The sequence below is a fragment of the Arachis stenosperma genome, chromosome 10, assembly GCF_014773155.1.
Source record: "Arachis stenosperma cultivar V10309 chromosome 10, arast.V10309.gnm1.PFL2, whole genome shotgun sequence".
NCBI classification, from domain to species: Eukaryota; Viridiplantae; Streptophyta; class Magnoliopsida; order Fabales; family Fabaceae; genus Arachis; species Arachis stenosperma.
In genome coordinates, this window is record NC_080386.1 from 2,200,525 (window position 1) to 2,272,613 (window position 72,089).

The window sequence follows — 72,089 nt, forward strand, 5'->3', positions numbered from 1 at the left end:
GCTACTCCTTTGCATTGCACTCTCTACCCTACTCATTACTCAACTTCCACTTCCCCCTTTTGAACCAGCATTCAAATTCACTCTCAACAATAACCCCAAGTAAATAATCTACAAGTTATCAAATTTATTGGGAGGCTTTAAGTTTTGTATGAAATTGTAATCAGATTAAGCCAAATTATTCATATTTAAAAGGAAATGCATGAGAATTTGTGTTCTTTAAGTAGGCACTTTGTATTATAAAAATGGTAAAAACTCACGTGCAGTTGACTTTATATGAAGTTGATAGTTGAGAATCGTTAGATGAAAATTTAGTTAAATAAGTCAAATTATTTAATTACTCTCAACTATCAATTTCACGTGAAGTCGACTGTACTTGAGTTTCCACGTATAAATATTACGTACATAAAAAAATGTAGTATAATAAAAAGAAAGAGACAGAATTAAATAATATAAAATTATATGAATATTGAATAATATAATTTTAGTATAAGCTTACAGCATAGCACAGTGTCACAAACACTATCCTTTGTTGGGTGTCTTGATTCCAGGTATCACGTTCCCATACAGAGTGTGGGCCCTCTCTACTCAGTTTTGGCCAAATCCTCACCGTACGATCTAAAATAACCCAGTTGGCGGTAGCCGACAGCCTCTGATGAGACAAAGACCGGTCTAGTTCCTTTTGGCAATCCCTCCCACGGGCCCCATCCCCTACCCTCTATTTACCCTAAATTACTTTAATACCCTTCACCGGAAGGGGCACCCGTCAACCTCGCTTCAATACTCGACACGTGGACATGCGGCTGCAGACCCCATCGCGCGCCTTTCTTGCCACCGCAGCTACGTTGGAATCGCCAATGTCAATCACAATATGACATAACTAAAGTACCATCAATTTATAAAAAAAATTAATTATTGAATCAATTATTTTATATATATATTTATACGATAATTAATTGAGTGATCGTTTTTTATATACACATAATGTAATTACTTTTTTATGTTTAACATATATTTTATCTTATTTGATAATTATTATTGTTTTTAATAGAAATGTTTGATATTACTATAAATTGAAATAATTGATAATAATATATTTTTGTGAAGAAAGATAAATTGAAAAGAAAAAAGTAATTGGAAAGAGAGACAGAACCCGCGTAAAAGTCGAGGGTTTCTTCTGGCTGCCTGCAAACTGCAATCACTCTTTCTAAACTCACTTTAACTCTGCTCCTCTTCTACGCTTCACAGTTCTGGAGCGTGACAACACGCGCATGTGAATGGTGGGCCTAGTTGGAATATGTATTTAGTTTATATATAATAAAAAAAAATTAAGTGTATCAACATAGGATGTCAATGGGGCGGGGCGGGGCGGGGGCGGGACGGGGGCGGGGGATGCTTCCCTACTCTCCGTCCCCGCCCCCAGAATTAATTTTCGTCCCCGCTCCATTCTCTGTCATGGGGGGATAATTGTCCCTATTCCCGTTCCCCGTATTCCCCGTGTTCCCCGCGGAGCTCCATTCCACATCTCTCTATGTTTAACATTCATATGAAAATTATAATAAAAAATATCAAAAAAATAAAAAAATAAACTAAAAAATATTATTATAAACACACAAACATATCTTATCTAAAATTATAAGTCCAGAAATACAACATAGCAAATCATAGTCCATAAAATAAAATCTTAAAATGCAACTTCCATTATAAAGAAAGCAATAAAACAAAGTCTTTAACATCAAATATTCTTTCATTGTCGGCATAAAACTTCCAACAAACATCTCCATGTTCTCTGTTAAAACAATAGAGACAAATATGTTAACATACAGTGACGAGAATAGAAGCAAACACGCAGACGCAGAAGTGGAGAGGAGAAGGACGCCGTGCCTGAGGAGAGAGAACGACGCGGTGAAGCTGCTAGGGTGACGGCGCAAGAGTGGCCGGTGGCTAGCTGTGAGGGTTTTGAAGTTTGAACAAAGTGGAGAGTGAGTGAGTGACTGGAGTCTGGAGAGTTTGGGTTTGGATGGGAATAGAGAGTTAGAGAGGGCGCAGCAACAAAGGTGAGAAGGGAATATAGGGTTAAGGTTTTTTAATGGGTGAAATTACTAAAATACCCCCTATGTTGGAAATAAAGTAAGAGTATTTAAATAAGTTTAACAGTTCGGGGAATTATCGGGGATGGGGCGGGGATCCCCGCTCGGGTCCCCGCGCCTGTCTCGGGGGAATTTTGCTCCCTATTCCCATCCCCACGGGGAAAATTTCCCACAATCGGGGCCCCATTTGAGGCGGTCCCTGCAGGGATCCCCGCCTGTTGGGGATTTTTGACACCCCTATATCAACATACTGGTGTATTAATGATTTTTAACCAGTAGGAGTGAGTATGGATAGCGAATATTCGATTAGCTGTTTAAATCTAAACTGAACCAATTAAATTGGTTCTGAAACAAACGGATAATCGGATTTAATTTGAGCCAAACAAATGTCTCTTTCTAATACTGGATAACGGTTTTGAGATGCGAAACTCGAACCAATCCGTAGAATCGACCATATATTAATTAAATAAAAAAAATAAAAATTAAAAAAAAAATATATATATATATCTTTTAATGATTTTGAGTTTCTCACCCAATAACTCTAACACTAGCAACAATTTTTCACCCTATGGAGTAAATTCCAGTAGAGCTTTTTCAAATCTCACTTTACCTGTAAGTGATACTGTTGTTGGAAACACTTCTTTTCTAAATCTACATACTCCCACTATATTTAATGTGTTTAGATTTTAATATATTTGGTGTTTAACATGTTTAAATTATTTTTATTGATTTTACATGTTTATTGTACTTAAAAATTTTTAAGATAAAAATTTTGTTTTTTTATTTTCTTTTATGAATTTTTGTTTTATCGGATATCCAATTGTCCAAACCGAATCCGTTCTTAATCGGTTTGGTTCAGTTTAGGTACATATACGAAAAAATATAAATCTAAATTAAATCAAACCAATTATTATTAATTGGTTCGATTTTAATTTCACTTTAAATCCGAACCAATTTGATCCGTGTCCACCCTTATTAACCGTTAATCTTAATTATAAAAAATATATATAATATATAATTAAAATTAATAATTAAAATTTACTGAAATATTAATATATTTAAAAGCTTTTCTATAATATAAGAAGAAAAAGTATAAAATAGGTGTGGGGTTTGGTTGGTTGGTTGGTTGGGTGGTATATGTATTGTAAAATCATGGATGCATCCTTATTAGCATTCATGGAAGGAGGGCCAAGTGGGTGTTTGTATTTGGAATGTATTGCTCTCACTTCGCTTAATGCCACCCTCAAACTGTGATTATGATTTCCAGCAATATTATCCCACTTCAATTCATTACAACATTTACTTGTACATTTTATTAGCCATTATCCTATGGAGATAGAAAACAGAAAAGTACCACATTCATGCATTTCACTAATTATTAATTGATTCTTATTCTATAGTTATCCATTCAATTATTTTCTGTTAAGACAATTGACAATTCGTTGATATTGCATAGTGGATGATAGGTCACCTAAGCTCAGCCTAGCTATAGCTAGTAGCCTACTCAAGCTATTATTACACACTTGCATTACTTCATGCTTTTGTGGAGCCCTATCCAATTTATACGACTTTAAACTTTATACTAACAAAATTTATCTCACAATGTAAATCAAATTTTACATTCCTATAGTTTAATCAAATTATAACCACCATTATTGAAATAAGGATCACAAGAATGCAGGGAACGTCACATCCCATAATTGGTGTGTGGATCTGAAGAGTTTTGAATTTGACCAAAAAGATGAGTCCTAATAGGCCTCAATAATATGCATGCATATGGGCGAGAAGGTTTTCAACTTACACCAAAATGTGCAAAGCAAGATGGCAAAGTACCTTTATTTTTTGCCCCCGAAAGAAGCTCACAAATTCTTATAGTTGTTAATGGTTGGGATTGAACTGTATAAAGTCATGAGTGACATATCCTTAATTGAAATAAACGTTCTGCTGTGCCGTTAGTTAATTATTGTTAGTGTTGTATTTATCCCCACATGATGATGTTTACCTACCTAGATCTACATCTAGCTATCTCATATCTACACACATAATTAATTGAATCCAAGTGCTTAATTAGGATGAGTTACGTCACATTAGGGAATCATCATAAGCACACATACATATGCATAGAACATGGCTCATTCGTAACTTTTGTCACATTCTCAAATCCCAATAGTAATTCATTCAAATTCGACAAACAGGTTATACGAATCACGTACACTTTGTTGAATTGCTGTGTTTACATATCAGACACATTTTGAACATGACATTTATTGACATTCGTCTGATACACGTGTCTGGTGTGTCTAAATCGTGTCTTAAAGAAAATAAAAAAATTTCATCGGACACGTTTAGACACACTTAAATATCATCACGTATCAACGTGTCTAGTCTTATTCTTAACATATATTCTTAAAATAAATTTATATATAATATATATTATTATTTATTAAAATAAAAATATTTTAAATATTTGATATAATTAAAATAAGAAATTAAAAATAATTAAAAAAATTAATGTATATTTTAATATTAATAAAATATTAAAATATTATTATGATTTATAAAAAAAACACCTTATATTTTATATGTATGCGTATTCCCGTATCTTATAAAATTTTAAAATTTACGTGTCGATATGTTCCGTATCCCGTGTCGTGTCCCGTATCCGTACATCATAGCAAACAAACATAACACCTAGTAGCAGCACGCGTACAAAAGGAGCGTGGGGCTTTATAAATATCTTAATTAATAATTTAAATTACATGTGTTCTTAACTTTAATTAAAGAGCACTATTTTATATTCTTATTATGAATAGAATGTATTTAATATGTATTGTCTATGTCATAACAAGTAACTTTTTTTTCACAATTAGACTAATAATTATTTGTTATTTTATATTTTTAAATTATAAAAAAATAAGTGTCTGTAACTAAAAAAAGTACACAAAAAATTCATGATTACTAAATTTTAAATATTTATATATTAAGTAAGAACTGGCTATATATATAGGCTCATTTTTTTATACGAGAAGTATGTGTGTTGTGTATTATTGTAGAAAGGTGAAATATATGGTAAAGATGTTGTTTTAAAGATGTGATATGTGGCAAAATCTGAACCACTCATTCTAAAACCACACTTTTAATTGAAAACCGTTGCCCTTTTCAAAGAAAAGCGTCACCTTATGGAAAAAACTAGTAAATTAGAAGATTTAAGAGAAGAAATAATTAATCTATCAAAATTAATAGATCAAAAACTAATGATTTTAACTAATGTCAATTGTAATGACACCGAATTCTTAAAATCAATACAAAATGATTTTTCTCAAAATCTTTATTTTACTATAAGTTTTATTGAAGGACTTCAAAAGCCCGAAAAAACTTATATTTCACATGGAGTTTCTAAAAAATGTTATCAGGGAGATAATTATCCCCACCTTCATCATACTTTTAATCCACAATTAAATTCTATAATAGATATGCTTGAAGAAATATTAGTTTCTCTAAAATTTCAGAAAAATAAAGAAAAGGAAGAACCTAATATGATAAATAAAATTGAACAAATACTTGATAAACATTTCCAAAAAGAAATTCCTAAAAAAGAAGAAGTCCAAAATAAAATCGATACAACAAATCTAAAGATTAGACCACCTCTAAAATTATGAATATTGATGAAAAATTAGAAGAAGTTACAATGCTTTTTAAACAATTAAAAATGGCTCAAGAAGATAATCTTATGGAACAAGGTTTTCAGATTAAAGAAGAACCAGATTTTTCTGAAAGAGAAGAATATGTTTTAGACTATTCTAGTGATGAAGAACCAGTACATCCAGTACAAGTAAAGGATGAAGCTGGAACATCTGGGAATAATAATCAAACCCAATTTAAATGGGAAACAGGTTTTGAAAATTATGCTTTCAAAAAAGGTTTTATAAGCAAAAATTCGAAATATACTAAAATACCATCAAAATACATTCCTAAAATTCAAGAACTAGAAGGAGAAAAAATGCTTGACCTAGATTGCAAAAAAAAACGAAAAAGAAATTTTCGAAGATTGGATGAACTCTTTTCTGTTAGAAGCTTATACAAACCCAAAATTAAATGAATTATCTGAAATGGATATTTGGAACTTCATAGGTTTCCACACTAAAGGAACCATAAGAAATTATATGTTATCAATAGATAATAAAATAATAGAAGAATTAGCTGAAAAAACAACAGCTTATGATAAAATAGCATACATAATGAGGGTTCTATACAAAGAATTTTTTGGAAAAAATGTCATAAATTATAGAACCGAAATTTCTGAAAAAGAGTATTTAGAAGCAAAAAATCACTTGGCCAATATTCAAATATTCGATCTATGCTATATAGAATCCTATATTTGTGAATATAGAATACATTATAAAATTAAAAGAAGAAGATAAAAATCATTATCTTAACATGTATATCACAAAACTTCCATATCCTGCTAATGAAATTATTATGGGAAGATTTATAAGAGAAATAAATAATAAAACAATTGAAAATAATTTCGGTGGAGCAACATCTGCAATAAGAGAGGAAATAAAAGAACGCTGTATGCAGGAAGCTACTCAGAAAAGATTTAATAATATAATTAGAATTTGTTGTCAAGATAACGAAGAAATTCCTCAAAAATATGGTTCTAATAAAAATATTCGGAAATACCATCCTTATAAAAATATCCAAAGAAAAAGAAAATATCATTTTAGAAAAAGAAATATTATCCAAATTGGAGAAAAAAGAGATATTTTAGGGAAAGAAGTATCAATAAAAAACAAAAGAACTATTGCCCAAATAAAAAAGAAAACTGTAAATGTTGGTATTGTCAAGAAGAAGGACATTGTGCAAATGAATGTCCAAAAAAGAAGGATAAAAAAGACCTAACTAAACAACTAGAAGTCGCAAAAACTTGTTTATGGAACCTTTAGAAGAATCTGATGATGAACTAAAATATATTTTTGAATATGTCTCAGAAACAGACTCAGAGACAAACTCAGGAACTGAGTAATAGCGCTACATTTATTACTGTAAAAATTACAGAAAAATTTATTAATGCCTTCATAGACACAGGGGCAACAAAATGTTTTGCAAGTTCAAATATAAAACTTAACTGGAAAAAATTAAAAAATCCACTAAGAATTAGAATAGCCGATAAATCTATACACAAAATTAATTTTAAAGCAGAAATGATTGAAGTCTTCATTCAAAATTACAGATTCATCATTCCAGCTATATATAAATTAGAATCTGGAATAGATTTAATTATAGGAAATAATTTCCTTAAACTTTATCACCCTTTTATCCAAGAATTAACATATATAGTTCTAAAAGCCCCATATGATTCCTCTCTAAATCAAAGGGCAAAATTAATAAAAATCCCAACTACTACTATAAACGAAATTCTAAAATTTAAAATATTTTCTATTCTAGAAGAATGTTATTTGAACCTATATTTTCAGATAAAAACTCCAAAAAATGACCTTGAAATTAAAATAGAAGAACTTTTAAATGAAATTTGTGCTGAAAATCCTTTAGATGTTAAAAATACAAACAAAGAATTAATAAGTATTAAGCTAAAAGTTCCTACAAGGGAAATAAATGTTCCAAATAGAATCCCCTATTCAGCTCGAGATAAGGAAGAATTTTCATCCGAATGTAAGGATCTTTTGGATAAAGGAATTATAAGACTAAGTAAAAGCCCTCATGCGGCCCCAGCCTTCTATGTTGAAAACAATAACGAAATTAAAAGAGGAAAACGAAGAATGGTTATTAATTATAAAAAAATGAATGAAGCAACCATAGGAGATGCTCATAAGCTCCCAAGAAAGGATTCCATTCTAGAAAAAATCAAAGGAGCAACTTGGTTTCATCGCTCGATGCAAAATCAGGATATTGGCAACTTCGTTTAGACGAAGAAACAAAGAAATTAACTGCCTTTACTTGTCCAACAAAAGAATCAACAGGAGTTTTACTCTACGAATGGAATGTCCTACCATTTGGACTAAAACAAGCTCCAGGTATTTATCAGAGATTTATGGAAGAAAATTTAAAAGATTTAAATGATTTTGTTCTAGTTTACATTGATGATATACTAATCTTTACAAAACAAGATAAAGAAGATCATCTTCAAAAATTACTAATTGTCTTAGAAAGATGTAAGGAAAAAGGTTTAGTCCTCAGTAAAAAGAAAGCTAAGATAGCAAAACAAGAAATAGAATTTCTTGGATTAATTCTATCTACTGAAGGGAAGTTAAAACTTCAACCAAATGTATTAGAAAAAGTAGATTTATTTCCTGATAAAATGGAAGATAGAAAACAATTACAAAGATTTTTATGATGCATAAATTATATTCTGATCAAGGATTTTTAAAGAATATAACAGATTATACTAAAAACTTATTTTCAAAAATAAGTATAAAAAAGAGTTGGAAATGGGAAGAAAAGGATAGCCTGCAGATTCAAAAAATTAAAGAACTTTGTAAAAATCTTCCAGAACTTTATATTCCGGAAGAAGATGACTATTTAATAGTAGAAACAGATGCTTCAGACAAGACCTGGTCAGGCTGTCTAAAAGCTAAAAAAGCTGAAAAAAGCTTGAACAAAGAAAAAGAATCACTAGATTCTAAACATTCCTCAAAGGAATTACTATGCAGATATATTTCTGGAACATTTACACCAACAGAACAGAGGTATACTACCCATGAAAAAGAAACTCTAGCAGCAATAAAAACTATTAAGAAATGGAGGATTGATCTACTTCCAAGGGAATTTACATTACGAACAGACTCAAGTTATTTAACAGGTTTTATTAGATATAATTTACAATCTGACTATAATCAGGGTCGTCTGGTAAGATGGCAAATGTTTCTATTACAATATCCGATAAAAATCGAGTATATTAAAGGAAATAAAAATATTATTGCAGATACATTGACAAGAGAATGGAGTTCATTGTCAACACAATGAATCAAGAAATCCAGAAGCTTGAACAAGAGCTTGAAAGGTGCAATCATTGCCACCAGCTAAGAACTAAAATTCAATCTATCAAGAAGGCCATGGAAGCCATGAAAGTTCCCCAGCAAGCAACATTACCTGCTCCAATACCAATGCTCGCAACACCATCAGAGTTCAGCCAGCTAAGCGTGGTGGACCAGCCACAAAACCCAAAACCAATTTTTTCTGAAAAAATCCCTGAAAATAAAACTCTGGCAGAAATAGTTAAAAAATCAACTCAGGATAAAAAATATTATGTCATATATAATGGCCCAATGAAAGGAGTTTACGATGATTGGGCTAAAGCAGCCCCATTCACCCATCAGCCCAAAACTATTCACAAAGGAGGATTCTTGACAATAGAAGAGGCAAAAGAATCCCTCAGAGAATATGAAGTGCTCCATCCAGAGCAAATTCTAAAAAGAGCAGAAAAAGCTCCAGTACAAATCCAAAGAACAGCCCAAACCCAAAGGACTGGACTAATGAAAAATATTCCCACAAGAGCCGAAATAAATGACAAGAAAAGGATCTGGTTCTAAATTGGACTCTAGACAAAAGAGCAATATTGGGATATTATCCCATTAACAAAGAACAGCTAACAAAGCTGGTAATCTTCCCAGAGGCTTCACCCTCTGATACATATCAGTTTTTCCAATATGGATTAATTGATACAATCCTAATTTTTGACAATTTAAATATCATTAAAGAATTTCCTGCAGGTTTTATAGATGCAGTGAAAAAATTCAAAATATGATTGATGCAAGAGAACCAAGAGATATATCCCTAAAATTTACAAGTAGTCAGCCAATCTTCAATGAAGAAGGAGAATGTTTGATCCCAGCATTTCAAGTAATTTTCATGTCAGTCTTCCCAGGAGATTTTCAACCAATAGAACAAGTTCAAGATCTATCAATTTATAGCGACGAAGGAAGATTGGCCAGTACATTGGCAAGAGTCTTCGAGAGAGCCCAAAAAATAAACAAAGAATCCAGAACAAGAATAAACTACAAAAGTAGAAACACTCTAATTGTTTCTAGTAAGAAAAACCAAATTGAATCAAGAGAGATGAGACTTCTAGTGGATTTTGAATCAGCATTTTACAACTTTTCTGGATTACTGGAAAACTTCCTGACGGGATAAGGAGGAATCTATGCCATTTACTAAAAGACAAAGAAGACCATAGGTGCCAGCTGTGCGCCTCAGAAATGTCTGAAGAAAGCAACAATGCTGAAGACCCCACCCACATGGGAAAAGAAGAGGATGAGACATCTGAGTCATCCATCAACATTATTGTTGAATGATGTAAGAGCTTTCGTCACAAGGCACCAATAATGTAGTTGGTGCGAATTATTGCTCAATGACGTAAGCAATGACGTCATAAGAAGGGTAAGGATGAGATTTGTCCATCAAACCCAACCATTATAAATAGAGTGCTAAGTTATTTGATAGATTATTAAAAAAAAAATCAGAAATCAGAAAGCAGGAAGTTAAGAGTACTCACAGGCCAGGAGGGCGAAGAGGAAGTAGCTAAGGCGATTCTGGAGTCTGATCCATTAGAAAAATAATTCTAAGATATTCCCCTCTGGAATTAATTTGTAAAATCTCCCCTCTGGAGAACAAAGCACATATTGTAAAATAGCAATAAATAAAGAAGTTTATTCTCCAGAAAGGTACATCTCTATCCCAATCTTTTTAAGTTATGAATTATTTAGAAGATATAGAAATAACTGAAGAATCTGATTACTATAAGCTAACTGCTTTACTTGATAATGAAAAACAAGCTATTTTAAAACGGAATTAGATCTTAAACCTAACGATAATTTTAATAAACAAAATCCTCTAAAAGAAATCTTTAATAGAAAAAATATAATATATTATGGAAAAATTCAGATTGAAACTCCAATAAAAATACAATCCGCAAATGGAGAACTTGAAATAGCTCTGATAAATGAACAAGATGTAAATAAACAAATTGGAAAAATTAAAGATCAACAAAAAAGATCTAAAATTGGATGGATTCATATTAGTACCATTCAAGTTTTAGTTAATCCACATACATGAAAGGAATTAATTCTCCAATAAGTCTGGCAATCTGTGATAAAAGAATCACTAATCCTAGAGATCAAATAATTGGAATAATCCATGGTAACTTGGCAAATGTAAATGTTAAATTCAATGCTCATATTGGATACGCTATTCCTCTATCAACCGAAAATTTCGGCAGATCCTTAAGTCTGGCTTATAAATTCCATAAGATAGATTTAATGGAACAAAATGATGAACCATTTTCTATCACATATGCAATTAATTATGCGCTGACAAATAGTCATCATAGTATAGACTTCAAAGATAAAGAAAGAATTTATGTTGATGAACTATTTCAAAAGTTTGTAAAAACAGAAATTCCAAGAAATAAGGCTATTGAAAGCCCAGTTTTGTTATTAAAACAACCGTCAAGAAATTCATTTTCAACATCTAGTTTTAGAATAAGAGAATCTAAAATTAACAGCCCTCTAAGTCTATCTCATTTAAAAATTGAAGAAAAAGATTCTGAAATAAAGGAATTAACAAAAAGAATTGAAAAGTTGAATGAAACTTTAAATAATAAATTATGACGATAAATAAAGAAGAAATATACGTGTCTTATCAAGATAAGAAACAAGAACTCTTTGAAAGAGAAAATCATTTAAAATATTTAAAGTTTTCTGAAATAAACCAAAGAGCTTTCAAAACTTTAGTATTATCTTATAACAATCTGAAAAAAGAAGTCGAAGAATTAGAAAAAATAATAGAATCTTTAGAAAATAACAATGAAGCTATGGCAGAAGATGCAGAAATTCTAATATGAAAGATTTTCAAAAAAGTCTTATTTCTTTAAAAACAATTAAAAGGAATATGAAAACAAGAATAATGGCTATATCTATAAAAATAAGAAATTTGACAACTGAATCTTCAGATTTAGAAACAGAAATCAAGAAGGTAAACAAAAGATATTTAGAACAAGAAAATTATACAACGTTTTAAAACTAAAAAATCAGTCAAAATTTAAAAGAAATATTAAGAATAAACAAATTTATCGTGCTCGAAGATTGCATTATCTTCACATACAAAATATGATTGCATTACAAGCTTTTGAATCAAGAATACATGTTCAAAATATTCAAGTAATACAACCTCTACAGGTTGAACCCCTAGAACAAGTACAAATTGAATCTGAACAAGAATTACAAGTATAAAATGCCTGGTTTAGCAAATCAAACGATACAAGAATTAAAAAATGATTTAGATTTTCAGAAAAGTCAAAAAAGATATTATGAAGTAAGATTACAGAATAGTAACATTTACACAAGAAATAGAGAAGAAGTGGAACAATTCTGTAAAAATTGTATAGAAAGCATATCAAGAGAAATAGAAAATTTGTTAAAAGAAATAGAAAATTTTAATAATGCAAATCCAACCCAAGAAAAATATTTCAAAAACATGCATTGATAAAAATTGGTATCAGAAAAAACGATTAAGGATAACATTTTTTTCTTTAAAGCAACGCTTTTTAGTGACACGCTTTTTTGCCATAAAAGACAAAAATCTGTAAAGATGCATCTTTACAGTAGTAGGCACCTTGTAGAAAATGTAAGTGTTAAATATGGATGTAGAAACAGTTTTTTCTAAAATAAAAATGAAAAAAATCAGATTATTCGATTTTTTTGTAAAAAAAAATTAAGCTTATTAATCGGACAATTCAATTAATATGAAAGATGAAATTTAAATTTTGGTGAAGATAATCAAATCTTTTAATTTATATTTAAAAAATTAAATGATCCAATTTTTGTTCCTGATAATATGTATGTATACATTTCATATCTATGTTTTACACTATTCTCCTTTCCATGTCTAAATTAAAAAAAAAGTGCATATATATATATATATATATATATATATATATATATATATATATATATAATTTTGAGATTAGGAAGGAATGTAGAGTGGTAGGGACAGCGGTTTAACCGGTGGAGTAGAGGGTGGTGAGTGACCCATTATTTTATGTGGTGATCCAAAATAAGGGCAAGAAAGTAGGGTCTTATAGGACTGGGTCTACCCTAAGAGCCTATGGCTAGGTTTTTGGGTTTGTCGCAATTGATGGCTTCTGATAAGGACGTGACCCTTTTTATTACTAGGACTGGGACTGAACACTCTTCACGTGAATTCTCAATTATACCCTTCTTATATTAATTATTTATGATCATATTTCCAATATCATAGCGTGCAAGCACCACAACCACTTTGCCTGCTGGGTTCATTTTCATTCCCTCTTGGTCCATTGCTGCCACCTCTCTTTGGGATTCTACCCACTCCTATCTTAATTTCATATTAATTATTTCCCCCTTTAATAACCCCTTTATGACTTCACCTCTAATAATCCCTCTCTAGTTAGTATTAGTCCATTAGATCTAGAGCTACAACTAGTTCTAAATAATTATGGGAGATATTAAATATTGAAAACTTTATTATTGTGACTTGTATTTATTTGTATTTATTTTAACAAAATATTTAATAATAAAAAATTAATAAAAAATAATCAGAATTTATTTTATTTGTATAATATTAAATAAAATAAATTTTGATTTTTTTTCTTCTTAATATTATCGTTATTTTAATATTATTTAAGTTACGATTACAATAAATTTTTATATTAATTAATAGTGTAATATATTAAAATAAAAACCGTCTAGTTAAGTTATAGATAAACTAAATTATTATAATAAATAATAAAATCTATCTTACTAATTTAATGACAAGTCATTATATATGAAAAGTCAAACATTCTTAAAACAGATAAAAATAATAAATTTATGTTAGTTAACAAATATCTTATTAAATATTCTTAAAAAGTTTGTATTAAAAAAATTAAAGATAGTATGTTTTAAAAATTCTATTGCATAGAAAATAATATTTTAACTTGCTAGTAATGATAAAAAGTTTTACACAATATTATAGAGTTTAAAAGATCATATAATTAAAATAATGTGTTTATATAAATTTTTTAATTTAATTAGCGACTTAAAAAGACCTTATTAATATGTATCTTAAAAATATTTTTTTTTGAAAACATTATAAAAATATGATATAATATTCAATTTGGTCCCAAACTTTTATAGATATATATATATAAATTTTAATTTATTTCCTAAAGTTTCAATTGTTTTTATTTTGTCCACAAACTTTATAAATATAATTCATGTTAGTCCTTAAAATAATTTTCAACCTATAAACATCAACGGAACATTGTCATGAACCACCGGATGCCATACTAAACTTTGTAAAATAATGTCTTTTAATTTTGATATTCAAATAACCCAAAAACATCATATATAAGTAGTCTTTTTAAAATTTAACCTAATAAAATAAGTGATACCACGTTGTTTTTGAATTATTTAAATGCCAAAACCAAAATTCGATCATTTTACAAGTTTAAATGTGACAACCGACTCTCAGCGCTCCATTATTGTTTTCGTACTGAAAATCATTTCAGAGACTAATGTAAATCACATTTATAAAATTTGGAGATTAAATAGAGGTAATTGAAATTTTAAAAACTAAATTAAGACCCGCATATAAGTTTAGGGACCAAATTAAATATTAATTTTAAAAATATTTTATCAAAAAAATATTATTATACTCTTAACTTACACCCTTTATTAAATTAATATCAATATCTCACATCAATTCAGCTCTTGTTGTATATAGGTACATACATTTAAAACAAGATGGATACAGGAGAGACAAACGATACTATTGTTCACCTACACTTAAATACAATAATGAATTTTAGCAAAAACATAAGACATCATATAATTAAAACTATAATGCGACATCGCACCAAAAGAATTTATCATATATGCACGAGCTCAAGGGACTTGACAATAAAACTAATTAATTTCATAAGAAACTAAGAAAGTTGTCTATGTACGATGTCATAATTGCTTGGCCTCCCTCCTTCGTTCGATCAATCATAGAGTAGTTTGAAGCTTTTCTTTGAAAAATCACACATATTATTATTGTTATTTGAGCTTCAGGAGAAAATTAAATTATGCACAGTAGATGCATTGAAGAAACTATTGCGTGCTTTTAATTAAAGCAACCTCTTTTTTGGTATTGATTAAAGACAGCTTTATAATGCTACATGCAAAATATATACAATTTCTTATGTGCCTTGAAGATGAGAAATTGATTTGCTTTTCTTTACCAATATTACTGCTGCTATTTATTTCTTGTCTCCTTTATCCATTAATACATTATCATATGGATTGCAACAGGAGGTGCGTTATTTATTTAAGACTTTAAAGCTTTTCTCACTTTTGCCTAGTCTCCTCAGTTGCAAATATTTTGCACTATCTAGTATAGATCGCGTGATATAAATTCTGTTACACATATTAATTATTAGAGTTTAATTAATATGTGTTCTAAAGATACATAATAAATTTATTATTAATAAAAAATTTTAAATATTTCATTTGATGAGTATAAAATAAATGTATTAAAAATTTTAATTTTTTATAATTTTTAATAAAAAAATTTTAATTCATAAACTTAACATGGATTTTTACGATATAAAATAATTAAACCCTACTTATTAATGTACAATCTACTTGTTCCATTTCATATTGCAGTTTTATTTGTATCATCGGTGTCGTAGTGGTTTTGAATCTATTTTTTATTGTCTTCGAGAATACTCTAGTGTCAAAGAAGTCTAAAATTTTTTAAACATGTATTTAGATAACTCGAATTTACGTTATTGGCTTTACAGAAATGTAAGGAGTGGAGATATTTTTTTTTTTTGATTATCTTGTGAATTTGGAGAAGCAAGAATCATGACTTATTTAATATAGATGATTCTTGGAGTGCTAGTAAAGTGGTGAGTTTGATTTATAGTTCAGTAAAGGAGTTTCACACTATTTTTGCTATGCATCAATCTTTGTCTCATCCTTCACTTTGTTTGCATTGGGTTCTACCTCCAATTCATTCTGTTAAATTGAATTGTGATACTAGCTGTTTTGCTCCTTTTGGCTATGCTGGTTTTGGTTGTATCATTCGCAATCCTGATGGATGTTGGTTGAAAGGTTGCACTGAGAAAGTTGAAGTGTGCAGTATTCTTTTTGCTGAATTGTATGCAATTTGGAGAGGTTTATTTCTTGCTTGGGAGAATGTATTTCGTGATGTTATTTGTAAAACAGACTGTTTAGAAACTCTTTTCTTAGTAAACTAAATAATGCTTGGTAAGGATATTCCGGAATGGAATTTGGCAAAGCATATACAGGAGGTTATGAATTGAAATTGGAGAGTGTCTCTATTCTTTTAATTCAGAGAAATGTAAATAGTGTTGCAGATTATATGGCTAAAGTAACTGCTTCTGGCGCGGACATTCACTCGATTTGGAGTCAACCATAAAATGAGCTTTAACATCTAATAAATTTAGATATGAATCTAGCCAATTAATTTAGCTTTGTCTCTATTTTTTTCTTTTCTATTTAGTTACAAAAAAATATTGCAGTTTTATTTACATGTATTTCTCTTGATAAAAAATATATTCTTTAGAGATTAATTTGAAATGTTTGATTTTTTAAAGATTAAATTAATATATGTATAATTTGTTAGGGGTTATCCTCACCGTTAATTCCGTGATCACTAATGTAATTGATGAAATATAACACTATTAGTCATAGACATGAAACAAATTAATATTAAAAAAATATTAAAAAATTATCAGAATTTATTAATTTTAGACATTAATTAACTATTAATATTTAAAAATATAAAATAAAATATGTTATTAAATTATTAAATTAAATAAATTATATTAAAAAATTAAATTAATAATGAAGTGATGAAAAAAAAAAAAGAAATTTTAATAATTCTTAAATGCCTAATCCGTGTTTTTTACCCCTTAACTTTTTTGGAGTGTGGGTTTTTCCCAACTCAGAGAACTGAGAAGCATAGTGCATCGAAAGTAAAGCTGAATATGTACATTACTCAATTCTCTCCCCGTGATCACCAACGTTGCCATGCTCAATGTTTGACTAATAATATATTTTAAATACATAATGCATGCAGAGATTATTTATTATTATTATTATTATTATTATTATTATTAGAGTTTTTTAAATATTTTTTTGTTTTATTTTGATAAGTAATCATTTTAAACTTTCTTTTTTTTTTGCAAAAAGCATAAAACTATATTCTAATTTAAGTTAAAAAAATCCAAACACAAACATTCTTCACATAATCACAAATAATGTTGCCATGTTGGTGAAAAAAAAAGGAAGCATATATATATATGTATATATATTTGATTTCATGATGGTAATCTTATCCCGTGTTGAAAACTGACATGATACATAATATAAGTGTCTGGCCAAAAAGTTCATAACATTTTTATTCTCCAAAAATTATTTGTCTTTATTTATAAGGATAAAAAAATATTTTATATAGATAAAACTTTATTTACGTATCTTAGCTTGTTCATTAGTTTTGCTAAAGCAGTACACAAATACAAATGTTTTGTATCTAGATATTTTGTATATCTGCATCTTTATGTCTACTAATATCTAGATATGTATTAATGTACTTATCATTTATTTTCTTATGATTAAATATATAATAATAATAATAATAATAATAATGAGATTTATTAAGATAATAAATATCTAATATTCTAACAAAAAGATTTTAGATTCGAATTTTTTAAATAATAAAAATATATTTTTTTATTATATACATTAAAAGATATTTTATGAAATAAATCATTTATCTTATGTATATTTTTTATATGGCAAAGTATTAAATTAGTTTTTAATATTTGGACATAATTCTGTTTTAATCCTTAAAGTTTAAAGTGTTTTATTTGAATCCAAAAAAATTTTATTTAATTTTATTGTAGTCCCACAGTATGGTCAAAATTAAATAATTAATAGAATATTCTACATGACAACAGTACAAGAATAAGGTAGATAATTTGAAAAACAAATACAATCTCTAAAGACACAAAATCAACTGTGGATGCATCGACACATTTTTTTATCATTCTCCTTAATTCTGTAGAAAATATTTTATTTAAATTGTAAGAAAAATAATAAATAAATGTATTGAGGCATCCATGGTAAATTTTGTGTCTCTAGAGCTTGTACTTGTTCTCCAAATTATCGACCTTGTTCTTATATTACTGTGATACAAGACGTTATATTAATTATTTAATTTTAATCTCACGGTAGAACTATAGTAAAACTAAATAACATAAAGAACTAATTTAATACTTTATCCTTCTTCTTCGTATGATGAAAAAGTCTCATAGTATATATATTAACCAAATGGAGCCTACCTCATGATGGTGTTGTGTCCATAATAAATATCCATGGATTACCTCCTTTCACCATTTTCTGCCTAACATAGAGATATTCCTTGCTAATTAAACTTGTTGACCAATGTCTACATTATTTGCTGGTCATATTCGCCTAAAAATTTATATAGTTATGCATCATCCTCTATACTAAGCTTTAGGGGTATACAGACCCGGTCTGGTCCTAAGATCCGGTCCGATTCTAAATATTTTAGGGATTAATTTGGTATGATTTTATCGGATTTAAAATTGGGTAAAAATCTCAAAAATAGACTCGGTCATTATTTCGAATCGGGTCCAGATCATAGTTCGGGTCACTCGAAGTCGACCCAGTAGCTCGGTCATCATATACAATTAATATTTTGTGTTATTAGTGATGGATCATGACTATTTTTATCTGGAATTTAAGTATTGTAAACCTTAATATTTTGTGTTATTAGTCATTATAAGACTATAAGTTAATGTTTTATGTTTAGAATGCATAAGACTTTAGACTAATGCATAATATTGTGTTATTTGTATTGATTTAAATATTTGGTATTATTAGACAATGTTAGTATTGATTGTGGTTATGCTTTAATTTTAAAGAAGGGTTGGTTCTTGTTATATTTTTCTAAGTGAATTTTACCATGTTAAATAATGGTTGGAGTCTTGAAAATTTGGATATTTTTACATGCTAGCTTACAAGAAAGTATCAACGTAATGTAATGTTAACGGCCTGATTTTTACTCGGTTTTCACCCGGTATAATTGTGGCCCGAAAGTGTATTGGTTTCATCAGATCTAGGGTCGAGTTCGAGTCTAATAAATAGACCCGATGTATATTTCAGGTCGGATTTAGGTCCTATCAAACCCAGTTTCACCTGTCCCATATGCACCCTATTAAGCTTTTTTCTTATGTGTTGATCATTACTAGTATTATTTAAGTTCTAAATATTTAACTAGTTAGTAATTTTCAGAAAACGGTAAAGAAAAAAACCGGTAATATTTGAATATAATCTTATTGTCATATTTTCTGCTAAAATCATGTTGAGAATCTGACATGTTTTCTAACTTTACAGCAACTTAGCAATATATATATTTAAAAGAGAAAGGTGTAAGCATGGACATGAATGATTAAACTAACATGCCATATTTGCAAGAAAGGATGGCCTCAAGAAACTTTATGAAGTAGGCTAGAAAGAATGAAAGAAACTTTTCCATTAATTTTCCAGTTGCATAATTGGTTAGGCTTAGTGATCTATCTGGATTTGTCATTACTTTTTGTCTAAGTAAGCAGCCAATAATAATAATGATATATAGGACCCTAATGACAAAGTCAAAATTAAACTTGAGTTAGCAAAGTAATTGGCCGTTTTTGTAAAGCGAAAAAAATAATAATAATATATGAATATGCTTAAAAACACCATACAACTATATAATAAAATCCCATTTGTCTTTCACTTGTCTATTTATTATTCTTTTAGCTGTTAAAGTTAATTGTCAACGTTTACCATTAAAGTCTGCCAAATATGAGCATTTATAATGAAAGTGATTATTTATATAAATATATCTTTATGTAAAAATAATAATATTAATTTATTAGATAATTTGATATCCTTTATTAAATTAATTAATATCATATGTATTAATATCTTAATTATTTTTTCTCATGAAATTATTAATAAATTTATGGACTATGTTATGTATACACTAAAATTTGCCACTAAAATTAGCCATTAGTATAAAATATATGTTAAAATATAAATTCAAATTGAAAATAAATTAAACTATATAGTATTTATATACAAATATATTAGTGACTGATTTTAATGTACGAATAATACTTTTATAAATTTAAATTATGTAAAACTTGAATCTGGCAAATTTATTTTTCGATCCTTTATTGATCTCTATATTTCATGTTTTGTGATGATAATCTCTTTATATTTTAAAGAAAAAAAAGTAAAATATGAGTTAATAGTTAAATTAATTTTTGAAAAATAAGACATTTTTTAAATTTGTTACTGAAAGATTTTTTAACTAAATTGGTCTTTCAGAGATTACAAATTAATCATATTTTTCTTTCAGTTACTCTATTCACAATTTTCGTCAACGATTAATAATGTGAAATATTAATTGATAGCATACATGACAGATAACATGTTCAACTAGGAATAGGATGTTCGTAATTCGAAAAAATGACTAAATTAATAAATTTTTATAAAATATTTGGTTAATATTCAATTAGACATATTAGGTATTATATATGTTATCAATTAATATTTTATAACATCAATATTTGAAAAAAATTATTAAAAGAGTGACTGAAAGACAAATATGATTAATTCATAATTTTTGAAAAATCAATTTAATTAACAAAATATTTCAAAAATAAATTTAAAAAATATCTTATCTTTTAAAAATTAATTTAACTATTAACTGGCTAAAATATTCTACCCTAACTATATCCCAATGTTGGCAATTGCAAAAATACAATACGAATTTATTTATTAGGGTAAAACCCACATACCACAAGTCCAGAATGCAAAAAATGGTGCAATACAAGTACTTAGGCCTCTTCAAGTCCGTACAGAAACAGTATCCTAAATAGGTAGGAGAATCTCTGTACACAATCCAATAGCAATGGTCAACAAAATTAAAAAAAAAAAAAAAGTTAAGTGTCAAGAATACCATTATGGAAACTGAGATGTAATCAAAATCTAAAGTGATGAAACAGAACCATAGAGTGACCTAATCTTAAAAATTGTTGACATCAAAACCATGTTGTTGTGAGGTGTTGTGTGTTAAGGTTAAACAAAGAGGGATAGGTGTGAGATTTGGTGAAGTAGAAGGGGACAGAATAGACATCCGCCCGGAAATACAGGGCTGCCGTACAGTCTTAAATTACCCTTTTTATTTTATTTATCTATCTTTTATTTTATTATTTATTTATTTATTATTGGTCTTTATAGCCATCAAAACATTGTGAGGCACTACTACTACTACTACTACAGTCTCTGTGCTGTGTTGTGTTCTTTGTAGCTTTCTTTCTTTCTTTTCTCTCTCTACTTTCTCTGCCACACATCACACCCAACAGTCTCAGCATTGCAGCAACTGCAGCACTGCTCCTGCTTCAGCCTGCAGCCAAGCAAAAAAGCCCCTCCAATAAATAATTATTAAAAAAGATTATTTTTTATAATAAAAAATAGTTAAATAGATGAGGGAAGAGAGAGAGAGAGAGAGGGGATAATAAAAAACCCATTTTTATATTGCCCCAACTTAAATCCCAATGAAAGCTTGATTTGATGCTACCCCAAAAAAACCCAATCACTCATTCATTCGCATCGCTCCACTCTTGTTCACTCCTCCAGCCAAAACCAACAATAAAGTAAAAGAAAAGAACCCCCCCAAAAAAAGAAACAAAGGGGGGGAAAATAATATTAGCAGAGAGAGTGTGATAGCTCAGTGTGTGTGTGAGAGAGAGAGAAAGAAGACACAGAAAGAGGGTCTCTTTCTTTTTGGGAGTATTGGGGTCAGCCTCTTTTAGCAATGCCAAAGTTGCTCTTAACAACAGAACCCTTCACGCTCTCTGAAAAATGCAGACATGAAAAAACCACTCCTTCAAATCTCCCCTGTCTTCCTCTTTCTCTTTCAAACTATTTCCTTTTCTTCTTCTTCAGACACTCTTTTTAGATTCCCTAACATTGCAACCAGAACTGGGTTCTGTTCCCATGGGGTTGATTGATCTCAACACCACAGAGGAAGATGAAGCACAAACACCATCATCTGCATCCACGGGCTCTGCTTCATCACCTTCTCACTCTGGTATAAGCACTTCAGCTTCAGCTTTGGCTCCACCTTCTTCTTCTTCTGTGTGCTTGGAGCTATGGCATGCTTGTGCTGGCCCTATGATCTCTCTCCCAAAGAAAGGAAGCGTGGTTGTGTACTTACCACAAGGCCACTTTGAACAGGCTCAGGATTTTCCCGTCACTGCCTATAACATCCCACCTCATGTCTGCTGTCGTGTTCTTGATGTCAAGCTCCATGTAAAGTCTCTCTCATTCTCAAATTTGATAGCTTTTTCTTCTGGGAATGTTTCTTTGTTTATGTTTGCTGAGAAATTTTTGTTGGGTAAAATGATTTACTTGCCAACTTTTAGCAATTTGTGACTGACCTGTGTTTTGTATATTATTATTACTGCAATGTGATTTTGATAGGTCAAGGAAAAAAAATATCCTTTGCCCCTTTGTGCTGGTGTAAAGTGTGGCTATAGTTTGGCTTGTGTTGAAAATTTCATGAAATGTTTGTTCTTTTTCTGAGCAGGCAGAGGAAGGCAGTGATGAAGTCTATTGCCAGGTCTTGTTGGTTCCTGAAAGTGAGGTGAGGTTTATACACGACTATGAATTCTGAATTCTGAATTTAGGATATTTATGATCTTAATTTTGTTTTAGTTTAGATTTAAAGAAGACATTGAGAAACAATACTTCATATTCTCTCAACATTTTAGTAATACTTAGTGCCTAGACCTTAGGGGTCAATTAAAAGTAAGATTGACTAAGCTTTGCTTAATTTAGCTGCGTGTCATGTTTCTGGGAACCAAATAACACAAAAAGTACACAACGGTACCTGTGTATTTGTCTATGCTACCTAGCTCTTCAACTTTGTTCTAACTGGTAAAAGAGAAGTACAAAGTTTCTTGTTAGAAGAGTGAAAGGGAAAGGAAAGATATGTGTTTACTATTAAATGAAGCGCCTCTATTAGTTGATTTCTTTTATTCAAAAAACAAAAATAGATGGTTGAACTTGGTTACTATAATTGTAGCAAGTGGAGAAAAACTTGCGGCATGGGGTAGTTGATGTTGATGGTGAAGAAGATGATACTGAAGCTGTGGTGAAGTCAACAACACCCCATATGTTTTGCAAGACTCTTACTGCTTCTGACACTAGCACTCATGGTGGATTTTCTGTGCCTCGTCGAGCAGCTGAAGATTGCTTTCCTCCTCTGGTAAATTATGAACTATGAGGCACTCCTTTCTCCTTGTAAAAGAGAACTGTTCAAATAATTTATCCTACTTTTATATGCTGCAGTCAAGTCTGATCCTCTAAATGTTCTGTTGATGTGGTGAAGTTAGCAGATCTAAGACTTTTGTTCTTTCATTCTCTTTATGACAATTTGAAATTATGTTTTATTGCTCACTTTAGGATTACAGTCAACAGAGGCCTTCACAAGAGCTTGTGGCGAAGGATTTGCATGGCCTTGAATGGAAGTTTAGACATATATACAGAGGTACCTCATTCATTACCATTCTTATGTGTCTGCATGCGCGGAGTAATCATTTCTTGTCTTTTTATGAGCAGGGCAGCCACGGAGACATTTGCTCACAACTGGATGGAGTGCATTTGTGAACAAGAAGAAGCTTGTGTCTGGAGATGCTGTGTTATTCCTTAGGGGTGACGATGGAGAATTAAGACTAGGGATTCGTAGGGCTGCTCAGTTGAAGAATGGTGGTATCTTTGCCACTCCTATTCAGCAACTGAATCCTGGCTCAGTCATGAATATTATTAATGCTTTGTCTTCAAGAAGTGCCTTTAGTGTTTGCTATAATCCAAGGTGTTTATCTTCTTCACCAGATATTGACATTTTGTTCATCCCTTATGTCAAATACAGTCACTACTTATCAATTAGATTTTTCAACATAGCTGCTATTGTTTATTGGCAAACTTAATTATGTTTTTTTATGTTCATGTGTATATAGAGGCAACTGTGGACAACACTGTTATATTGTTATCAACTTCACAACTAAAAACTCTTTAAAACAATTGATGGCAACAAGTGCATAGAGCCTTGCTGAACTTATGCTTTGGTCTCATCTCTCTTTCCATCTAATGCATTGATCCCTTGCAGGGTGAGCTCTTCGGAATTCATCATACCGCCCCACAAATTTTTAAAGAGCCTTGATTTTTGTTATTCAGTTGGAATGAGGTTCCAGATGCGCTTCGAAACTGAAGATGCTGCAGAGCGCAGGTTTGTCAGTCACTCAGTTGTCTTGTTTAAACCTGCTCTATATAATCAACCTATCACCAAATGATATCACTCAAACTTCTCTTGAGCAGATTCACTGGATTAATTGCTGGCATTGGTGATGCGGATCCAGTTAGATGGCCAGGTTCAAAATGGAGATGCCTTCTGGTATGTTGCCGTGATAATTCTACAATCAAATATGGTTATGGTTTTTTAGCATGAGCATGTGGCTGTGTTTTCATATTGCAAGGCTTGATAATTTTATGCTGATGAGTAAGACCTAAAAAATAAAATTGATTTACTTCCTCTGAAGAATCTAATGACTCCTGTATATTTGGCCCTAAGCATGCAAAATAAATGTTGCATGTCCTAACATGGATAGGTTATAGGAAAATCTGTATCCTAGAACTAAAGCCAACTTTAATCTATACTAATGCTAACAACGTGCCTCCACTAATGCTTTTGAAATTCTAGGTACCTAAACCATAAGCCATGGCAGTCCAAGGTCGAAAACATAAAGTCAGCTATCATTTTAATTTCAAAATCCACAATGATGATGACAGCCTAATCTGATGGCTTCACATGAGAGAAATAAAATCAATAACAGTAGAGTAGTCCACTTATTGCTAGTGACATCTTTATTACTTGTTGATGGTTATCATCCATCTGATTAGACTTTTTGCATGTTTAATTAGGAAATTTCAGCTGGAGTACCTATATAAATATAAATTTGTTTGCTTTGTTAGCACATTATCAAAATAGATTCCTTTTTTTTATTCGTAGTTATTAGTCTGGTCTATGTTGTGGTCATTATTTTATATCAAAATAGAAGGTAACAAGAAGTTCTTATCCTACAGGTAAGGTGGGATGATGTTGAAGCAAGTAGGCATAACAGGGTTTCCCCATGGGAGATTGAGCCATCTGGGCCTGCTCCTACTTCCAATAACTTGATGGCAGCCGGTTTGAAGAGGAGCCGAATTGGATCTTCAGGGAAACTAGAATTTCCACTTCCCAGTAAGTTTACATTTTCCTTTTGTTTATTTGAGCTTTTACATCATGCATCAACATTGATAAGATGTTGAATTATTGCTCATTACAGATGGGATTGGAACATCAGACTTTGGGGAATCATTGAGGTTCCGGAAGGTCTTGCAAGGTCAAGAAATTTTGGGTGTTAATACCCCTTATGATGGTATTAATTCTCAGAGTCCAAGGTTATCAGAGTTAGGGAGGTGTTATCCTGGTTCTATTGGTTCTGGGACATCGGTTGTAGGAAGTAATATCAGAATCCCTCAAGCAGGCTCTGATTTTTCCTACAACAATGGCACAGGCTTTGGGGAATCATTCCGGTTCCAAAAGGTCTTGCAAGGTCAAGAAATATTTCCAAGCCAACCATATGGAAGGGCCTTGTCTTTTGATGAGGCTCGCACAAATGGTCGCTTTGGACTTTTTGATGGTTATCATCTGGTTAGCCCCAGAAATGGATGGTCAACCCAGGTGCATGACAATCCATCACATCTGCATGCATCCGTAGCATCAATGCAAGTGTCGTCTCCTTCATCTGTGTTAATGTTCCAGCAAGTGGTTAATCCTCTTTCAAACTCTGATTATGATAAAAAGAGTAGCCAGGAGATAGAGGGTACAGTCCATTACCGACGTCCCTATGCAACTGAAGTGAAAGGTGGAACATTTGCATCGTTCCCAACTGATGAGCCTATTTTCTCTAGAAGAGCTAAGGAAGATATGAACTCCCTTGGCATGTTTAACTTCCATAATCAGTTGGGCACTTCAAAGTCTGTTGAATCAGCATTGGCAATGAGAGAAAGTCAAGAGTTGGCATCTTCGTGTAAAAGTAGCTGCAGACTCTTCGGATTCTCTTTAACCGAGGACCCTCACATTGCAAACAAGGAGGCTGACCGACCTTTGATCACTCGGCAATTGAGTTCAGTCCCTACATTTACTCAACACGCCGAGGATAGTTTTCCTCCCGGCCATTCTCTCAGGACTAAAGCTGTTGAGAGTAACTTCACCAAAGTAAGTGATTTTCATTTAGTCATTATTGGCATATACTGTGTAGTTATGATCTCCTTGAATCACTGTTCTTAGATATTTGTTCATATTCTTTGTAGGGTGTGTTGCAGTGTTGAGCTGAGAATCCTGATGTGTACTAGAAAGTAGTATTATGACACTGATTTCAGGTACCTGAAGAAAGTGTCTAGTTCCAGTTGTTTGGTGATTTGTTATGATAACTCTGGATTTGTTTGAAGGAAAACTTTGGATGATTTGTTCTTAAATTGGCTTATGACCAATTAACTGCTTCTGTAACTAATCTTTTTATGCATGCTCACTGACATATTGGAGATGCATACCTATGTAAGACACTTTTATGGCAAACCTTATGCATTTTTATTCATGTTCTTAACAAAATAAACTAGATATTTTGGTATAATAGCTCTAGTTGCTAGGCTGAGTATCCTATAAACTAGTCTTCAAGATTATATAGTTGCAATAATGGAATCAGTCTTGCTGAATGTGACATCTTAACGGTCATGTTCATGGAATGAAATTATATCTAAAGTTGCAATACAATAATTAAATTGAAATCATTTAATATTTGAAAGTGACTGTGGCAACTCAATGACATGTTACATTACAGGGCCCAAGCATCACACTTTATGAACAATGTAAAGCCTTCATCACATTAAACTTCCTAGGGTAATATACAAGCACCAAAGTGGTTGGTAATTTAATGTTCTTAAATGAATGAGGTTTAGGCTATTCTCACTTTGCAACTTGAGGCTAGGTTTATGGATTTTTATTTTATAAAAGGAGTGAGTTTTCTTCACAAAGTTTACAAAAGTCAAACAAGCATTAAATTTTGATCTCTTGGCAATTGTTAAGTACAAAGTTGAAATTTCACTTTCCTGACAAGCTACTTTGTCTGGCTACACATGATCTAATGGCGTTTTGGGACCCATCAATGTGTCATGTCGAGACCAATGACTAAAATACTAAGGAAGTTAATGCCAACCTTTGAAAAATTGTAATAAAAATTTGAAGTAAACTTTTGAGGAATGCAGGGACCTATGTTGATCTAATACAGAATTGAAAATAATCTGGTCAAGGTTAGCTTGATCTTAACCTATGTTGATGGTGTTTTGTGGATTCTTGGTATTATGTTATATATATCATATATGTTGCGTTATGTTTATGGATCTTACAATTCAAAACGATTCATTATTTGAAATTTGGCCTAACATTTCGATTATGGACATAGCATTTTTGAAGCTGTTATTACTAGCAATAGTAATAGGTGCACAAATTATTGTTTAACAAAATTTACAATCAAATACTTCAAATATATATAAAAATTAAAAGTGATGTGTATAACATTCTTTTTAATTTTAAAGACAGCGGTATAACATTCTTCTAAGAAAATATGGTTGGATTACCATAATATGATAAGAGGAATGTTGTGAGGCCCAATAGCTACCATAATATGGTTGGTATTGTTTCAGTTTTCACTTTTTTTAGTTAGCCCAAAAAGAAAAAAAAGGCTCATTCTTTAATGGACTAGATGAAGGGCCCAAACATTGGACCCGCTTGAAAAACTGGATAAAAGACTAGAGGTTAATTTCCAGCCCAAAAAATAAAAAACACTAGATATTAGTTTATCATATATGATATATCATTATTTATTAACATAAAAAATATATCAATATTTAATTTTTGGTTATGGTAAAAGAAAATGAAAAAGTATATGTCATATTTTACATTTTCACAATTACTAGGATTATCAGACGATCAAAATTGCTTACACACAACTCTTAATCACTAAATTATAGTTGATTTTGTAGTTTTACATTATATAAATATATACATCATATCTAAAAATGTTGTGGCTTGACGGATGGAATATTCGATAAAATGCTAATTTAAATAAACTATATTATATATTAGATAGGATTTAAGAAAATGAATAAAACAGCAGTTCTTAATAAAAAAGAGTTTTCACAATTATAAAATCTGATAGTTGCACTATTTTTAAAATATTTTATTAGGTGAATTATATGGTAAAGATATAAGTTTATAGATTTTTCTTTTAATAAAATAAAAGAGAGATTAATAAAAGTAAGATCTATATTTTGAATAATAATAAAATAATAAAAAATAATTATAAAAAAATTATATTCTCTCTTTATACCACACTATTTTATTAAAGGTTAGTGAGCGGAAAAGTTTAAATTTTCCATATTTAAAGTAGTTATCGTTCTCGGTGCTGTCAAATCTCAATGCACAAATGCTGAAAAAATGAAAGTTGCAAGTGTTGAAACACATGTTAGAAAATAAAGGAAATTAGGCGGGCAGATTTTTTTAGATATGATATTGGGGTGTGAGTTATGCTGGAATATGATGATTATGGGTGATTTACACTGTTATGACGGCGCTGCGTTTTTGGATTTTAGGGGGAAGAAATCGGTGGCACCGATTTGTAGTAGGAGAAATCGGTACCACCGATTTGTGTGAGTGAGGGGTAAAATCGGTGGGACCGATTTGTGGAAGGGGAGGCTGTTGGGTATGAAATCGGTGCCACCGATTTGTGTGTGGTCTAATTTTATTTTAATCCGGGTTCACCAATCGGTCCCACCGATTTGGGTGTGCAGCGGTCGGTTCCTCCGATTTGTCCTTAGTCAACACAAAAAGCGGATGGTGGTATCACAGAAGCCCCATTTCTTCCTCGTTCGCTAATGTTCATCCTCTTCTCCTCTCTTCTCTTCTCTTCTCTTCTCTGATTCTTCTCTTTCATTTTTGTAAAAAAAATTTCTGTGAGGCTGGGAATAGATAGTGTTATGGATGATAGAGTTGTATTGAAGATTTATTACTACGGACAGATCTTATTACAAACATATGAGGGAGTTCAATTTGTGTGTGAAAATCCATTAGATGTTGTTATTCCGTTCACATTGTCATTTGAGGAGTTGAAAGGTGTGATTTGTGAGAAGATAGGCACGCAAAGATGTAGGAGAATATCGTGTATTTTGTACAGGTATCCTTTACCTGTGTTTGGCGGGTTTGTTCAATTTCAAACCAAGTATGTGATGGACGAAGCGAGTATGCAGGAAATGTTTTCAATGTACATGGAAAATCGCCACCGAATATCGTGCATCGAGTTATATATTGAGTTTGAGCAATCTGAAGCAGACCGTAACATTGAGTTGGAAGATTATAATAGTGAAAGCGAAGATGAATTTGAAAGTAACTATGAGATCGTCGGTCCAGGTGAGGACGAAGAAGAAGCTGTTGGCGCCATGAACGCAGATGTGGCGGAAGTTGCAAATGCACTAGCAAACCCGCATCCGTTTCAAGAGCCTTCTTTCATGCGGTCGTTGGATTTGGGGGCTATGCACGCACCGGAGTTTCCGCAATATATGAATACAGGTACGTAAACCTAGCTAGCTACGTGAATCTCTGAAGTAGCAGATCGATAAGTCAGATGAGTAATGTATGTGATATGTGACCAGGCATTTGTGAGCATAGCGTTTGATTTTTTTATTAATTAATAATTATTTGTTGTGAATGATATTTTAATTGTTGTTTACGTAGATGGAATAGAGAAAAATAAGACTATAACGATCTTACCTAGTAAAGTATGTTTATTAATTGAGTTGTAATGAAGGACTTCTTACTGAGTACGTAATGAAGCATTTGTTACTTTTGATCTATGTAGCCCCTCCTGTTGTGGCGGATGGTGAGTTCACAGTGGGGATGGAATTCAGCTCAAGGGAGGCAGTAATCAAGGCAATGAAAGATTTTACCATCCGGAGAGGTGTGGACTATCGGGTATATGAGTCAGAACCGACGACATTCTATGCCAAATGTATAGAATATGGGAATGGTTGTGACTGGTTGATCCGGGTAACCAAAATGCAGAAGAAGTACTGTTGGGAGATAAGGAGGTACAATGGAAGTCATACTTGTACCAGGTCTACTATTTCTCAAGACCATTCGAAGCTGGATTCCAAGACAGTTGCAGAAGCAATAAAGCCGTTGGTAGAGGTTGACCCTCTATAAAGGTGAAATCAGTAATTGCTGATATCCAGTCAAAGTTTAACTACACCATCAGTTATCGCAAGGCTTGGTTAGCAAAGCAGCAGGCGGTCGAATCAATTTTTGGAAGTTGGGAAGCATCGTATGAAGCTTTGCCGATATGGTTTGAGGCCATGTGCCACAAAGAGCCATCAGCTGTGGTTCACTTTGAAACAATGCCAGCTTACCAGGGGGATGATTTGGTTCCTGATATACGTGTTCTACATAGAGTCTTCTGGAGTTATTACCCCTGTATAAGGGCCTTCAGACACTGCAAGCCAGTGGTGCAGGTGGACGGGACTCATTTGTATGGAAAATACAAGGGTTGTTTATTGGTTGCAGTGTCACAAGATTTTAATAACAACATCGTGCCTATTGCATTTGCCATAGTGGAGGGAGAGACTTCTGATGCATGGCACTTTTTTCTGAGCAACCTGCGTCAACATGTGGTGACCCGTGATGGTGTTGGACTAATCTCCGATCGACACGATTCGATTAGGTCAGCTATTGAACGAAGTAATGGGGCGTGGTCTCCTCCAAGAGCTTTCCATATGTTTTGTATCAGGCATATTGAGTCCAACTTCTTGAGGAAGTTCAAAGCACCTTACCTGCAGAAGCTTATCGTCAACATTGGTAAGTTTGTATACAATGAACTTTTAATTTATTGTAAGCACGATCAAATAGACTGGTGTTCATAGTTGACTGAATGTTTTTCATAGGATATTCAAGGACGACCAGGGAGTACCAGATGCGCTATGAACAATTAAAGGAACGGGGTGAGGCTTACACCAATTGGCTTGATCGGATCCCTCGTGAGCAGTATGCTTTGGCATTTGATGGTGGTTACCGATGGGGTCATATGACCACCAATCTTGTGGAATGTATCAACTCCGTCTTAAAGGGTGCACGCAATCTCCCAGTCACTGCACTTGTTAAGGCGACATTTTACAGGCTGAATGAGTTGTTCACTAGGAAAAGAGCTGAGGCTGAAGCCCGAATCAGTGCTGGACTTGTATTCTCTGAGATGGTGACAACCAAGCTGAATGCAAATCAACGAGCATCAGGTAACATACAGGTTAGCTGTTTTGATAGAGAAAATGAAGTCTTCGAAGTACGCGAGATGCCTAGTGGGGTTGAGTATGCAGTTGACCTGCGCCACTATCGGTGTGACTGTGGTGAATTCCAGGTTGACCGAATTCCGTGTAGGCACGTGTTTGCGTGTTGTGCAAATCAGAGGTTGGATTGGAAAGTGTTCGTTAATGATGTTTACAAGATGGACCAAATTCGAAGAGTATACAGGGCTAGGTTTCGACCACTGGAAAATCCGGCAACGTGGCCTGCTTATCATGGACCTAGATTCGTTGGAAACCCGTTCCTCAGACGGGTAGCCAAGGGCCGGCCGAAGATGACCCGCTTCTTGAATGAGATGGACACTCGTATGTTGCGTCGCCCGAGGCGATGCAAGCAATGCGGTGCCGAAGGTCATAGTCGCAGTAGATGTCGTCAAAGTGGTGGTGGTGGTGCAGGTCTAACCGAATAGTAGTAGTTACCTTTTTTTACATTTCGTTTGGATTTCATTTATGTACGACATTGACATTTGAATTGACCAACCAGTGCTTATATTCATTTCAAACCTGATTAACATACACGATAGAAGATACGCAAAAAGTAATAACAATCTACGTGTAGTACTCATTAAGTAAATACTCAATAAGTAAATACTAGTTAACATAGTCAACAATAACAACCTAGTTAACATACTCAATAAATAAATACTAATAATGAAATTAACATAGTCAACAATAACAATGTAGTCTACAAAATCAATAAGTAGATACCAATAACCAAATAAACATAGTCAACAATAACAACCTAGTTAACAATAATAACCTAGTTAACATACTCAATGAGTCAATAGTACACATTATTTCTTAAATAGTAGTAAGAACCTAGGTAACATTCTCAATAATTAACTAGTTACAACTTCACTTCCTCGGTGCCCACTTGATATCTTTGTATAACTTTCTGCACTTCTTTGCAATCCTGTAAAAGGCGGATGGTGTATACCGATTTGCACTCCGACGTGGAGGATCAGCTCTAAGGTTGTAACCTTTACCTTTTTCACTTGTGGCCGTACCTATGTAAACACAACAAATACAAATATAAATATAAATATAAATATAAATATAAATATAAATATAAATACAAGTTCACCATGAATACAAATATAAATACAAATACAAATATGAATACAAATACAAATACAAATATAAATACAAATACAATTACAAATATAAATACAAATCATTACTAACACTATGTTTTACCTGCACTAGGTGCTGTATCCTCGTCAGCAGGATCGTCATCCTCATCACCACCCTCATCCTCAGACCCCTCAGCGTCATCACCCTCATCCTCAGACTCATCCTCATCATCACCCTCATCCTCAGACTCATCCTCAACCTCATCCTGATGAACTGCTCTATGACTCTCATGAATCAGAGTCATCGGAATACGTCTAGGATTTCCACTTTGTATGATCCCTCCCGCCGCTTCATTACTTCTGCTCGAGTCAACAGACATTCTGGCACCAGAATTATCAGATGAAGTGCGACCCCGATATCCCAAATCCAATGACCTCCTAGCTGGAGTAATTCCACCAAAATGTGCTTGATGGTCGATGGGAATGTCAATATAATTACCTGAATGTGACTGGTGCGACCCCGATGCCATCAAACCAAGTAGCTGACTGAATGAAGGTTGCTCTCCATACTCAGAATGTGGACCACCCCAAAACTGATGGTGTGACGGGACTGACGCTGAGTAATAATCAGACGGATGCGTGTAAGGAACATATGGTGCAAAATACTCAACCCCCTGATGTGGCGGTTCCGGTGGCGGTGGTGGTGGAGGTACGGCCACCGGTTCCAGTTCCGGTTCTGGTGCCGGTGGTGGTGGTGGTGGTGGAGGACCTTCTGGATTCTCTTCAAAAACAAGGTTTGACAATTGCAAGTGGTCACCATATGTCTCTCGGTACCAATGCATGTAAATTTCTAACGGATAATGTAAATGCTCCAAGTCTTCAGATAGAATGTGACTATATCGATTGGTCCATTGCATCACCCAACGCGAGTGGGTATTGGCCCAGTCTTGATTCTTAGGCCCAGTTAGAACTTCCCCATGTGATGCACCTAGATCCTGCACTTCACTAGGAACACTCTGTGTCAATCCAAATTGCCTCCTGACTCTATCAGTAGCATGCCACTCGATGCATTCAAAAGATATAAGTGGCACTGTGACACTCCACACCACCGAATTATGACGGATGGCTAAGGGAATTACGTCTGGGTCGATGTATCCAATGCCATAAGCCTGCCAAACAAACTAGACAATTCTCCAGTAAGATGATTACACAACAATTACTTCACTTAAGAATTTACATAAGGTACTTGTATTTTACACAATACCTGTCCTTCTTCTAGATCATCCAACAGCCTCCTGTAGTAGGCAAGCGTTTTATATCGGTAGGCATAGTTTTGACGGTCCCAGTTATGCCACCTGCAGACGGACAATCCATTTGTTAACTTATCTTACCATAAACAAAATACAATTTATATCAATTATTTCAATGCATACTTTAATCAAAATTACCTGTTTGCAATTGGAAACACTCCGGGATTGCCAGGAATCGGCGCTAGAAATGGTAGCCGGATCCAAGCCCAACTGACCAACAGTGTCAGTGGACCGTCCATCTCCTTGCAGTCGACACGAGTTGCCCTGCACAATGATCTATACAAGTGTGCCAGGCATGCCGAACCCCAACTAAACTGTATGATCTGGCCGAAGTTGCGGAGCAACGGTAAAAATTTCCAGTGCACCCCTGCACCCGACTTATCTGCAAATAGAACTTTCCCAAATAACAACATTATGTGACACTTTACATACATCTGCATGTGCACATCATCATTCAACACTATACGATCTCTCACACCCCTAAACCACGTTAATTTTATAAAGCTCCCTCTACATTCATTTTTGCTGGGTGCAATTCCAAATTGGTGCAAGCACTCGGCTTCCAATGCCTCAAAGCTACTCATGGTCGGACCTGTAACCGGAAGACCATTTGTTGGTAGACCGAGAATTACCGCCACATCCTCCAAGGTCACGGCACACTCACCAACCGAAAAATGGAAAGTATGAGTCTCGGGCCGCCATCTCTCAATCAGAGCATTAATCATTGCTGACTGGCCTTTAATAACTCCAATTTGGGATACATAATAAAATCCAGTCTCGCGTAACTGTGCCTCAACAATTTGGTTATATGGATCCGGCGGGTGTAAATGATCGCACATCAACATCCTTGAAGCCTACAATACCACATTTTCCAGTATAAGAACAAATATAATATAATTATATTATTCAATAACACAAGTATACTTAACATGTCCATTAAAACTAATTCCCAGCAAAATACCAATTCAAACAAAAAAACAGCATACTAATTTCTGATTATTATTATTATTATTATTATTATTATTATTATTATTATTATTATTATTATTATTATTATTATTATTATTCAAACAGCATACATATTAATTTCTCAACTATTATGATTATTATTATTGTTATTATTATTATTATTCGTATAAAAAAAGCATACTAATTTATTATTATTATTATTATTATTATTATTATTATTATTATTATTATTATTATTATTATTCAAACAGCATACATACATATTAATACTAATTTCTCTACTATTATGATTATTATTATTGTTATTATTATTATTATTATTCGTAGTATAAAAAAAGCATACTAATTTATTATTATTATTATTATTATTACTATTATTATTACTATTATTCAAACAGCATACATACATACTAATTTCTCTACTATTATGATTATTATTATTGTTATTATTATTATTATTCGTATAAAAAAGCATACTAATTTATTATTATTATTATTATTATTATTCAAACAGCATACATACATACTAATTTCTCTATTATTATGATTATTATTATTGTTATTATTATTATTATTATTATTCTTCGTATAAAAAAAAACCATACCAAATTTTTTATTATTATTCTTATTATTATTATTATTATTATTATTATTATATTCAAACAGCATACATACATACTAATTTTTCTATTATTATGATTATTATTATTGTTATTATTATTATTATTCGTATAAAACGTACCATACTAATTTATTATTATTATTATTATTATTATTATTATTCAAATAACATACATACTAATTTTTTTATTATTATTATTTATTATTATTACTATTATTATTATTATTATTTATATAAACCAAACAACATACTAATTTTTTATTATTATTATTATTCAAACAGTATATATACTAATTTTATTATTAATCATAATAATTAACGATCATAAATAAAATAACTAATAAAATTTTCATTATTAATCGTAATAATTAATTAAATTCGATTACTAATACTGACAATAACAACAACAATATATTAATATCTCCCTATTCCAATTTATTAGGTACAGATTTTTCTTTTTTTTTTTTTAATGTACTATTTTTTCAAATATTTTTTTTCTTTTTTTTAAATAATATACAATACCCAGAGCTTCATCTTCATCACCAGTACAAACAAACAAACATTCATCACAACAAACAAACATTCATCTCATCTCCATACATACATACATACAAGGTTTATTCTTATTTTTATTTCTATTTCTAACCACCTAATAATAAAATACATACATATATGTTTAATTTCTAATTTCTACTTAGTGTCATTACAATATATACTGTTAATAAAATCTAAAATTATCACTATCATTATCATTAAATAAAATTATGAAAAAAAAACTTACACGATTTGGATCTCCAAGATAATTAACAATATGAAGCTCCGGTTGATTTACTTCCTTAGTTTTCCTTTTTTTTTGGCATTTTTTTTATTCTTTCCCTGATCTGTGGTGGTCCAACAATGGTGAAGGAGTGGGGTTGAGAGGAAGTAGAAAGGGAAAGTTGAGAGTGAAAGAGAGAGTGTTGGAGAGTGAAAGAGAGAGGGGTATACGGTAGGGGAAATAGAGATAAGAGTCACGGGCCACCAGGGGAGCCACCTGCATGCGCGACATGTGGCAACGGGTCACCAATCGGTGCCACCGATTTCAGCCCCTCCCGTTCCCAGAAATCGGTCCCACCGATTTCCTTCCCCCCACTCGGTGCCACCGATTTCTTGAGCAGCGCCGTCACATCTCCGTCAAACACCCCAAACCCCCATAACGTTGAAAAACACCAACGCCATCCCCATATCAAAATTAAAAAACTCGTAAAAAATCTTACGAGATTTCATAAACGAAAATCACACTATATATATATGGATATGCTTAAAAGGTTGCGTTCTTGTGTATTATTTTAGACAACCATAATAAATATTCACTAAAATTAATTACCAAATTTTTAATATAAAATATATATTAAAATATAAAATATATATAAAAAATAATTAAATTATATATTTATTTATGTAAAATTATATCATAATTAATTTAATAATTAATTTTTTATGTGTATATAATATTTTTGTTTTTTGCTCTTCCGCTGGCACTCATTTTTCACATGGACTTTGGTAAGCCGTTTGCATAACTATATTCATTGAATCATGACCATTAAAAGGAAAAGAAAATTGTAGAAAATTATGAATCAAATGACAATGGAATATAGCATCTCAACCCGAGAACCATTGTTACATCTCACGTACGAAATTTGAAGGCACATATACATCACCACTATTGTTTTTATAAAATATAAACTTCTTTATTCTAATTTGTTGGAAAAACTCAACAAAAGATTTAAACAAAAACCTGTCTAACAGCAGAAGCACTAAAAATAATTTTCTTACAACCTGTGCAATTAAATGGGCAACACCAAAGATACTCCAAACAATAAATATAATGACAGAAATTAAATAATCAGACACCAGAATTTTAACGTGGAAAAACCCTCAAAAGAAGGACAAAAAACCCACGAGACCTAGTCCAAAAAAATCTTTCACTATCAGAATAATGGGTACACAAACAGTCTTCCTAGTGACACTAGGGCATCTCAACAATCAACAAAATACATCACCAAAACTGGTGGAATTAACATAAACTCTCCACTAAGTGGGTATCTCAAATCAGGCAAAAGAGAAGGCAATACAACAAATAAGTTATATCCTAATGTTCATTTCTACACCAGGAATAACATACTAAAATTTCATAAGAAATTGAGCAAGTTTACCAAGTCAATGTGATCAAGGTTGACAAAGCTCTTTTCCCCAATTTTCTTCTTCTCTCACGCCGAAACCCTACTGCTTCTTTTCTTTCATTCAAAAAAAAAAAATGAATGAAGCTTCCTAATCTCTCTCTTTTTCTCCCGTGGCAATTAGCCACTTTCTTTCTTTATTTCTTTTTTTTTAAAGTCGTGGGCCCCACTTGGTTGGGGACCCACCAACAAATCTCCCCCTCACCAACTCAAGTGGGGATAGGCTACTCCACCAAACCCGTCTTCTCTTTGCAGAAATCAAACTTCACTGCAGGTAAACTCTTAGTCATCATATCTGAACCATTATCATCAGTATGGATCTTCTCAAGTGCATATGACTTCATCTCAAGCGCTTGACGTATCCAATGATACCTCACCTCTATGTGCTTCGATCTAGAATGAAACGTTGGATTCTTGCTGAGATGGATAGCACTCTGACTGTCACAAAATAACACAAACTTCTCTTGATTGATGCTTAACTCTTGTAGGAATTTCTTCATCCACAAGAGTTCCTTAGAAGCTTCAACAACAGCAATGTATTCTTCCTCTGTAGTAGACAAAGCAACACATTTCTGAAGTCGAGATTGCCACGACACAGCTCCCCCTGCAAAAGTCATCATATAACCAGAAGTAGACTTCCTTGAATCAAGATCCCCAGCCATATCTGCATCTGTGTAACCATCCAACACAGGTTGGCCACTCCCAAAGCATAAACAAACTCTGGAAGTACCATTAAGGTATCTGAGAATCCACTTCACTGCTTGCCAGTGTTCCTTGCCAGGATTAGAGAGAAACCGACTAACAACTCCAACGGCATGAGCAATATCCGGCCTGGTGCAAACCATAGCATACATCAAACTGCTAACTGCAGATGCATATGGAATCTTCTTCATTTCCGCTTTCTCTTTCTCACTTGTAGGACATTGCTGCGAACTCAGCTTGAAATGACTAGCAAGTGGAGTACTAACAAGTTTGGAATTACTCATGCTAAACCTCTCTAAAACCTTCTCAATATACTTCTGCTGCGACAACCACAGTTTCCCATTCTTCCTATCACGAGTGATACTCATGCCAAAGATTTTCTTTGCAGGACCTAAATCCTTCATAGCAAAGGATATGTTCAAGTTTTTCTTAAGACTTTCAATCTTCTTAGTGTCATGACCAACAACCAACATGTCATCAACATAAAGCAAGAGAATTATAAAATCACCATCAGAAAATTTCTTAACATAGACACAAGGATCAGAAGAAGTCTTACTGTACCCATGACCTTCCATGAAGGAATCAAACTTTGTGTACCACTGCCTTGGCACTTGCTTCAACCCATATAAGCTCTTCTTCAACTTGCATACAAGGTGTTCCTTTCCTTTAACCTCGAAACCCTCTGGTTGCTCCATATAGATTTCTTTATCTATGTCACCGTGAAGGAATGCAGTCTTCACATCAAGCTGCTCAACCTCTAAATTCAAGCTAGCCGCCAATCCAAGCACAACTCGAATAGAGGACATCTTCACAACTGGAGAGAAAATTTCCTCAAAATCAATACCTTTCTTTTGCTCAAAGCCTTTCACAACCAATCGAGCTTTGTACCTTGGTCGTGAGACATTTTTATCCGCTTTCAATTTGAACACCCATTTATTCTTGAATGCTCTCTTACCCTTCGGCAACTTCACCAATTCAAAAGTATGATTCTCATGCAAGGATTTCATTTCTTCTTGCATGGCCTTCAACCAATCTTCCTTATGCTCATCAGACATAGCTTCCTGGTAGCTTTCTGGCTCTCCAGTCTCAGTGTTCATCACATACTCATGAGGAGAGTATTTCTGAGAAGGATGACGCTCTCTAGTAGATCTTCTCAATTCAGGCTCAATTGGTGGTTCAGGTGGAATTTCAACATCTGGCACCTCAGATTGAGGTGTAGGTTCATCATGCAAATCATCACCATCATTATCAACTTGTACATCTCTCCCATCAACAGGAGGTCTAGTGGAAGGACCAGGTTCATCATCAGCAGAACGTCCAACAGTTACTGTTGGCTTATCTGTCTTCTCAAGATCTTCAATAGTTTGATCTTCAAGAAAAATCACATCTCGGCTTCTAATTATCTTCTTGCTTACCGGATCCCATAATGTGTTACCAAAGTCTTCGTGACCATAACCCATGAAGATACACTGCTTTGACTTCCCATCAAGTTTAGACCTTTCATCTCTTGGAATGTGAACAAAAGCCTTGCAGCCAAACACTCGCAAGTGACTATAGGAGACATCTTTCCCTCTCCAAACTTTCTATGGAACATCACCATTAAGTGGAACAGAAGGAGAAAGGTTGATCAAATCTGCTGCAGTCCTCATTGCTTCACCCCAAAAGGATTTAGGCAACTTTGCATGAGAGAGCATACACCTTACTCTATCATTGATAGTGCGATTCATTCTCTCTGCAACTCCATTATGTTGAGGAGTCTTAGGAACCGTCTTCTCAAGCTTGATTCCATGTCCTTTACAATACTCTTCAAACGGACCCCTGTATTCACCACCATTATCTGCTCGAACACATTTTAATTTCCTTCCTGTTTCTCTTTCAACACTTGCATGAAAGTGTTTGAAGATATCGATCACCTGGTCTTTAGATTTCAAAACAAAAGCCCACACTTTTCGAGAATAATCATCAATAAAAGTAACAAAATATGATGCACCACCTAGTGTCTTAGCATCCATAGTGCAAACATCAGTGTGAACTAAATCTAGAACATGTGATCTCCTATGATGTCCAGAATTATGAAATGACACTCTAGCATGCTTTCCAACAAAACAATGAGTACAAGTATTTAAAGTTGTACCTTTCATTGGAAGTGAGTGCTTCTTGGCCAAGACGCTTAGTCCTTTCTCACTCAAGTGACCAAGACGTATATGCCACAAATCAGAAGAGGAATCATCAGCTACATTCATCTCTTCTTTGCACAACTTTGCTTGCAACCGGTAGAGAGTAGTAAGACTATTGTCTTCTCTAGCAACAATGAGAGCCCCTTTGGTAATCTTGCATTTTTCACTACCAAAGGAAGTGCAATACCCCTCTTGATCCAATGCCTTCACTGAAATGAGATTGAACCGCATATCTGGTGCATGCCTAACATTCTTCAATTGCAACTTGCATCCCATGTTGGTTTCAAGCCACATATCACCCATACCAATGATATCACACACTCCTTTATCTCCCAATTTGATCTTGCCAAAATTTTCAGCAGTATAGGAAGTGAAAAATTCATGTTTTGGAGTGACATGACATGAGGCAACAGAGTCCATAATCCAAGTGGAATCATCACAAACAAGATTCACATAATTTTCATCATATGTGATAAGAACATCTTCATAAATAATAGCAGCAGTTTCTTTATCACTATCTTTACCTTTGTCTTCGTTTCTTCCCCTTGATTGTTCTCTTTTCAAGAACCTACAATACCTCTTGATATGCCCCGGCTTGCCACAATGGTGACAAATGAACTCCTTTCTTGGCTTGTACTTTCCTCTTGACTTGCTTCGACTCTCTGACCTGTCAGAACTGTGAGGTTTTCTACTTTGACTTCTCCCCCGTGACTCTGAAACAAGTGCTTCTGACTGGGAGGAGGCATTAGTCAAACCTCGCTCTCTTCTTCTGGCTTCTTCATTCAACATGCTCTCTTTAACCATTGCTAACGTCAACTTTCCTTTTGGACCTGAGTTAGTCAGTGTCACAACCAGAACTTCCCAACTATCAGGCAAAGAGCTCAACAACAACAAGGCTTGCAACTCATCATTCAAAGTGATTTCATTATTTGTCAGTTGGTTCACCGTCTCCTGAAAAATGCTCAAGTGCTCCGGCATTGATTTACCTTCAACATATTTCATATTGACAAGCTTCCTAATCAAGAATGCTTTGTTTTGCACATTCTTTCTCTCATATAACTCCTTCAATTTGTTCCACATTTTCTCGGCATTCGTTTCGGTGTCAACATGTGGATACACGCTAAGATCAAGCCATTGCCTAATCAAAGCATCTGCCTTCCGATTCAGCTTCTTCTATTCAGCATCGGATTTAGTACCTTTGGATTTATCCCCTTCCACAGGATCATACAAGTCTTTGCTATACAGCATATCTTCCATGAGGGTCTTCCAAATTGAATAATTGTGGGAATTCAATTTAACCATATTCAGTCCATGAGTATTTTCCTCCATTTAATCAGCACAGAAATAAACAACCAAAGCTCTGGATACCACTTTGTTGGGAAAAACTCAACAAAAGGTTCAACCAAGAACCTGTTTAACAGCGGAAGCACCAAAAATAATTTTCCCACAACCTATGCAATTAAATGGGCAACACCAAAGATACTACTCCAAGCAGCAAATATAATGGTAGAAATTAAATAATTAGACACCATAATTTTAACGTGGGAAAACTCCCAAAAGAGGGACAAAAAATCAACGGGACCTAGTCCAGAAAAATCTTCCACTATCAGAATAATGGGTACACAAACAGTCTTTCTAGTGACACTAGGGCATCTCAACAATCAACAAAATACATCACCAAAACTGGTGGAATCAACATAAACTCTCCACTAAGTGGGTATCTCAAATCAGGCAAAAGAGAAGGTAATATAACAAATAAGTTATATCCTAATGTTCATCTCTACACCAGGAATAACATACTAAAATTTCATAAGAAATGGAACAAGTTTACCAAGTCAATGTGATCAATGTTGACAAAGCTCTTTTCCCCAATTTTCTTCTTCTCTCACGCCGAAACCCTACTGCTTCTTTTCTTTCATTCAAAAAAAAAATGAATGAGGCTTCCTAATCTCTCTCTTTTTCTCCCGTGGCAATTAGCCACTTTCTTTCTTTATTTCTTTTTTTTTAAAGTCGTGGACCCCACTTGGTTGGGGACCCACCAACATAATTCACCATTCACCATTCAACATCGGTATATTTATTTAAGCAATCACAAATATTTACACATCATCTGAAATTGTAACGTGTATATCGATCGAAAAAGATGTCATACAACTTGTATTTTATATTTCATATCCCCTTTAATTTATCTACCCCCATATTAAGATAAATGGCAAGACTAAATAAAATAAAATTTTAATTTACACAAATATAATATTTGATATTTTGTTACAATAAAGTCTTGATCTAATTTTATGTAAACTATAATTAGTTGTAGAATTTTAGGATTTTACATATAATCTGCCTTAGATAATCATTACTTATGCAGTATCATGTAAAGCATAAACTGTTATAATTTATATCGGATTATAAAGAGAGAATAACTAAGCTAAATTACTGTAGTGACAATTATTTTTGAAAAAAAAATAAACCCATAAATCACAATGGATAGTAGTAGTTTATGCTCTAAACCTAATTTCTCTCTTAATTGTGACAGTTTATGAATGTTGATTATTCTATAAATACTTATTGAAAGTTATTGTGATATCAAGTAAATAAATATAACATCTAGTAAAAATAGTTTCTTAACTCTTGTGCACTACACAAAAAATTTTAGAGCAAAAGACATGATATAAAATTTACAAACAAAGAGCTTTTGAATATTTTTCTCTATTCATCAAATAGTTTTGTAAATGTTCAAACCAGTATATTACAAAAACTTGGAATGTGTAGAATCAAGCGGGTGGAAAAATTATTTTACAAGGTTTTCATTGCCGTTGTATCAAGCGGTGTGAAGTACGACATGTTTGTTCTACGGTCCGATGAAGATTTGCAAGTACTTTTTTATTGTCAAAGAAATTTTTTCGAGGTGAGAACCCATGAGTTATTTGCAAAGTTGGAGGATGTTATCGCCAATTCATGGGGATCAACTTTGAATCCTCAATCGATTGGCTTAGGGGGAGTTTCCAGTTCGATGCCTATGGTTGCACCAGCTGCAGCATTGGTTGCATTCCCATGTTTTACAGTTGCTTTAAACCATGTGACCGTGTCGATTAGAATGCATGTGTTATTGGAGATGATCATTTCTTCGGTGAGCTAGCGGTTGCAATGACTGGTAGCTCTCACATGATTGCTGTTGGTGAGGAGGATGGAGAACCAGATTAGGTTGAAAATGCATTGCAAGACAATGATTTAGAGGAGGAACTAGTGGAGCTAGAATCGAGATAGTTTGGGACATTGATAAAAGATAGAAGGAGCTATCCATGTACACAGCATGTCCATCAAGTTCTGGCACACAGCAATACCACCACACTTTTTCACCCTAAACTTGGATACGATGTTGCAATAATTGGATTTTGAGTCTGTTTTTTATGGCCAGAAATTGCACGATACAAACGCTTTAACAGAATTTTAAATTGGGCAGTCATTCAAGAATAAAGTGAAAGTTGTGCTTAATGTCAAGCATTATTGCATCCGTTTTAGAGTAGAGTACATAGTGTTGGAGTTAGGTCATCTTAAGTACCATAAAAAGTACAAAGAATATGGTAAAAACTGCAATTGGTTGATACAAAACTCACTTCCACAGAAAAAGAGTACCTGAGAGGTTAGGAGGTATAATAGATATTAAGCGATTATATGCAGCTTGATTATCACTTAATATGTGCTTTCCTCTTTTCATTAGTCAGGGCGGATGATGCGGTACAATAAAGGTTTTGCAGCAAGCAATACAGGCAAGTTATGGTTTCAGACCTAGTTACAGAAAGATTTGGCTCGCGAACTGAAAGGCAATAGCACAAATCTTTGGAGATTGGGAGGAATTTTATAGCAAGTTGGTGCAACGGATTCTTGGTGTGCAGCCCACTATGGCAAGAAGAATTGCGGTCTTATTGTGTACTCTCCGAATGACATATGAAAAATATGCATCCCAAGGCGACATTTCTCAATGAATGCAATAACCAAAGGTTCATTCAGCATGAATCAATAGTTTTTCAGCCTTGCCACGTGGTACAATTCGGCGCTCTCCAAGTAGGGAATAACTCGATCGTGAAGAGACATGTTCTGTTACCTCCCAACATTTTATATATATATATATATATATATATATATATATTCATATACTCATCATTAAAATTTCTAAAAATATTATATTATCTAATACAACATCAATAATCTACACATTCTACTTAACAAAATCACTAATAACCAAGAAAATTAGCATATATAATAATATATCATGAACTTTGTTACTATTACTACAAATCTACTTCTAATAAATAAAGTTACTTTTTTTAATCAAATAAAAAAAATTATGCATTAACTTCTTCATTGGTAGACCCAGCAATATGGGCAACACCGTTATGTCGGTACAAATGATCTTTTTCCTTTGCCATGGTCCCAATCTTGCATGATTTTCGTAGTTCTCTATAGAAAACTCCAATATTTTTTTGAAAATTCTATGTGTATAAATTGTGGTGACTTATAGTAGTTTAAGACCCACACGATTCTTACCTCAAAAATCGCAACAACCTATGAAGTTTTATGGTTAATTTTTATCTTTCATAAATCGCTGCCACTTGTAGGTTTATGCTTTAAAACTATAATATACATAAACCGCTACGACCTATTGCGGTTTACGTTAAAATAGATAAAAATCCTACGACTGCGTTTGTTTTTTGGGACTGAGACTGACACTGGTAGATTGAGATTGAGTATTTTATTTGGTGATAAGAGATTGGAACTAAAATTTCAGTTTCGAAACACAATTTCAGTTCTTTCAATACTTTTAAAAAGTAGGGACACGTGGAGCTGAATTTTTTAAGGACTGAAATTGAAATTTTTATAACCTTTATTTTTAGTAATACTCTCATTTAACTTTTTGAATTCCAAATTTATTTGTCAATTTTTATATTTATCTTAAACTAAATATGATATTGAAACATAACTTCACCACATTTTACATCAAAACTTAATTCAATCTTCGTCTCTTAGTCTCACCTTCTGTTTTAAACCTAGCTTATAAATCAATACAATTTATATAAAGAATTAGAATATAACCAAATCTTAAATATCGCATTTATATAATTTAAAGTCCTATTTTATTTAATCATTCATTTACCCTCCATATTATGATATATAATTAGGATTTTTTATTTTAATAAATAAATTAATTATAATAATTATCGAAATAAATAATTTAAAAAATATTTACCGAAATAAATATTCTTCTTTTATCTTGTTTACACTGTAAACAAGATAATTTTGTATACATCTCGTTTACAGTGTAAACGAGATAAGACAAGTGGATGCAAAACATGTATATTTCATTTATAGAGTAAACGAGATACATGTATTTTTTTCAAAAAGAAATAATAATAAAAAATATTAACATTATCAATAATCCAAACTTTTAACATACAATTAGTACATAAAAAGATTGGTAGAAAAAATTAAAATGAATATGTTTAATCAATTAGTACTCAAAAAGGCTGATAAAATAGTGGGAAGAGAATTGAAACGATTATCTCTCACTATCCCATCAAATCTCTCATAATAATTGGCAAACAGTTATTTTTATTTTTCAAATTTAAATCAATCCAATTGAATCGTAATTTAATTTTAATTCTCATCAATCTCTTAAATACCTAGCGACATCCTTTCTTGAAGATACAAAAGAATAATAAAATGCAGACAAGGGAAGAACAGAAATACATTTATATCCATTTATATCCATCACTAAGATGTCACACTATCATTCATGGGCTTTTCAGTATTGGTGTGTTGTTGTTCTGGCTCTGGAATAGGGACTTTGTCCACCACCACCTCATCAGCATTGATGGCTTCGGATTCTTTGGCGGTAGTGGTTTCTCCGTTCTCTGCTGCTGCCGGAACATCGCCATTCTCATCTGCACCCTTTGCTTTGCCATTGTTCACTGGTTTTGGGAGCTCTCTTGCAGCAGAGGAAGTCTCTAATAGGCGGCTGATTCCGTCATACAAGTTCTTAGCATCCATAATAATTGTTGCTCCACCGGGGTAACATCGTCCAAAAGATGTTGCAGAATGAGGATAAGCAACCTATACATCAAAATAAAAATTTCAAGGAATCAAGAACATATATTTACAGTAATTTATTGAAAGAGCATGAGAGCAGATTAGCAGCTCAAATTATAAACAATAATTTTGTATCGTACTCCACTTAATGGGACAAAGGTTAGTTAATTTGTTATTATTTTTATAGTATCAGTCTCATGGATGTAAATCATAAAGCACCTCAATAAATGCCCGGCAGAGTGAGAGGAAAAGTCCTGATTCGTTCGCTCTGAGCACTCGAGTTGTATTGTACAGCAACAGTGAATCAGAAACAGCTCGTAATCCCTTGATCAATTCTTGGGCAAGGACATGTTTTAGACTTATTGGGGCACATGGACGCAGCTCATTCATTGCTGCAGATACACCTGCAGCCACCAAAGAGATAGCAGTGCAAATGAATCCAAGGATAAATGAGACTGACTAGGGGAGGAGGACTAAGTGATGAAGCACAATAGCACATATAACATCATCCCATCATAAGATTAACCGCACACATTAATAAACTTGCTACAAACATCACATATCAACCATGAATATTTCCATTATGCATTGACATTTATATTTTTTATCTGATCTAGAAGTTTATAGACACATTCATACACACACAAAGTGATAAGAGTGTACGTGGTATCAATCAACAATTGACCATATTGTAAAACAGAAATTACACCATTCAATAACTTCTGCTAGAAATTGGTTTTGATTAATCCAACTACTGTGTCAATTGTTGATGAGAAATTGCAAATTTTTAAAAATTAAACAGTGAGTATGAAATTAGAATTTTAGTGGAATATCACAAATGTCAAATTTTATCAGCAGTACATGCCTTAATTTATTCAGTTGATTTTGTGAGGATTCATTCTGCAAGAAGTAATCATTGGGGCAAAGTTGGTCTGAATTGAACTGGAATAAAGATGATTGGCTTTACAAGAGTGTAGAGTATTTTCACAGTAATAAGAAAGGTTGATTTACACTTTTTGAACCCATTAGAACTCTTCATCCTATACTCTTATTCAAATGAGGCAGTTGATATGAACTTGCAACATGAATTTGTAGATATAGGCAGATGATGAAGCATCAGCAATTTCCAATTTAGCAAGAAACAATAACTTGACTTACCATTAATAAAAACAGCAAGAGGTGGATGCTCCATCAAATAAGATGGTGGAGTGACATCCTCCTGACTTTCTTCACCAACAGTATTCGCAGGGAAGCCAACAGCTGGGAGTGGAACCCACCGATGCGAATCCAAGACCAACTGAAAACAAATCAAATATTTGATTGATCATCACATGAAATTGGCCTACTTACTGAGAATAAAATGGAGGCCATTGGCTCATTTGAATTGATGAAAAATGGAAAATACATAATTTCAGTTTACACACATGCAAAATAGTTTAACTGCACTGAACTTACTTGAAAGTTCTCTACTGCGGTACTCATATTCTTTGAGAATAAGTTAAGAACAGCCCTGTAAAGAAACCAAAGTGTATTATGATGTGCTTTGAGTATGACTTAACCTGGAGAAGATCATAAAAAGAACTATGTATTACTCTTCAAAGAGTGATGGAAGCAAGCCTCGAAAATCTAGTCCAACCCATCCAAGTCCCATAGCACAGTACTGTGAGAAAAGCAATAAGACAATGTAATGTTAATGTAACTTCTGCATGGAGCAAAAGTTAAAATATATATGTATAAACATAATCATCATACTAAGCAGGAATATCACAGAGAGGGCAAAAATAAATATTTTTATCTCTTTTTTTTAAGTCTAATGTTTGTGTTTGTATGTGTATGTGTGTGTGTGACTGTGTGTGCATGTTCATGCTGCAGGGGGTGTTGGGGTGGGGGAATCTGGTCCTAAGTCTACAGAAATATACCAATTCATTTCGATTTCAACATCAAGTAGAAAATTATGGAAGAAGAAGCTCACCATGCACTGATCCAAAATATTTGAGAGATATCCACCTTCAGTTATTTTTGGAAGCATAACTTTCAAAGTTTGAAGATGTGATGTAATTTGATGCATTGACCAACTAAAAAGAAGCCCACCATCATAATTTTCCTCACTTCCTGAAGTATCATCAGCAAATATTGCTCGATATTGATTAACAACGTCAAAAAGATGCATTCTGTGACAGTTAATCATCCCTTTTAGGTACTCATATGGATTGCTCTGGTCCAGATCCTCAAGTATACCAGTAAGCCAAGCTTCACGGCATCTTAAGAACTAACATCAAATAACTGTCTGAGTTAAAAAGAAGCAGGAAGATGGTAATTTAAAATAGTATTGGAAATTAAATACAAAAGACAAAGGCAGAGGAATATTGTATGAAAAATAAAATGCATGAAGTCTCACCAGCAAGCGCATTCCATACTCACTAAATACTCCTATTCGCCGTAAATATCCAATAATGCGGAGGCATTCAGGTAACTAGCAAAGGTAACATTAGTAAGAAACTAAAAGTCTAAACATTTTTCCAGATGAATCAAGCAGCATTTGTACATGCATTAAATAAAATCATGGGCAGGAACCTGAATATTTGAGCGAAGTTTCTGAAGAAGCTGAGAAAGTAGTGATTGGGTAGTTAACCTAACTTCCGTAGCTAATGCTTGAATAACTGGCAACCTCTCCAGAAGAAAAATAAAAATTATAACACGAAGCTATAAGCATTTCAAAAAAGGAACAAAGGAAATAAGACATTTCCTTAAAATCCAAATGGAAAACTACATGTTTAACAAATATGGAAGGTACATATAAACTTACTTGGGATGCATGGTTGAAAGTTTACCAACAAATGCTTCCAAATCTAGGGCCTCATCATAATTTCCATTTCGTACACAACTGCACAAACATAGAAATTTATAAGACTTGGTTGTCATCACAAAGGATGTGTTTTCATGCACCATGCAAAACATTAACATGACAATGGAGAATGTATCATTTCAACATACGTGTCCATAAGTTGGGGAATTTCTAGCAAGTCTAACAAAGTGCTATGATTAGCTAGCATTGTTTGGTTCATCTTCCTCTTTTCCAGAATCTGTTCTGCAGATTCTATGAACTCAGTGCATCCAGATGTCAGCTTTGGGACTTCATTTATCTGTAACAAAGGAGGTTGATGTGAAAAACGACACAAGTGTTTTTTATTGTATGCAAGAAGAAATCAATCAAAATTACAAGGGCCTAACATGGCAATTGCTTTTCTATAATCATAACATTCTATTTGAACAAAACTATTCCGCAGTTCCAGAACTTATTTTCTATACAATCCAGTAGCGTCAACTGATCCATGTGGTCAGCCCACCCAGTGGGGTGTAACATTCAAGAAACCAAACACATACCCCTATGTAGCCCGCAACATTGGCCAAGATGCATCTAAAGTTCTATTCCCTTCCCAAAACTAGAAAAGTCATCACAACAATCAGAAATGTGTCAATCGGCTCATGAAGAAATATTATATCAAATTGGATGAAATTAATCTTGTACTTGCCAACTGCATTAGGACTTTATCACTCCTATACAAATTCTCAACTCAACACACAAAAAAGCACAAAAAAGCATAACTACGCTTGCAATACTAAGGAAATCAACTAATGCTTAAACTTTAAGCTTAATTGATATCAAAACTGACATTTGAAAAATCTGAACAATACATAACACACAATAAGAAAAATATAAACCAAATTATTTTAAAAATAAAAATTACCATGGCTTCAAGATGCTTGTCAATAAAGGTGACTTCCTCACGAATCACTCTCAATGCATCCGCGGCGGAAATGAACGACCGGTAATTCGTTACGGCTACCTCCTGCATTTGCCGCCGGATCCGCTCCGCATCAACGCTAAGCAGCTCCGGTTCCTAAAAAAACATCCATCACAACAATTAACACTTCTTTTTCGCATAATCACCAACACTACATTCTGGAATAGTACGAAAAAAGAAAAAACTTAACGCTGAGTAATCCATTACATTTAATTAGATAATTCAACAAACTCTAACTGTGAGAAAGAGAAGTGAAATGAAACCTTGTGGAGGCGATCGAGGGTGAAGGAGAGGAGTTCGGAGACGTAAGGTTGTTGTGAGTCGGAGGCCAAGGGGAGCAGCGCTGCCATCGGAGAAGACGACGTCGTTTCCTCTGGGCTATGAGACTGATGCTCCATTATTTTGGAGCTTCGAGTAACCAGTTGGGGGATCCGGAGTGAGGTTGGGTTGGGGGTTCGTTGTTGAAGAGTGAAGGTGACGGTGCAGGTGGTGGTGGGAATCGCAATGGGTTTGTTGCTGTGGTTAGGATCTGGATCCACCGAAGCAAAATTCCTCAAGAGAATGAATGCTATGGAGCTAGGGGTTGGTTTTAAGCTGGACCACTTTTTCCAGAGACCATTGATGGTCCCTTGAAATTTGACTGTTGATCGTTGTTGTGCTCCCGTTTGGCCGTTTACTTGTTTATTCTAGTATTTATTTTATAAAGAATAGAATTGAACGAAGAAGAATGAAAATTTGTGCTTAATTTAAAGGGGGAAGAAAATAGGTTCTGAAAACCGGACCGGTCGTCGAACCGTTCTAGTCACTGGTTCACTGGTTCATTGGTCCAATCGGTCCAACCGTAATTTAACCGGAAAAACCGTTTTATAATAAAATAATAAATAAATTATAAATAAACATCCAAAAAAATACAAACATCAAAATATTATTCAAACTTTAATGTCTACATTTTGCCAAAACTCAGATAAATAAAACTTTTTCACCATATCACCATATTTAAAAATTCATATATCCTACCTTAAAGCTAAGACAAATGAATTAGAGGCAATAAAATGAATTAGAGTTCAATTAATCATTGATGAATGACAATAAAATGAAATTAGAGGCATAATATCTAATAGAAAAATTGAATGACTTAGAATTAAAACAACACCAATTAAAATTTATAATAAAGCAACAACACCAGCAGGAACAATTGAAGGTAACAGAGCCACAACACAAACAATTAAAACACAATAACACAATAAAAAATTATGCAGCAGCAACAAAATTTTCCAAAGATTAAGAAGGATTATCAAAATGTCAGACTTTAAGGACAATTTCAGCACATTTTTTTCAGCACAGCACAGTACACAGCAGTGAGCAGAGCTAATCATTCAAAGCAAGAACACAGAACAACACACAGAACAAAAACAGGACTAAAATGAATCAACTAATCAGTAATCATTCAATCCAAAACAGAGCTAATCATTCCATGATTCAAATTTCAATTAGTAGCACTAACAGAATCCCCCAAAAAAATCAATGTTCTGATCAGAACTAAGAACAGAGAAGGAATATTCATTAAGGTGTCCAAATCCGAATATCAAGTCTTCAACCACTAGCAAACCCAGAACACAAAAACACAATAAACAAAACTTTTGATTCTAAAACTAATAAATCTCCAAAAAAATCTAGACTGATTTAAATACTCACTATTTTCAACAAAAACTAAGGCATATCAACCCTCAAATTCACATGAAGTTCACCATTTTAGAAACAAGTTCACATTTTGGTACCTATTGGAAGAGGTGACAGCAAATTAAGTCCAACCAACTTCATCTCCTTCCCACTTTAGAATCCCGCCATCGGCGACGTTGGTATATGGCCCTCCGCCGTAACAATCGAACAGAGACTCTCAGGACCAAGGGCTCCGGTGACGTGGAGGAGGCGCGCGGCGTGAAGGAGTGAGCAGAGAAGCCATTACCTTCGATCTGAGCAGTTTGGGCAGAGTGTGAGGAAGATCTGTTGAGAGCGATAGACAATGGCGATCAGGCGACGGACACGACGACTGACGACGGCAGAAGCGCGGCTGAGAAGACGAAAACCAGACGCGAATGTCGATCTCAACGAAGAAGCTGCAATTGGCGAGACTGTGAGAATGAACAGGGGTTGGAGACCAGGAGCACGACGACAGCGCGACGGACGGCGGTAGTGCTCACTCCCTGCGTCGGTGGTGGAGGTTAGATGGCTAGGGTTTGTTTGAGGGCAAAACCAAAAAGCTCTGAAGAGAAAACGTGTGAGGAGGGTGTGTTGGACCGTTGGGGGAAGGGGGGTGAGGGAGTGAAGGGGCTGAACGTGGATTTTTTTTTTTTTAAATCAAAACGGTGCGTTTATTAAGAACCGGCCGGTTATCGGTCCGGTCTGACCGACCATTTTCGGCCGGTTCAGCGATTTCCAAACGATTTGTGATTTGTGGATGGACGGTTATTAGTGGTGAATCGGACCGTTTTCATCGCCGGTTCCTGATTCAACCAGTCAGTCCGATCCAATTTTTAAAACCACGGGAAGAATATGTTATTGTACATGATAATTCTTATAGATTTTTTTTATTCTAAAAAAAATAGTCTTCACTTTCTATCAAAATCTTTTTACTTTTTCTGTTGCGTTAAAAAAATATTTTTATATTTTTATTTTTAAAATTATAAATTTAATATCAATAATTAAAAAATAAATTATGAAAAAATAAAATATTTTAAATATTTAATATATGTAAAAAGTATAAAATAAATCATTTAAATTAAAAAAAAAAGAGAATTATATTATTATTATGCGTAACAAAATCAAGATAAAGATTTACTAAAATTATTTACAAATTAGTTATTTATATATTAAATTTATTTATTTTTTCAATCCTATTTAATTTGGAATAAATTTAAAAATTTATATTCATATTCAAAACACTATTTTAGAAGATACATAATTCTAATAGATAAATATTTTTTAATCTTATATTGAACATCTTTAATTATCTTAAATTTTATTATTATTTCAAAATTAAATTTTTATTTTGATTATATCATCTCATCATACTATACACTATTTTTTTTTACATGTATAATTATTATTGTCTCGCCGTCACTATTATGTTGCTAATACGAATTTATATCAAGATCTAAAGAGAATTAGAGATAATCAGAGAGAATAGAAGAGAAATTCCTACAATTAGGGCCAAACAGAAAAAGTAGAGTTTCCAATTACACCATGCATATCCTACATTATTACATCATACTCCTATTTATAGTATAATTCTCTAATTGGGCTAGTCCAATACATTATTATTACCCTACCCTTCAATACAACATTGTCCTCAAGGTTGTAAAAAAAATATAAATCCCAATAAAAATTATAAAAACTAATTACAATTAATAAAAAAAACCAAAGAATTCTAAAATAATATTTTCTATGCTACTGCTACAAAAATATAATTTACCACTAGGGTCCCATTATTTAAAAAAATTTAGGCCCATAAAAGTATCAAAATAATTTTTTTTTTAACAAAGAAACCCAAATTTTGACCAGGCTAGTAATTGGGCTTGATACATTTGAAGGCCCAACTAGAAGCCCACTTCAAAATTAGGGGTCATCTCTTTCAGAATTGCAACGCTTCTCCTCTCCTCTGCAGCATCCCCAGTGGCTCATCCCTTCCTTGTCCTGGGTTTTACTGCTGTCGGAAGAACCACCGACGCCGCCCGTGCCTCTTCCCCTTCTATCACCACCTCTTGCTTCGTCCTTTCTTCTTCTTTGGGCGCCACCCACCGCGGAACAAGCCAACAACCACGTGTGCCGCCATTGTTGGGGAACTCGAGGCTTGGCACGTCTGCATCACGATCCCAGGAAAACGATGCCGCCATGAGCGGTGGTGGCCTAGCCACTATCGGCAAAAAATGGCAGAGCCGACCTCTGCGAAGAACTCGCGGTTCTCTTTCGCGTGGCGCGATAACGTCGCAGAATCGCCTCCAAGATCGGACGCCCTCATCCCTCCCTGTCACGGAGGCGCCGAGTGCAACGGCCCCTAGACCCTCAGTGGTGGAAACTGGCGAATGTCTTCTCCTCCCACATCGCGATCTGGCCGCAATTCTCCTAGATGTGCCCTCGCCGAATCGAACCACGGCCGACCTCCTACGGTCCATCCCTCCACAGTAAAAACATAATGATTTTAGTATTACACCTAAATTAATTTAAATTCAATTATTATATATATTAAAAAAGTTAAATAATTAATAAACTTTTTATTTAATTATTCTATACAAAATTTTTGAATAGTTGATATCTTAATTTTTTTTAAATAATAAAATATGATTTAATAAGTAAGTATGAAAAATAAGTATTTGTATAATAGTTATATATCTAGATATCTAAATCAAATAAGAAAATAATTCTTTTAGCAAATTTTTAACAACTTAAAAGTTAACACAATAGATATGTATGGATCAAAGTGATAAACAAAAATAAGAGCTGCAATAATGGTAATATGGTTTGGTAGTAATTAATTGCGATTAAAGTTAATAGAAGAAGAAAACAAAAAGAGAATAAAACAAGGCAACATAATAATAATAAAAATAGTTATAATAGTATATAATATAATAAGATGATATAATCAAAATAAAAATTAATAATTTTAAAATAATATTAAAATTAAAGATAATTAAAAAGGTTCAATATAAAATAACAAAATAATTTTTTTATCTATTAGAATTATCTATAAAAAAACTGTTTTGAATATAAATATAAATTTTTTCATTTATTTCAAATTAAATATTATTAAAAAAATAAATAAATTTAATATATAAATAACTAATTTATAAATAATGTAAATAAATTTTTATTTTAAATTTTATCTTAATTTTATTACATATAATAATAATATAATTTTTTTATTTTTTAATTTAAATTTATTTATTTTATATTTTTTATATATATTAAATAATATTAAAAATAAAAATATAAAAATATTTTTTTAATTCAATAAAAAGCGGCTCAACAGCCGCGATAGTAATACGCATAACATTCTTTTTAATTTTAAAGACAGCGGTATAAAATTCTTCTAAGAAAATATGGTTGGATTACCATAATATGATAAGAGGAATATTGTGAGGCCCAATAGCTACCATAATATGCTTGTATTGTTTCAGTTTTTACTTTAATGAGTTAGCCCAAAAGAAAAAAAGGGTCATTCTTTAATGGACCAGATGAAGGGCCCAATCATTGGACCCGCTTGAAAAACTGGATAAAAGACTAGAAGTTAATTTCCAGCCCAAAAAAAATAAAAAACACTAGATATTAGTTTATCATATATCATCATTATTTACTAACATAAAAAAATATATTCACTATTTAATTTTTAGTTATGGTAAAAGAAAATGAAAAAGTATATGTCATATTTTAACATTTTCATAATTACTAGGATTATCAGACGATCAAAATTGCTTACACACAACTCTTAATCACTAAATTATAGTTAATTTTGTAGCTTTACATTATATAAACATATAAATCGATATCTAAAAATGTTGTGGCTTGAGTGCTTGACGGATGGAATATTCGATAAAATCCTAATTTAAATAAATTATGTTATATATTAGATAGGATTATAAGAAAATGAATAAAACAGCAGTTCCTAATAAAAAAGAATTTTCACAATTATAAAATCTAATAGCTGCACCATTTTTAAAATATTTTATTAAAGGTTAGTGAGTGGAGAAGTTTAAATTTTCCATATTTAAAGTAGTTATCGTTCTCGGTGCTGTCAAACAATGCACAAATGCTGAAAAATGAAAGTTGCAAGTGTTGAAACACATGTTAGAAAATAAAGGAAATTAGGCATAAAAAATCTTTTGCTACGTATAGTGACGAGATTTCATAAACGAAAATCACACTTTATATATGGATGCTTAAAATGTTGCGTTCTTGCGTATTATTTTAGGCAATTATAATAGATATTCACCAAAATCAATTACCAAAATTTTAATATAAAATATATATAAAAAATAATTAAATTATATATTATTTATATAAATAAAATTATATCATAATTAATTCAATTATTAATTTTTTATATGTATATAATATTTTTGTATTTTGCTCTTCCGCTGGCACTCATTTTTCACATGGACTTTGGTAAGTCGTTTACTTAACTATATTCATTGAATCATGACAATTAAAAGTATATATACTTAGATAGGATTATAGGACTAAAACAAAAGGAAAAGAAAATTGTAGAAAATTATGAATCAAACGAGAATGGAATATAGCATCTCAACCCGAGAACCATTGTTACATAGGTGGAAACTCAGGTGCAGTCGACTTCATATGAAGTTAATATTTGAGAATCGTTAGATAATTTGACTAATTTGATTAGATTTTCATCTAACGGCTCTCAGATATCAACTTCACGTGAAGTCAACTACACCTGAATTTTTACCTGTTACATATCTCTCGTACGAAATTTGAAGGCACATATACATCCACCACTATTGTATTTATAAAATATAAACTTCTTTATTCTAATTCAGCATTCGCCATTCAACATCGATATATTTATTTAAGCAATCACAAATATTTACACATCATATATCGATAGAAAAAGATGTCACACAACTTGTATTTTATATTTCATGTTCCATTTAATCTAGGGATGGTAATGAAGTAAGGTGGATGCAAAAAATGTCTCTTTATTCTCTGTTTTTATTCTTAGATTTGTTTTTTATTTCTATTTTCGATTTTTGCTATGAGAAAATATTGCTTTCTATTCTCATTCTTCACAAGATTTTATTTTCGGTGGAAATTTTATTTTTCATCTTTCCAATAATTTTGATTAATCACTAATTTCTATAAAAATAGAATTGTAAGTATCCATTTTATATAAAAATAGCAAGATTTTATATAAAAAATCTAAATGATAGGACGGTGACTTCTTTCGAAATGACACAGTAAGAGGATGCCACGGCAAATCAGAACACAAAACAGTAGACGAGGTAGGGGATACAACAGCAAAAAAGAGAAAGAACGATATTAAGATAACTGTCAAGACTAAATAAAATGAAATTTTAAATTACACAAATACAATATTTGACATTTTGTTACAGTAAAGTCTTGATCCAATTTTATGTAAATTATGATTAGTTGTAGAATTTTAGGATTTTACATGTAATCTACCTTAGATAATCACTGCTTATATGCACCATCATGTAAAATATAAACTGCTATAATTTATATCGGATTATGAAGAGAGAATAACCAAGCGTAAACTGCTGCAGTGATAACTGTTTTTGAGGAAGAAAAATAAACCCATAAATCGTAATAGTGGTAGTTTATTCTCTAAACCTAATCCCCTCTTAGTTTTGGCGGTTTATGAATGTTAATTATTTTGTAAATACTGATTGAAGGTTATTGTGATATAGAGTAAATAAATACAACACCTAGTCATAATAGTTTCTTAACTCTTGTGCACTACACAAGAAAGATTAGGTAGAACCAAAGACAGGGTACAAAGTTTACAAACAAAGAGCTTTTGAGTGTTTTTCTCCATTCATCAAATAGTTTTGTAGATGTTCAAACTAGTATATTATAGAAACCTGGGATGTATAGAATCAAGTAGATGAAAAAATTATTTTACAAGATTTTCGTTGCCATTTATGAAGCGGTGTGAAGTACGACTTGTTTGTTCTAGGATTTGATAAAAATTTACAAGTACATTTTCATTGTCAAAGAAATTTTTTTGAGGTGAAAACCCATAAGTTATTTGCAAAGTTGGAGGATGTTATTGCTAGTTCAGGGGGATTAGCTTTAAATCCTCAATTGATTGGCTTAGGGGGGAGAGCTTCTAGTTCGATGCTTATAGTTGTACCAACTGCAGCATTGGTTGCATCCCCATATTTCGCGGTTGCTTTAAACCGTATAACTGTGTTGATTAGGATGCATATGTTAACGGAGATGATCATTCTTTTAGCGAGCTAGCGGTTGCGATGATTGGTAGTTCTCACACGATTGTTGTTGGTAAGAAGGACGGAGACCTAGATTGGGTTGAAAATGCATTGTGAGATAATGATTCAAGGGAGGAATTAGTCGAGATAGTTGGGGACAAGATAAGGATTGAAGAAGCTATTCACATACACAACATGTCCATCAAAATCTGGCACACAGCAATACCAGCCATACTTTTTCGCCCTAAACTTGGATGGATGTTGCAATAATTAGACTTTAAATCTGTTTTTTTGGCCAGAAATTGCACAATACAAACGCTCCAATAGAATTTTTGATTGGGCAGTCATCCCAGAATAAAGTGAAAGTTATACTTTATGTCAAGCATTATTGAACCCGTTTTAGAGTATAGTATATAGTGTTGGAGTCAGACCATCTTAACATGAAAAGTACTAGAAATTTGGTAGAGATTGCAATTGGTTGATACAGATCTCACTTTGACAGAGATAGAGTACTTGGGAGGTTAGGAGATATAATAGATATCAAGCGATCACATGCAGTTTGATTATCATATGAGGTGTGCTTTTCTCTTTTTGTTAGTCAGGACGAATGATGCGGTACAATAAAGGTTTTGTAGCAAGCAACAGAGGCAAGTTATGGTTTCAGTCTTTCAGACTTAGTTATAGAAAGATTTGGCTCACGAAGTAAAAGACAATAGCGCAGATCTTTGGAGATTTGAAGGAGTCTTATGGAGAGTTGGTGCGACGGATTCTCAGTGTGCAGTCTACCATGGCAAGAAGCATTGCAGTCTTATCGTGCACTTTTCGAATGACATATAAAAAATGTGCGTCCCAAGACACCATCTCTCAGTGAATGCACTAACAAAAGACTCATCCAATGTGAACTAATAATTGTTCAACCTTGCCAGGTGGTACAACCTGCCACTCTCCAAGTAGGGGATAACTCGATTGTGAAGACACATGTCATGTTGCCTCCCAACAATGTATATATATCTAGTCGGCTGGATCACAAAGTAACAAGTTGACCCTAATTATAATGTCATATACTCATCATTAAAAGTTTTAAAAATAATATATTATCTAATACAACATCAATAACCTACACATACTACTTAACAAAATCACTAATAGCCAACAAAACTAGCATATCTAACAAAATATCATGAACTTTGTTATTATTACTACAAATCTACTAATAAATAAAGTTACTTTTTTTAATCAAACAAACAAAAAATAAGTATGCACTAACTTCTTGATTGATAGACCCAACAATGTGGGTAATACCATTTAGTCGGTATAGACGATCTTTCTCCTTTATCATGGCTCCATCCTTGTATGATTCTCGTAATTCTCTCTTGAAAACTCTCTAAGTTTATTTTTTGAAAATTCGTGCATAAATCGCGGTGATTTATAGTGGTTTATGGGTCACAGTTTTTACCTCATAAACTACTAGCGGCTCAACAGGCACTATCATACTTGTTCGGTCGCTTTTCTTTTGAGTTAAAAAGATAAATTATTAAAAAAATATATTTTAAATTACTTAATATATGTAGGAAGTATAAAATAAATAAATTTTGAATAAAAAAGTAAAAAAAAGAATTATGTTGTTATTATGTGTAATAAAATCAAGATAAAGATTTATTAATATTATTTATAAATTAGTTATTTATATATTAAATTTATTTATTTTTTCAATCTTATTTAATTTGAAGTAAATTTAAAAATTTATATTCAAAACACTCTTTATCTTTATATATAATTTTAATAGGTAAAAAAATTATTTCTTTAATCTTATATTGAACATCTTTAATTATCTTTAATTTTATTATTATTTAAAAATTATTAATTTTTATTTTGATTATATCATCTCATCATAGTATCCACTATCATTTTCTCTTATCACTCTTTTTACATGTATAATTATTATTGTCTCGCCGTCACTATTATGTTGAATTGTTTTATTCCCCTTCTTTGTCTTCTTCTTCTATTAATGCCAACCGCAATCAATTACTACTATGTCATTATCGCAACTCTCATTTTTATTTATTACTTTAATCTATAACTATTCATTGTGTTAACTTTTGAGTTATTAAAGATTTGTTAAAAGAAATATTTTCTTGTTTGATTTAGATATCTTGATATATAACTATTATATAGATACTTATTTTTCATACTTGCTTGTTAAGTCATATTTTATTATTTAAAAAAAATAAGATATCAAGCATTCAAAAATTTTGTATAAAATAATTAAATTTGAATTAATTTAGATATAATACTAAAATCATTATGTTGTTATTGTGTGTAACAATAAAGATAAAATTTTTAAATATTTGTAAATTTATTTATTTTTCAATTTTATTTAATTTGAAGCAGATATAAAAATTTATATTTAAATCACTCTTTCTCTCGCATCATTTTAATGGCTAAAAAAATTTATTTCTTATAATTTTATATTCAATATTTTAAATTATTTTTAGTTTTATTATTCTTTTAGAATTTTTAATTTTTATTTTATTATTCTTTTTTTACCATTATCTATCCACATATCTATCATTGGTTCATTGTAACTTTTATATTGGCTTATTATCTCCTCTTTTCTTCATTTTTATTCTCCTTCTCCCTTCTCTTCAATCGCAATCAATGAATTACCACCATATATTAGTTCATAATTACTACACTCAAAAGTGAATATTACTTTAAAAATAAAGTAAAAAAAAAATATCGTAACTCTGATATGATTCATCTACATTCCTATATATGTACAAATAAGTAAATTTAACTTTTTATATTATGAGTATTTTTTATTATCTAAAGCATACAAAGTCATATATTTTTATTTATGATAAAAATTAAAAATTAAAAATAACTAATTTTAGTACATTTTGGTTTAACAAAATTAAGATAAAACACAAAAATAAGGATAAAAATTAAAAAAATTAAATGATTCTAAAAAAGGATAATGTTAAATTTTATTAATTACGTATGAGAATAATAAATTATTTTATTATATTTATTTTTATACTAAATAATAAAAAAGTTAAATTTTACGTTTATTTTTTATTACTTATTTTACTTATTTAAGTTGTTTAAATTAAATTTTATAGTTATTGAGTCATGTTTTTTTTTCAGAAAAAAAAAATAGTTATGAAGTCATTTTCATTTTTTTCATAAGAGTACATCCATTATATTATGATTTTAATAATTAATGTAAATTTTAAAAAATTAAATAAATTTATATTTATTTTGATTATATTCAAGAATAAATTATATGTATCCTTATAGTCAAGAAATAGATTTAACTTCTTCTTTAATAAATAATTTTTCAGTCATCTAATTTATAAAAAAGTTTCATCTTTTTTTATTCTAAAAGTTAAAAATTAAAACTAACATTAATACTTTTCTATTAACAGAACTAAAATAAAACATAAAAATAAATCTTAAATAAAAATAAAAATACAAAGTTTTGAATTCCGAAATAAAAAATGGTTATATGAAAAAAAAGGTACTTAAATATAATTTTTGTAAGGTATTTAGATGAATGAATATTATATATTGGTACAAAATTATTCTATATAATTTTTTTTAAAAAATATTGCGCTATTAAACTATTTTACTTTTATACTTTAAAAATCTACAATAATAATTTATATCCAATAGAAAATTTTTAATGAAATTGATGTTTAAAATGGATGAAAATTTTTTATTCAAAGTAAATAACGATTGTACATGAATTTTTTTTTTAAATAATGAATCTCTCTTGTTAAGAACAATATTAGAACTTAAATTTGGACATCAAAACCTAAGAAAAAAAAAACATATTATTATTAATTAAATAAATATATAAAATTTCTACCCATATTTGGATTATTTGTTCTGTTACTAACTCCACTGTTATTATGAATATCTGAATATTTACAAAATTTATTATTAGCATAAAAATAATATTATTTGATAATTTAAGAGTATATTCATAAGATAAATTATATATAAACGGTACTAAGAATACAGTAACATAGATACATTGTAGAAAATAATTCATATTAAATGATAAACTAACAATATAAATTTATTAATAGGAAGTATAACTTAGAGTACTGACACAGAGTATTGATGAGCGGGTATATTTGTGATATCTTCTAATGGTGTTGTCATATTAGTTGTTTTCCTGGTCTAATACTCTCTCAGTAACCGGCACGTTTTTTGATGAGGTGTTGCTCTCTGTTTTTCGCTCATGTTTTGTCTTCGTCACCTGACATCGTCTTGCCAAGTCGGTCTTCATTGGTATATTATCAACTGTAATTAATCAAAACAAACGTATAAAAATAGTTGTACATTTTTATTTAATGACGAAAAGCAAATTATATTAATTTTACGTTATATTAGGTGAAATGAAAACGATACATGAAAACATGGATGAGAAACGAAGGAATTTTTTTATTTTTCTATTATGCAGTAACAGTTGTGAAGTGAGAGAGAATAAAAAAAAAAGAGATAATTATAGAAGTTACAAAGAACGTGAATGAAGACGAGGTAGTGGAAGTTCTGTAACGGGGAATAACTAACATATAATGAGGTAGGTTATTAGGAACGATAAAAGTAGAAAAAAATTGTAGACATCAAAACTGGTTTTGCCATTATATATTGTTATAGATAATATACATAAACCGCTACCCCTGTTGGGTTTTTTTCTCTCCTTTGTGAGACCCAAGCCCAACATTTTAGGGGTATATTCTTGCACCTTAGTGCCACAACCCTAATTTAGTTTTTGAGGTTTTTTGAGAGAAAGAGAGTAGCCACCAAAAGAGAAAAACAAGGAAAAAACAGAATTTCCGTTTTTGCCCAAAGCAGTAAATTTCAAATGGCATTTTCTCAGTTGTTCACCGTTAATCGGCTTGAAATTTAAACTGCGTGTCTCTATCATCTTGTTCTTCATTCTGGTCGGTGGAGATGTTGATTGGAGGTTTGCAGTAGGAGAAATTGACTTCGCAAGAGAGAAATTAGGTTTCCCATTTTTACATAGAGCAGCATTCTTGGAACGGCAATTTCTCATTATTTCACTGTTGGATCGACGTGAAATTTGAACTGTAGATTCTTCATATTTTGTTCTTCATTCTGGACGGTGGAGATTTTAATTGGAGGTTTGCAAAGGGAGAAATTGGCTTCGACAGCAGCTCTATTTTTTTGGGTATATTTCATCTTCTTGCTTCTTATTTGTGAGCTTTGGTACTTTGATGTTTTGGCTGGTTATATGCACGTTTTTGTGCTTTGTTTGAGACTCTCTTGTACCTCATTTGATTATAGTGGAGCTATTTCATTGGTCTGGACGACCCGTGATTTTTACCTCTCACATTAAGGGAGATTTTCCACGTTAAAATCTCAGTGTGTTCTTGTTATTACTTTATTTGCTATATTTGCTTGTTATAGTTGCTGCCATATTATGTTGTGAGTGCTTTCATATTGTTCTTGTATTGGACATTTGTGTCGTTTCTGCTGCTAGGCTCTTTCAACCCCTATTGTGGTTTATGTTAAAATAGATAAAAACACTATGGCTGTGTTTGTTTTTTGAGACTAAGATTAACACTGGAAAATTGAGATTGAGTATTTTGTTTGGTGATTAGAGATTGGAACTAAAATTTTAGCTCCGAACACAAAATTCTAATTTTTTCATTACCTTTAAAAAGTGGGGACACGTGAAATTGAAATGTTTAGAGACGAAAACTGAAATTTTTATAGCATTTCTTTTTAGTAATACTCTCATTTAACTTTTTGAATTCTAAATTTATTTGTCAATTTTCATATTTATCTTAAATATATTGAAGCATAACTTAATTCAGCACATTTTACACTAAAACTTAATTCAATTTCTGTCTCTCAATTTTTGTCTTTTAGTCTCAATCTCCTTTTTAAATAGCCTAAATCAATGCAATTTATATAAATATCAAATAGAACCAGAATATAATAAAATGTCAAATATTGTATTTGTATAATTTAGAGTCCTATTTTATTTATGAGAAAAGGACAAATAAATTCTTGATATTTTGATTCGTAGACATTTAAGTTATCGAGAATTTGAAAATACATTTAAATCTCTAACCTTTTAAAAATTTGGACATATCGATCACTCATATTTACTTGGATCTGTCAGACCCAATAAAAAAATCGAGCGTGACACTCATTGTACTAACCTGATTGATACAGATGTACACGTGAGTAAATTTTTAAAATAAGATAAATTAAACCTAAAGATCAATATGTCCAAATTTTAAAAAAGTCAAAAACTTAACTATATTTTTAAATTTTCAAGAATTTAAATATTCGCATATAAAAAAAAATCAGATATCAATTTATCTTTTTTCCTTTATTTAATCACATAATTTACCCTCCATATTCCGATATATAATTATGGAAAGAAAAACTTGTAAGGCAAAGGATTATTGTTGATAATTAACATCATTGATTCTAGGGTGACGTGTTATCAACCAGGATATAGTAAAATAATATATCCGGAGGATTTCGTCACTGGGTACGTCATTGACCTTCAATTAAATGACGTATGTAAAATGTGGAAGGTAATGTGTGTTCCATTCATTGGTTCATATTGTGTACTGATTATATCAACTATCCAAAACGTTGTGAAAAAGTCAAAATTTGTGAACAAAGAAGAATTAGAATGATTTTTAATTTTGTATAGTTATTTAATACATAGAAAATGATGTTTGTGTCATTTTTGTGTATTTTTTAAATTATAAAAATAATTTTTTAATTTTATTCATTATTTTTATTATAAAAATGAAAAACATATAAAAATATATAGATAAAAATAATAAAAAAATCTATAATAAAAAAATATAGATAAAATAAATAAATAAATTTATAACGAAAAAAATTATTATTTTTTCACCATAGTGTGTGCACCAAAAATAATATACATAACATCCTAATAAAACCAAAATAGTTAGAATAGCTTGGGTGAGTAAATGATTTTATATTAGTGTCACATGGGGCATAATAATGGCATATATGTCCAGGTGATGAGTAGTGAGTGATGAAAGGAAGTGATGACAAAATGAGAAGCTACGACTTTTCTTCTATTTGTTTGCACTCTTTTTCTTCCTGCCGAATAGTTAGAATAAAAAAAGATAATGATTGCCTAATAACAATAATTTTAATAGAATAGTTATTCTTAGCAATGCAATAATAAGCAAGGACTTATCAACTATATTATCGCAATAGTAGGGCTATTGATCCACTACGTTTACGATGAAAGCGAAGGCGTATTCTGTAGTCAAAAGGTTTTTCTTGGTGACAAGTTAATTAAAATTATACTATTTAATTATTTACTATTGTAAGTGTGCACAGCAGCTGAGAACTCCTTTGGTTCCAGGGAGAATGTAAGTATGCACAAGTGAACCCCTCAAGTGGTAGGAAGCAGAAACAGTTAGAAGAATTTGTCAAATGACAGCTCAGCAGTCTGTTAAGCAATTCAGTTAGTTAGCTATGCTGTTACACTGACTAGTTGTTACACTATGAACGTCACACACTATAAAAACCCACTCTGTAGTCTTTGACAATCCTATTCTAATTCTTCTAGCAATTCAATCACAAATAATACAGCTTTCACTCTCTCTGAACCCCAAAGAACTCTCTACCTCTCTCTTTCTCTGTGCTTGCGCTTCTCTCTTCTCGCCTCAAGATCTGATACCTTACATGGTATCAGAGCACCAGTTCTGATCCATGGAACAACCCTCTTCCGCATCACTGAATCGCTCAGCCCCACCTATGGCGTCAATTGCCAATTTTCCTGCAACAATCAAGTTAGACGAGGACAACTACAAAGCTTGGAAGCGTCAAGCCCTTGCTTGCATCAAAGCAAATCGATTGCAAAGTCACATTACAGCCGGTTCAATCCCAAGAAAGTTCAACTCAGTAGAAGATCAAGTGGCAGAAAAGGTCTCGCAAGAATTCGAAGAATGGGAGCAAATGGATGAATGCCTTGTGGCGTGGATGCTATCAGCTATGGATGAATCTTTTGTAAATAAAGTGGTTGAATATGAGTACGCCTTCAAGATCTGGGAAGTTCTTGAAGAACACTTCGCAGCAAGAATGAAATCCAAGATAAAGCTCCTGAAGGCACAGCTGAAGACAATCAAAAAGCGAGGGTTATCAGTCTCAGAATTCATTACAAAAATCAACAAGGTAGCAAATTCCCTTTCTGCTCTTGGAGCTCCCCTAACTAAAGATGAATACTTTGATTGTACACTAGGAGGACTAGATGAAGAATTTAGTGCTTTTATCACTATGGTTAATGCAAGATCAGATCACATGTCCATAAATGATCTAGAGTCACAACTGCTAGCTCAAGAAGAAGTAAATGAGAGGTTCCAAAAATCGGATTCAAACATGATGCATGCTAACCTAGTGCACAAAAAATCAGATACAAGCAAGGAAGACGTTGAATACCAAATTGGAGCACCCTATGAAAGCTATTCAAGAGACTATGGCAGAGGTCAAAGTGGTCGAAGAGGCAGAGGAAGAGGCTTCTCTAGGGGAGGCAGATCCTGGTGGCAGAACAACAAACCCCAGTGCCAACTATGTGGGAGAGTAGGCCATACCGTGTGGCAGTGCTATCACAGATTCAACCAAAACTACCAGAACCCAGAACTCCAACACCAGAACAATGGACCTCAACCTCCTAACGATGGGTTTCATCAGCAAAATCAGCAATTTCAACCCTACTACCAACCCCAGACTCAACGAACCCAGACCTACAGACCACAAAATCAAACCCCACAGCAAGCCAACCAAAACCCTCAAGCACTGCTCACCATTCCAGGCCCAGACTCGGGATGGTACCCCGATTCAGGAGCCTCTCACCACATCACATTCGACCACATGAACCTAATCAACAGTTCAGAATATCAGGGACCTGAACAGGTGTTCGGAGGTAATGAAAAAGGTATGAGCATTGCTAATATTGGAAGATCTATCATTTATGCATCTATGTCAAACAAATTTTTCAAACTCCAGAATTTGTTACATGTCCCGACCATCTCAAAAAACCTAATTAGTGTATCAAAGTTTGCATTAGATAATGGAGTGTTTTTTCGAATTCTGGCCTTACCTGTGTGCTGTAAAATGCCAGAAAACCAAGAAGATTCTGCTCCAAGGCAGACTTAGGAATGGATTGTATAAATTTGATGATATCCAAATCCAAAGGCCAATCTGGAAAGCTGAAAGAGAAAAGGCAGCCAATGTTGAAAAGAAAGCTTATGCAAATGTTAGTGTAAAAAGTCTAGCAATGAAAAAAGAAAAACTACAAGTAGCCAGTTGTGATAAGTCAAAAGACCCAAAAGAAAAACAAGACCAAAGTAGCAATAAACCAGTAGTTTGTAGCAGTAGCAATAAATCAGTACACTCTAGCAGCAGGCCTGCAAATGAAAGCATGGCTAATGTCAATAACAATGCTACAGATACAAATGTAATAGCACACAGCAATAGTGCAAACTTTGATCAATTTCAAATGAATAAAAGTGCATATTTTAGTACTCATGCTCATAGTCCCTCCTTGAACTGTGTTACTCTTTCTACTAATAACTCCGCATTGAACTGTGTCACCAATGCAGCCACAAATAACTCTTCTTGTAACTCAAATACCAAAGTCTGCACCCCAACAAAATCGAACCCCTATACCGTGACACTAGCAAATTCCCTTAACCCAAATCCAGCTCCCACAACCAATACCTCCCTAGTTGCAGAAAGCTCAGCTCAAAACCCAAACAACCAATACACACACAATACCAACTCCCTAGACCTTTGGCACAAACGACTTGGCCACCCCTCCTCAAAAATTACCAAAGCCATCCTCACCAAACTTCACATCCAGCCATCCCAAACAATCACCTCCTTCAATTCCTCATGTGAACCTTGCTGTAAAAATAAAATTCACCAACTTCCATTTCCCTCCTCTCAAACACAACACACCACACCTTTAGAACTCATCTACTCTGACATTTGGGGACCAGCACCCCTCCCTAGCAAATCTGGTTACAAATACTATGCCTGTTTCATAGATGCTTACAGCAGATACACCTGCACCTACCTGCTGCAAGCGAAGTCCCAAACTTTCTTAGCCTTCTGCCAATACAAGACAATGATTGAGAACAAAACTGGTTACAAAATCAAAGCTCTCCAAACTGACAATGGTGGAGAATATCTCTCAAAAACTTTCAGCCAGTTCCTTAAGAACCATGGTATACAACATAGGCTAACTTGCCCTCACACACACCAACAAAATGGCTGTGTAGAGCGCAAGCACAGGCACCTAACTGAAACCAGTTTAACCCTGCTCTCTCAAGCATCCTTACCCCTCCCATTTTGGGATGAAGCCATCCTAACAGCAACCTTTCTCATCAACCGTCTACCTACTCAAGTACTTGACCTCAAAAGCCCTCTAAAAACCCTCTTCAACACCACCCCAGATTATCACTATCTAAAACCTTTTGGCTACACATGCTATCCTCTACTACGACCCTACAACAAACACAAATTTGATCACAAGTCTCAAAAGTGTATCTTTCTAGGTTACAGCCCAGATCACAAGTCTCAAAAGTGTATATTTCTAGGTTACTAACTACATCTGTTGATGTCAATGATAATGTTACATTACCTAACCCAGTTGCTTCTGCAGAATCCTTTGAGACTGTGCCCTTGCAGGTAGCCACTGGACCAGGTGTGCAATCGGCTGAGCTTCACCCACCACCCACAACTCGGAACCATCATGCAATGCAGACTCGAAGCAAAAGTGGCATTTACAAGCCTAGAGCCCTCACTGCTACCCTAACTCCCAATGATCACTGTGCTGAACAAAACCTACCAGCTTCCATCAAAAAAGCTCTTGCCATCCCGCACTGGAGGGCTGCAATGGAGGAAGAATATTCAGCCCTAATGAGAAACAACACCTGGCGTCTAGTTGACCCTCCCGCTCACTCAGCTCCCATAGGCTGCAAATGGGTTTTCAAAGTGAAAAGAAACCCTGACGGCAGCATACAGAAGTATAAAGTCAGACTCGTGGCGAAGGGCTTTCACCAAAAGCAGGGGGTCGACTACGATCAGATATTCAGCCCAGTAGTCAGACCTTCAACAGTCCGGGTTATGCTCAGCATTGCACTTGCAAAAGGTTGGAAGATTCGCCAGTTTGACTTCAACAATGCATTCTTAAACGGCGATCTCCATGAAGAAGTGTTTATGGATCAACCTGAGGGCTTTGTATCCCCAAATAGTCAGCTAGTCTGCAAGCTTCAAAGATCGCTCTATGGACTCAAACAAGCTCCAAGAGCGTGGTTTACAAAGCTGAGCGCTGCACTTCATCAATCAGGCTTCACAAGCACAAAATCTGATGTATCCCTGTTCACTAAGTTCACAGCAACCTCTGCCACATACATCCTTGTCTATGTAGATGATATTCTAGTCACTGGCACCTCCGAAAGTGAAATAGCAACAACCATGGTGCAGCTGCACAACACTTTCTCCTTAAAAGATCTTGGCGAAGTACACTATTTCCTTGGAATTGAAGTCTGCAAAAGCTCTACAGGGACAGTCACATTGAAGCAAACCAAATACATCAGAGATCTTCTAAAGAAAGCCGATATGACCAACGCAAAACCAGTACCAACCCCTATGACCTCATCCCTAAAACTCTCTGCCTTTGGTGACACCGCCTTCAACAACCCCACTTTATACAGGTCCATTGTTGGTGGCCTTCAGTATGCCACAATTACCAGACCAGAAATCTCTTTCTCTGTGAATAAAGTGGCCCAATTTCTACACAACCCCCTTGAATCCCACTGGAAAGCTGTCAAGCGCATCCTCAGGTATCTAGCAGGTACCTTACAACATGGGCTGAGGTTCAACAAGTTCACTAACTTCAGAGTATATGGGTTTTGCGACTCTGATTGGGCCAGTGATATTGATGACCGGAAGTCAACAAACGGTTATGCAATCTACCTAGGTTCAAATCTGGTGTCCTGGGCAAGTAGAAAGCAAACGGCAGTCTCAAAAAGTAGCACTGAAGCAGAATTCAGAGGCATCTCAGATGCAGTAACTGAGATTATCTGGCTACAAAACTTACTGGATGAAATTAGAATTACCTGTTCTACCAAACCCATAGTCTATTGTGACAACCAAAGTGCCGTTTTACTGTCAGCCAATCCGATCCTACACAACAAATCCAAACACTTTGCACTAAGTCAGTCCTTTGTCAGAGACTATGTTACCAAAAAGGAAATTTTTGTGCACCATATCCCGGCTCAGGACCAACTAGCAGATACACGGACAAAACCCCTCTCAGCAACATCTTTCCTTAAATTCAGGGATCTGCTAAGAGTGTCTGAAGGAGATTTCCGGAGCAACAGCAGCTAAGAAGCCTTTAGTTTCAGGGGGCATGTAAGTGTGCACAGCAGCTGAGAACTCCTTTGGTTTCAGGGGGAATGTAAGTATGCACAAGTGAACCCCTCAAGTGGTAGGAAGCAGAAACAGTTAGAAGAATCTGCCAAATGACAGCTCAGCAGTCTGTTAAGCAATTCAGTTAGTTAGCTATGCTGTTACACTGACTAGTTGTTACACTATGAACGTCACACACTATAAAAACCCACTCTGTAGTCTTTGACAATCCTATTCTAATTCTTCTAGCAATTCAATCACAAATAATACAGTTTTCACTCTCTCTGAACCCCAAAGAACTCTCTATCTCTCTCCTTCTCTGTGCTTGCGCTTCTCTCTTCTCGCCTCAAGATCTGATACCTTACAACTATCACTATGTTAACAAAAATAGTTAATATAATTAAGATGATTATATGAAAGATTTTATAACTACAAGACAATAAGAATGATTTTGCAATAGTGAAATAGAAAAGAAAAGGAATACATGTTAGGTGCAAGAATACCTCTCGAATGAAACAGTTACATTAAGAAATTAAATGAGAACCCGTGAGTTGCGTTGTTCTGGAAGTGTTTGAGCAAGTCGCAAGTAGAAAAATGAAGTTATTAACAGTACATGTCGTGAAACATGCATTTCAAAATTAGTTACTTCTTAATTAATTTAGACTACTATTTTATTAGATTTGACTAGCGTCGTGTTTACCTTACCTTTTCCATTGCACTAAGGGTTGAATTAAATCTACCTTATATCTTTTTATGGATTGAAATGATATACCTATCTACAACCTGGTATTATTTACACACATTGTTTAAAAATCTAAGCAAACGATTTTAGTAAGAAATTTTTTCTTGGCTAATGGGTCTGGTGATGTGATTTATTACTAATATGACTCAACCACATATTCCCAACAGACAAAAGAAATTCAAATCATAAAAAATAGTGGGGCATGGACAAGCACAAGTGATTAACATACTCATATAGTAGTAGTTATATGT

At 32.9% G+C, this 72,089-nt stretch overlaps 3 protein-coding genes across 4 annotated transcripts; 2 read left to right on the top strand and 1 right to left on the bottom strand.

Moving 5' to 3' along the window:
- The first annotated feature begins 21,558 nt into the window (after positions 1-21,558).
- On the top strand, positions 21,559-26,934 carry LOC130956307 (auxin response factor 3-like). Its single transcript, XM_057883347.1, has 10 exons — positions 21,559-22,519; positions 22,797-22,853; positions 23,295-23,477; positions 23,675-23,759; positions 23,831-24,083; positions 24,378-24,497; positions 24,587-24,662; positions 25,352-25,508; positions 25,594-26,528; positions 26,624-26,934. The coding sequence occupies exons 1-10, from the start codon at positions 22,205-22,207 to the stop codon at positions 26,639-26,641; spliced, it is 2,199 nt and encodes a 732-aa protein (XP_057739330.1). The 5' UTR covers positions 21,559-22,204; the 3' UTR covers positions 26,642-26,934.
- Positions 26,935-29,344: 2,410 nt separating this feature from the next.
- LOC130955432 (uncharacterized) lies at positions 29,345-32,121 on the top strand. The gene is made up of 4 exons (XM_057882278.1): positions 29,345-29,933; positions 30,223-30,545; positions 30,596-31,214; positions 31,301-32,121. Exons 1-4 carry the CDS (start codon positions 29,345-29,347, stop codon positions 32,119-32,121), a joined length of 2,352 nt encoding a protein of 783 aa, XP_057738261.1.
- Positions 32,122-46,376: 14,255 nt separating this feature from the next.
- On the bottom strand, positions 46,377-53,001 carry LOC130955890 (conserved oligomeric Golgi complex subunit 8-like). Of its 2 annotated transcripts, none has more exons than XM_057882885.1 (13): positions 52,455-53,001; positions 50,940-51,362; positions 50,620-50,772; positions 49,865-50,013; positions 49,677-49,754; positions 49,445-49,538; positions 49,269-49,343; positions 48,843-49,139; positions 48,463-48,530; positions 48,326-48,380; positions 48,029-48,167; positions 47,090-47,274; positions 46,377-46,894 (listed from the first exon to the last, which is right to left on the bottom strand). In XM_057882885.1, the coding sequence occupies exons 2-13, from the start codon at positions 51,072-51,074 to the stop codon at positions 46,556-46,558; spliced, it is 1,767 nt and encodes a 588-aa protein (XP_057738868.1). In that variant the 5' UTR covers positions 51,075-51,362; positions 52,455-53,001; the 3' UTR covers positions 46,377-46,555. The 2 variants fall into 2 exon arrangements, with proteins under 2 accessions (XP_057738868.1, XP_057738869.1); XM_057882886.1 differs by having other exon boundaries at positions 50,940-51,489.
- Between the last annotated feature and the right edge of the window lie 19,088 nt (positions 53,002-72,089).

Coding starts and splice junctions, on each gene's coding strand:
- LOC130956307 (XM_057883347.1), top strand. CDS start 22,205: ATGGGGTTGATTGATCTCAACACCACAGAGGAAGATGAAGCACAAACA. Junction 24,084..24,377: donor AGTGTTTGCTATAATCCAAG/GTGTTTATCTTC, acceptor GATCCCTTGCAG/GGTGAGCTCTTCGGAATTCA. Junction 24,498..24,586: donor GAAGATGCTGCAGAGCGCAG/GTTTGTCAGTCA, acceptor TCTCTTGAGCAG/ATTCACTGGATTAATTGCTG.
- LOC130955432 (XM_057882278.1), top strand. CDS start 29,345: ATGGATGATAGAGTTGTATTGAAGATTTATTACTACGGACAGATCTTA. Junction 29,934..30,222: donor TCCGCAATATATGAATACAG/GTACGTAAACCT, acceptor TGATCTATGTAG/CCCCTCCTGTTGTGGCGGAT. Junction 30,546..30,595: donor CAGAAGCAATAAAGCCGTTG/GTAGAGGTTGAC, acceptor GCTGATATCCAG/TCAAAGTTTAACTACACCAT.
- LOC130955890 (XM_057882885.1), bottom strand. CDS start 51,074: ATGGAGCATCAGTCTCATAGCCCAGAGGAAACGACGTCGTCTTCTCCG. Junction 49,344..49,444: donor AACTTCGCTCAAATATTCAG/GTTCCTGCCCAT, acceptor TACCTTTGCTAG/TTACCTGAATGCCTCCGCAT. Junction 48,381..48,462: donor CTTCCATCACTCTTTGAAGA/GTAATACATAGT, acceptor GTTTCTTTACAG/GGCTGTTCTTAACTTATTCT.